Here is a 72,089-nt window from a genome sequence, read left to right as displayed (position 1 = left end):
TTATTTATTGCCACCACTGTCCACATATTTTGAGTGTGGCAGATTTGTCCCTGGGTGAGGTTTGTTGATCTGGAGGAGCTTCCTACAGGACAAAACCTGTGGCAGTTCGAATGTAATTGGCCCTCCAAGCCCATAGGGAGTGGCACTCTTAGGAGGTATGAGGTGGGAAGTACTTCTGTATATGTGTTGCTTTTACTTGTTAATGAATAAAGAAATTGCTTTTGGCCAAAGGCTTAACAGAGTAAAGCCAGGCTGAAAGAGATCTAAAGAGAGAGTAGGCAGAGTTAGGAAGTCAGGAGAAGCCATGTAGCCCCACCAGAGACAGCAGCCTAACAGAATTTTACTTTACCTGGTAAGCCACAGCCACACGGCGATACACAGATTAATGGAGATTAGTTAGTTTAAGATATAAGAGTCAGGCAGAAATACATTTAAGCTATTGGTCAAACAGTTTTGCAAATAATATAGTTTCGGTGTGATTATATCATGGTCTGGGCAGCCAGGGACGAAAAAGCAGCCTCTGCTACTACAGATGTATAGCTTGGTTGGAGTCGGTATGGCATTGTTGGAGGAAGTATGTTACTGTGGGGAGGGTCTTGAGGTTTCCTATGCTCAGGATTTCAGCTACTTTTCCATCACCACATCTGGCTGCCTGCTGCCATGCTCCCCATCATGATGATAGTGGACTGAACCTTCTAAATTGTAAGTGAGTCCCCTCAATTAAATGTTTTCCTTTTAAGAGTTGCTGTGGTCATGGTGTCTTTTCACAGCAATAAAAAAAACAAGTTAAGACAGAAGTAGGTACCAGAGATTGGGATGTTGCTGTGACAGACCTGACCACGCATTTGTCTGAAGGAATATGGACCTTGAGACTGTGAATTAGAAAAGCAATTGAACTCTTTAAGTGCTGCTTAATGGGCCATACTAGCAGGAGAATGGAAGACAGTATTAATGCAATTTGAACAACTGGGGGGGGGGGGCTTGCCCAAGAAGTTTCAGAGGAGAATATTAATATGTGGTCTAGAGATCATTCTTGGGTATTTTGGTGAGGAAAAGGACTGCTTTTTGCTTTGTACAATGAGTATACCTGAGGCCAAAGTATATTAACTCCATTGGCAGAAGAAATCTCAAAACAGAACAGTCTACTATAGGCTCTGTCAAGAGATGACCAGTTTTCATGCTTATAAAGATTTATAATGGAAAGGGGAAAGCTGAGCAGGGCAAATTACAAAAGGGAAATTTTGATGAGAAAAAGAGCACCAGAAGCAGAAAGGAGCTACATCCTGTGCTCGAGGAGATAAAGAGATTAAGAAATGGAATAAAGGGAGTGGTGGCCTCATGGCAAGATCCCTCTCAGCTAAATTTCCAATTTGTGGAAAGAAACTAAAGAAAAGTTTGACGCCAAATGTGGTCAAGGACACATTTAATCCCAGCACTGGGAAGGCAGAGGCTGGAGGTCTCTGAGTTTGAGGCCATCTTGGTCTACAGAACAAGTTTTAGGACAGCCAAGCTTAGACAGTGAAGGGCAGAAAGCTGGCGGAGATGTAATTGAATGAGGGGGCCATGTTCCAGGCACAGTAAGCAGCAGAACTTGCACATTTGGCCACATGGTTCTGGCTTTAGAGCTAAGGATAGAAGAAACAGGTTATGGAATTTGCCTCCTCCACGCCTAAACAAAGTCGCTGAGGCAAGGTATTTGTCAGGGGTGTCCCTGAACGGAAGCCTAGCAGATAGGCCATTGTGTGAAGCTGTGAAGTTGAACCCTGGATTGCCTTGGAGAACCCAAGATGTTGGAGATGCCAAAGTTGTGGGATATCTATCAAAGAGAGCTGCTAACAGAGAGTGGAACCAGCCCAAGAGAAGGAAGTGTGTTGCAGTCAACAAAGCTGAACAGAGTCGGAGATCTAAAGAGCATTTCTACATTGGACATGGAGAGACAGAGTTTGGAGTTTGCCCAGCTGGATTTTGGTCTTGCATTGGTCCAGTGTTTCCTCACTATGCTTCCTTCCCTGAATTTTGGAGTGGTATTCTATATCCTGTGCCATTATATGTTGAAAGTATGTGATCTGGTTTTGTTGATTTTGAATTTACAAGGATTACAGTTAAGAGTTTACATGAATCTCAGAAGATAGTTTGAACTTTGAACTTTCAAACATTGTTGAGACTGATAAACTATATAGGGACTTTTGAAGTTGAACTAAATGCATTTTGCATTATGATACTGTTACAGGCTTGTGGGGGTCGTGGAGTAGAATGTAGTAATTTGAAAGTAATTGCCTCCCATAATTTCATAGGGAGTGGCACTATAGGAGGTGTGGCTTTGTTGGAGTGGGTATGGCCTTATTGGAGGAAGGGCGTCACTGTAGGGGACAGTTTTGAGGGTTCCTATGCTCAGGATGTTGCTGAGTGTCTCAGTTGACTTCCTGTTGCCTGTAAGATGTAGGACTTCAGCTCCTTTTCCAGCACCATGTCTGCCTGCATGCTGCCATGCCTCCTATCATGTTGATAACGGACTGAACCTCTGTGCGTCCCCTCAATTATGTTTTCCTTATCATTGTTGCTGTGGTCATGGTGTCTCTTCACAACAATAAAAACCCTAACTAAGACAGTCATCAGCCACTTTATGATCGGATTTCAGTCATACTCCATAAGATAAAACCCATACCTGGTGCCATCATTGATTCTAAAACAAACAAACAAAAAAGACTAGACAGATTATTGGCCCAAAGGAAGAACCTACTATGATTAATATGATAAGTTGACATAGTATTAAACTGACTTCAAATAAGTTACTTGAAAAGTTATTTCATAGAAATAATAAAAAAAATACATCTCTAAGGCCTTATCAAAAGAGTTTCTATTTGCAGCAGATGATGATTAACACAGAGATCCAAATGGATCAAGGTAGAGAGAATAAGAGACTACAGAATTCTCATGCCCAAATATACTTATTTGTTTATTATAAATATATATGCTACAACTTTTCCTCCCAAGACTCAGGGATTGTTGTAGATGAGGGGGCAGAACAAGTGTGAGAGCTAGAAAGAGTAAATGCCTACAGAGAAACAGTGTCCTCTGAACACAGCAAGGTAGCAGCATATATGAACTCACAATGGTTGGGATAGCATTCACAATACATGTGCAAGTCCAAGACAGACCAAATTCTGTCTAGGAGAGGAGAGGTCAGCACAAAACCACATGCCTAGCTAGGGAGCTATCGGCAACTGTTAGCTGCTGAAAGAGGGAGAATCAGCTTTCTCTGAAAGTGTAACCTTTCAGAGATTAACCATGCTCGATTGGAGGACACACACCTAAGAATATGTGGGTAACACAATTTTGTCCTGATGTGTTCAATTTAAAAAATATTAAAAGGACATAAAGTTGCATCAGTAGGGAAGGTGGGGTGGATCTTAGAAGAACTGGGGAGAGCAAATATGACCAAAGCATGTTGTGCCATATTCTCAAGGTACGAATAAAAATGTTTTTAAAGAAAAAGAAAATCCTTAACCCTTGATATCTCATCTCTTTGGACACTTCAGAAAATTAGTAGGGAAACTTAAACAAACGTCAACTCACCCTAGGCAGGGAACTAACAACAAATGCCAAGTAAAAATACCACTAACTTGTTCAACTTGAAAATCAATGAATTTGTTGGTTTTACATATAGGAATATGGGTGAGAGGTTGCTTTAGGAGCAGAAATGACTCAAAGACGGCTCCATTGTCACTCTGCTTGGGTGACAGCTTGTGTGAGCTGGAGGGAGTGGTGCCTCTGCTAGGCAGCTCAGCTGGCCTCTGCTTCCTCCAGGAAGCTCAGCTTGTCTGATTTCTCTCCGCAGTCCTTGCTGCTTATGTACACTTGAGACTGAAGGCCCTAGAGAACCTTGTCAGTTTCAGGTGCTTCGTGAAGCTTGGGAGTTGTTTACTTCCTAAATTTAAAGAGCTTCCCTGCAGGGTGGCATGTTTTGCCTCCCTTTAGACCATCCTGTCTGTGCTTTAGATTCCTTCCAAGACAGAATGTTTTATCTTAGAGGAAATTGCTATGCCAAGATCATCCAGGCCCCAGCTAATACAAAATCACTCCTACGCTGCCCTGCTTCAGCAAAAGTCTTGTCTTTACTCAGAATCCCCCATCCCCGGGTGTTTCCTGTTGGTCATTTTACCTCCACTAACTCCACTCAGCTCCCTGACTCTAAGTCTCCACTTCTCTCTGTGCTGTATTCAGAATGGAGCCCATGCCTACTGTGAAGCATCTTCTCAGTACAATAACCCTGCATAAAATATTATTCTGTTTTTGCCACATTGCTGTCCAGCTCTGAGTTTTTCTTTAATGATATTCAATTTGTGATAATAAACTTATAGAAAAAGAGTAATAAACATTTGCTTCAACCTGGAAATTTTTTATTTAAAGTGCTTACATATATTGAAAACTCAGACCAATGACTTTGAAACACAAAGTTCTTTGTTTATCTGTAAAATGTGTGTAGCTTGCCCCCAGAAAATCCTAAGCATCCCTTAGATGTGAACCTCTGTTTGCCCCTCTTGAAAATGTGACAAGGGTTCAGATTCCAGGTCCATTCAATTCTTGGCTCTCCTGCTCGAACTGCCAATTAGAGCGTTCTGTAGTACAGACATCTGTCCACTGGATGGAGACCAGCTCATTTCACAAAGCAGTTGTCAAATGACACTGACGTTCCATGGCAACCTGCATTGGATTCAAACCCGTGCCCTCTGAGGTTACACGGCTTCCTCTTCTACCACCGAATCCTTTACATGGCCAGAAGTTAGACACACGCATTTCCAAAGCTAACTAATTACAAAATCAAAAAGTCGTCCTCGTGTCCTTTGGTTTATGGAACTTTTACTGGTGCTTACATTTGCTACCTAAGCTCGCTTTTATTCTTGGAATCTGTGAGTTTTCAAGTCGTTTTGAAAGAACTGTATGTATGAAACATGATTTAGATGGATTTTCCTTGAGCATTTGCTGTCTGGTATGCAGGGAGCTAATGATGCCAGCTTCAATTTCCTAACAGTACCGGGTGACTACCTGAGAAATCCATTATGTCTCTGCACTATAACTAATTTTTCTTCCCAAAGTAAGAAGTTCCATAATGAGAAAGGTAATGCTTGAAACTACATTAGTCTGAACGTAGTCTAGTTTCTCAACTACATATAATTACTTTGAAAGAGAAAAATCATAAAAATAGCTTTATTGTTACATTTTTGATAGTGGGTGTGTGATGTGATTAGCTTACAGGTAAAGATTATTATGTAACTATATTGATTGGGGCACCTGGATCTTCCACGTTTAATGAATCATAAGGACGGGCAAGAAGAGAAATAAAATTCTGCCTCCTAAGCCTCTATAAAGGTGAGAGGCCTTGCTCACAAGTTAGGAGGGGCAGTGGTTAGAAAGGCTTCAATGATTCCAGATCATGGGTATAAGCAAAACAAGATGCTGTGCCAACTCCTTGTGGTATAATGTTAAAATTAATTGAGCTATGGTAAAACTATGCAGCTAAGATGACAGCTGTGCCCTAAGACGCACAACACAGGTGGCTGTCGGAAGGAGCATGTCATTCCGAACTTCAGCAAGCTGAATGCAGACAGGAGCTAACCACACTGAACCAGACCCTGTTTGTCCCTGTTTTACCTTTGTAGAATATATATATATATATATATATATATATATATATATATATATATAACCTAATGTTCCACAGGTCCTTTGTCACCTTGAAGTTAAATAAAAACATTAGCACCAAAAAAAACCCCACAAGATATAAAGGTCCACCCATCACTCTGTATTGCCAGGGCAATTCAGTTTTCTTTTTTTTTCCCATATCCAATGGCCCCTATAGCCTCAGCCTGTTAAAAGTACAAAAATTTTAAGATCTGGGGAATATTTGCACCAAGGACAATGCTTGACCAAATATAATTATCTGGATTTAGATAAACTCTCAATCTGGCTTTCTTTAACTTGAATAGAAAAGCATCGCACACGTCAGTGAACATGAATGGATTTGGAAATGAACATTTGGATTGTCTGTGAGAATGTTTCCCCAGAATAACAGGCCTAAGGTTGCTCGATGTGCTGCCCCGACTTCATTGTTGACCCAGAATGCACCAGTCTTCTGTTTCCACTCTCGGTGCCTATTTGCTGATCTCTGTTAATATTTATAACAGAAATAGTAGGTGAGGGAAAGCAAGACAATAGCAGACCCATTGAAATCTTTACTCTTTGTTTTTTCAGTGCTTCTTCTGCATTTTCTTGGGATAATTAGAGATAAATGGTATGGTATTATATTTGCTCAGATAGCAATACAAAAATGCCTATTTCTGTCATTTTCAGTAATAGACTTTCAAGCTATATTTTCCTCAAACTTGATCCTCATTATTCCGGTAATATTTAAGCTATTAATTTCTCCAGAGAGTGCTTTTTGAAAATGGTAAATTATAAGACAAATCCTAAAATTACATTTTCTTTAATTTACAGTATTGTTCAAGCCGTACTGTTAGCATAAATGAATAGACTGAACTGCAGCCTGCAATAAAGCCCTGAGCATTAAACAGTTGGCTTGGAGACAGAAACATTAAGAATATGATTGAATTTTTTTTTACAGAAGATGAAATAACAGCGTGCGCAAAGGCTCATTTATGATAATTCTAACATTTCTGCTACAGTTATAGAAACGTAACAACATTTAAGGAAAGAAAGAAAGAAACCAAGAGAGGTGAGGGGTTTTACCTTCTGCCCGACTGCAATGATATCAATTTTGCCCTTAGTGGAGTGATATTCACAGTTACATGGCTTCGCCTTCCTTTGAGTTTCAAGTTTACCCTTTGGGAGAAGAAAACACACACACAAAGCAGGGCTTTTCAAAGCCGAAGTCAGTGAAAGCAAATGTGTGTGTACTCGATGTCCAAAAGCGCAGGCATCTTATAAACATTAACAAAGGCTACGAAGGCCCTCAAGCAGTCTGTTACTGGGGAAGACAATGGCGTCTATAAGGGTCTATAAAACATCAGCACGCTGATTTATTTCATCATGAAAAGGCATTAATTATGCTAATGTACAATGAAATCATGTGGAAGTTTGCCCTGAGACTAAAGGTGTATTTAAGTTATTTATTTAGTACGCTTCATTACACCCTGGTTATATCTACTTTCCTTTTGTTTTACCTTTTTAAAGGATGGGAATTTGAAAAGAAAGATAGAAGCTACCCTTCATGTGATTTGAAGACCAATCTTCTTGAAGACATGGACAGTCTGGTACATTGCTAACAATAACCAGGGCAAGGCGAAGAAAGGGAACCGCTTTCCGTTGTCCCAGACTAAAATCACTACCGCCATCTAGTGGCAAATGACTGTGAGTCTCCCAAATTCCACAACACATCAACAATTTTGAAATGCTGTTTTGTTTTTAAATAGGTCCCTGTGTCAGAGAGTGGCGCTTTACAGAAAATTCAGCGGGTTTTTGTTAGCTTTCTGGAAGACTTTACTACAACCTGAAGAAACGTTTAGTCCGTAGCTGCAGCGTTTCACTTCGGAGTCCGATATCACAAAATGACAGGGCTGCCGTCCAGGTAGGCAGACTTGACACTTGTGGACAGAAGAGAATACATGCTAATGTCTAGTAAGTGATGAAGCCGCATCAGAATGGTGCCCCCAATGCAGCACGTTGGGACTTCCAGAGACCCCCGCGGCAGAAGCCTTTGACATTGTTTTTAAACTTTAGGGAACCAGTGTCCAGCCTTGTACCCTGAAGCAAGGAACGGTAACAGGATTCTCACCACGAGGAATCTGAATGACAGGCCCTGCTAAATTCACCCCAGTTTACTGCCGTGGGCTCATATCCGTTTTTGTCTAATCATATTAAACCATACAACTGTCCATTTCTCATCAAACCGAAGCATAAACATGCAGTTTCTCCTGTTTCTTTGGCTCTGCATTTCTGAAGGTTACTCTACCAGATAGAACTGACTAAATGTATTCTGTTTTGGTTTTTTTTTTTTTTTTTTTTGTCCTTACCTGTGGTAGAATACTTACTTGGTTGTATTTTTTTAGTTTAATTTTTAGATTCTTTTATTTTGTTTTATGAGTGTTTTCCCTTCATGTATGTATTTGCATCACGTGCATGCCTGGTGCCCTCAGAGGTCAGGATAAGGTATAACTAGAGTTATATAGATGGTTTGAAGCCATTATGTGGGTGCTAAAAACTGAACCCAGGTCCTCTGAAAGAACAAGTGATCTTAGCCATTGACTTACCTGTTAAGCCCCTAATTGGGGGTTTTTGAGACAAGGTCTCACTTAAGCCCAGATAGACACTGAACTTGCTACGTAGCTAAGGATAATCCTGAACTCCTGATCTTCCTGCCTCCACTTCCCAAGTCCAGGGATTCCAGGCATTCACTGCCGTGCCTGGCTTTGGAAGGATGTTGTGTTGTTCAGAGTGTGAGGAAAAGTATTACATGTCCTACAGCATATGGACACACACACACACGCACACACATACACAACTCAGTTGAAAGTTCTCCTCGATGAGCATGGACTTGGAAAGACTTCACAAGACTGACAAAATGTAGGTAGTTTTAAAACAGATGAAGTGAATGATAAAACGAGAGAAGACCAAGAATGATGTGCCAGGCAGAGAAACAGAGAAGCCTGGAACACAAGGTGTGGTGAGGGATGTTTGGAAGATAACAGGCAGCTTCCTCCCTGCAAAACTCTCTTGTAACCTGTGTAACCACGAAGGTGAGGGAGAGCCGGAGTTTGTAGAAACTGGCATATAATACAGTCATTAGGAGGGCCTCACAGGTCAAGATTAAAATGCTTCAGTATTTCCATGGACTGCACGCGACTTAGAGACTTACACATGCATTATTGTGTCCAAGAAACACAGGAAACTGTGTTCTTGACATAAGCACAAGTCCATATTGTCTTCAGATTCTCTGAGGGTCACCGTTCTCTTAAGAGGTGAGGGACCCGCTGGCGTGCTGAGCTATGGGAAGCCCCTGTCACTGATGTGAAAGACACTGGGACATGAGCAGAGGGTGTACCCCTATATTGTGCGCTTCCCTTGTGCAAGTGGCACAAGCATGTGCGCCATCCTGATTATATGTACTTTGTTCCTCCCCTCTCTGTGACATGTTTTAAGGTTATTGTTAGTTCTATAATGATTTGTAGATCCATATATGCAATCGCTTTACAAAATTATCCATAATTATGCCAGTGCTTGTTAATTTGTTGTTGTCATTTTGTTTTGTTTTGATTTGATTGTTTTGTTTTTTTCATCAAGTTCACACAAGCTCAAGTGACCTGGGAAGAGGGAGCCTTGGTTAAGAAATTCTTCCATCAGATTGACCTGCAGGCAAGTCTGTGGCATACTGCCACCCCAAGGCGGATGGACTAGGTGATATAAAAAGGGAAACTGACCAAAAGAGCAAGCCAGTCTCTTGGCGTGTTCATAGATTACAAACCAGGAAATCATATAAGAAGGAGAAACCAGGTAAATCTATTTATAACTCACGACAACTCTTCTCAGATTTGTTTGACCAAGAACACTCTTACCACAGAACCCATACTAACTGCAAGGCAGAACTGTGTTCTCTGGGAAGCAGAGGCCATCACAATGGCAGACACAGGGATCTATGATGACAGAACTGATTTTCATGGGACTTATGTAGCATCTTAGCACTTACACAGATGAGTTTCTCTGACCCCAAACACTTTGTGTATTCACTTTCAAAAATACCAGAAATCCAGCAGGATAAAAAAAAAATGAATGCAAGTCTCACACTCAAGTTCACAATCAATTCCAGAATAAATCTTCTGCTCTTTACAATAAAAACATCAGTTACTCATAAAATATGATTCCCCGGGGTCTAGAAAGATGGTTCAGTGGTGAAGAACCACTTGTTACTACTCTTGGCAAAGGACTAGGGTTTAATTCTCAGCCCTACATGCCAGTTCACAGCCATCTGTAACTCCAGTACCAAGGACCTATTATTGCTCTCTTCTGGCCCATGCAGGTAACAGGTGTGTGTGTGTGTGTGTGTGTGTGTGTGTGTGTGTGTGTGTGTGTTACACATATATGCATGTAAGCAAAACATTCACACATAAAATGATAGATCGTTAAAGTTTTTATGATTTCCAAGGTATGTATGAAAACCAGTGCAACCAAGTCAGGAAATACTAATATCTAGATTCACATGCTTCTAGCCAGCCACAAACCATGGCAGATAGGACAGAAGAAAAGAAAGCAGAAAAGGATTCTTGATTCCACTTCCCTAGCTGTTGTAGGAGGCTGCTTGTTCATTTCCTGGCCGCCCAGACCCCCAAAATAACCACACAGATACTGTATCAGTTAAATTACTGCTTGGCCCATTATCTCTAGCTTCTTATTGGCTAACTCTTACATATTAATTTAACCCATCTCCATTAATCTGTGTATTGCCACAAGGCTGTGGCTTACTGGGTAAAGTTCCAGCATCTGTCTCCAGGCACCCTCTTCTGGTGTGTCAGCACACATGGAGGCAGAATGTTGTATACATAATAAATCTTTAAAAGTAATAATAATAATTAGGAGATGTGGCCTTCTTGGAGGAAGTGTGTCACTGAGGTGAACACTGAGTTTCCAAAACTCCACCACCATACTAGTTAGTGTCCTCTCCCTCCCTCCCTCCCTCCCTCCCTCCCTCCCTCCCTATCTATCTATCTATCTATCTATCTATCTATCTATCTATCTATCTATCTATCTGTCTATCTATCTATCTATGTCTCTGCCTCCTACTTGTTGAGAAGTCTCCAGCATCATGTCAGCCTGCACACTACCATGCTTCCAACCATGACGGTCATGAACTCTAACCCTCTGGAACTGTTAGCCCCCAATAACCTCTTCCTTCTACAAGTTGCCTTGGTCATGGTGTCTCTTCCCAGCAAAAGAAACTGAGAGCCTTGGGACTAGGATACCATGAGGAGCATCACTGTTTAGATTTGCAATTCTGCAGGGAAGCTGGGGCAGGAGAGGGATCTATCACTGAGCACACTCCGTCCTGCCTCTCCTTGGAACCACCCATTGTCTATGGAATTTTGTGAAGTGCCTTTGAGGGATGTCCACTCAGAAAATCCTTCTTAGAACCTCATTCTCCACTTCACATCTATTCTATCTACATGAAACTTTACACTTTCTTTTAATTGTCTTTAGTCTTTAGTCTGAGTTTCTACCACCCAAGTCTGAACTGACAGTGGATTCTGTCTGGAAACAGTTCCTCTGTCCTTTTATGACCACAGAACACTACAATGGTGTGGAGAAAGTCACAATCTTTTTATTTCATTTTAATGAGTATGTAGTGCATGAAAACTGTATTTACATTGTTTCTGCATCTACTCCCAACTCTTTCCCATGACCTCTTTCTAGTTCACGACCTCTTCTTTACTTACTGGGGTGTGTGTGTGTGTGTGTGTGTGTGTGTGTGTGTGTGTGTACAGACTGCTGAGTCTATTTGGTGTTGCTCATGTGTATATGGGTTTATGATGGCCACTGGTAATTGAATAATCTACCAGGGGGCTCATCCTTAGAGAAGACTCCCTGTCTCAGCAACCATTAATTACTTATAACTTTTCATCCAGTGATGGAACCTTGTGGATTTCCTCATCCACATTTAGATATCAAGTGGTATTGTCATTGTGTAGATCTTGTTTAGGCAACCATATTGTTAAGATTCTGTGGGTACAACTTCCCTGTCACATACAGAAGACACCAACTCCTGGGCCTCTGTCTCTGTCTTAGTCAGGGTTTTTATTGCTGTGAAAACACACCATGACCACAGCAACTCTTATAAAGAAAACATTTCATTGGGGTGACTCATTTACAGTTTCAGCGTTTCAGTCCATTATGATCATGGCAGGGAGCATGGAGGCATACAGACAGATGTGGTGCTGGCTACATCTTGACTTGCAGGCAATAGGAAATTGACTGACACTCGGGGACGTATCCTGAGCATAGGAAACCTGAAAGCCCACCCCCACAGTGACACACTTCCTCCAACAAGGCCACACCCACTCCAACAAAGCCACACCTCCTATAGTGCCACTCCCTATGAAACTATGGAAAACAATTACATTCAAACTACCACAGGCTCTTAAAATCTTTCTGCCCCTTTCTTATGGTAGCTGAGCTTTCGGTATAGAGGTTGTAGAGGTTGTCTCATAGATATATCAACTGGTGATTGAGTACTGCACAATCAGTTGTTCCTTGCACTCTGATGAGTTACACTCAAATCATGCAGCCTTAATCATCTCAGGACCTCCTTCTCATTTCTTCATCTCCAGTGGACTCTCCTGATATGGTCAGCCTGTTAGGACAGCTTGCCTTACCAGAAAGGCCTCTATGTCTGCCTCCTTTAGACCAGTTCCCTCACAGAAAAAGTCTTTTGCTCCCACACTCGCTCTACTGAGAGGAATGCCTCAGATGTAGTTTGGGGGTGCAGTTTAAATTATCTAGTATTATATAACATCCATGGAATCAAGATAAAATCCAAATTGGGTTGTTATTTTCAGTCAGTGTCCTAGAAGGCTTTTGGAAAAGCAGACCCAAGATCTAAGAAAAAATAAGAAAAATAAGAAAAGCCTCATGCACTGGGTTTTGATCCTACTGCACGTACTGGCTTTGTGGGAGCCCAGGCTGTTTGGATGTTCACCTTACTAGACCTGGAAGTAGGTGGGTGGTCCTTGGACTCCCCCACAAAACAGGGAGCCCTGACTGCTCTTTGGGATGATGAGAGAGGGGGAGTTGATTGGGGAAGGGGGAGGGAAATGGGAGGCGGTGGCGGGGAAGAGACAGAAATCTTAAATAAATAAATAAATAAATAAATAAATAAATAAATAAATAAATAAGAAAAGCCTCATGGTTTCAAACTTATCAGAGTATTTGCCAAATTATCTTAGAGAAAAAAACTTATCTTTGGAGTAGGAAGTTCTTAAATGAATTGCTATAAGAATATTATTATTTACCATTATTTGGTAGCAAGATAGACAGGGATATAATTATTGTTCGATAGGAAATACGGGGGAGGGGTGTTAATAGGAAAGATTTGGGGCCTTAGCTGACATAGTCTCCCAACTTTATAATCTTATCTTGATACTTATTTGTGTCCTAAGTATTTAGTACTAACACAACATAAAGAGTGGCAAGCTCAAAGTTACAATACATTATGCATAATTTAGTGTCTTAGAAGGTCTATAAACACAGTGTGAAGTGCTCAGCGTGTTACATGATGCAGCATCTGAAACCAGACTTCTCTGATGTGTTTATCTCGATGTTATTAATTGTGACATGAATTCTTCTGCATTTATTTTGTTTGCAAAAAGCATTTTATTAATTAGTTACACCACTCTCAAGGGTATTAGATTTTTTTAGAACCTTCAGTGTCAAAACTTTTGCAAGTATAAAACTGCAAATCATTTGCAAAAGAAATGAAGTGTTATTAAATAATTTCTGAATACCATTTGAAGAGCAAAAGTACTCCTAAGAAACATACTTCCCAGGCATTTCTAAGCATGGAAGCACTTATGAACTTTTATTGCCTGCCATTCCCATCCTATGCTAGTTCCTTTCAGAAAAAAAAGAGAAGAAAAACAGATGGTAGGGATCGTGTCTTTGTATTCTGTCATTATGAAGATATCAGCCCAAAATTTCCAGCTTATAGTATGATAAAATTGTTCATGTTTCTTGCTTTTGTCTTATTTTATTCATACATATTATCAAATTGTTGTGTTGAATCTTTGTATGGGAATATATTGCATATATTGTTTCTATCTGGAAGCATGACTAATTCTTAAAATGCATAGTTTTGTGTTTAATGGGTTTTTTTTTTATCCCAACCATACGCTTATTGGTGTTTTGTATAAATGACTCACTTAAGAACTGATTTTAAGATGAGTTTCTTCAGAAAAACTTAGTTTGTTTCTAAAAATTACCTGTGGAAATAAGCTAACTGGATTGGAGAAGTGGCATCGATCATAGAGATTCTGGCCCTAAAGACAAGTTTAAGGTTAGCAATATCCAAGCGAGGAAGCAACACTGTTAGCTAACAACCCCTTTAGTGCTCCTTATTCTGCTGGGTGATATTTTCTCTGATGGAACCATCTCTCCAGGGTCCATAGCCAACATCATACCTTGTTTATGTCTTAAGATTTCTTTCCTGTGCCCACATATGTCGTCTAGTTTGTAAAAATCCTTAGGCCACCTAGGATGAGCCGAGACTAGTAGCTGGGGATAGTGTTTGGACTACTGATTCCCGTTCTCTTTTGGCTTTGAATAGGTGCCTTCATTTCCGTACGATTTCATTCTTGCACCTAAAGACATATAATTACATTTTATTTCATGTGAACAGCCCTCATAGACCATCTTACAAAAACCAAAGGCACCTGACCATGCTTTTTTAAACCCTAGTTTTAAGCAAGTGGCTATCCACATTTTCAGTGTTTCCTACATTTCCTCAATATTCCTTATTTTTTCTTTTGATTGTAACTTTGCTTCAAATTTTATCAAGTTCCTATGTTACATTTTGCTTTATGTAAAACTTATTTTTCTATTTAAAAAAAAAAAACAGGTAGCTCAGGTTGGCCTCTAACTCACTAAGTAGCCAAAGATGACTTTGAACTTCTGATCTTCCTTTACCCTCCAAGTACCTCTACCTCCGTCTGAAATGGCGATCCTGCTTCCAGGAATCTCAGAATGAGACTGTGTGTGAGAGCTGTCTCCTACCGTTTTATGTTCCTCTCTAGGACTGGGATTAAAGGTGTGCACCACTACTGCCCGGTTTCTATGGCAACTAGTGTGGCTACTTAAAGGTGTGTGTCAGCACTGCCTGGTCTGTAAGGCTGATCAGTGGGGCTGTTTTAGTCTCTGAACTTCAGGCAAGCTTTATTTATTAAATACAAATGAAATATCACTTCAATAGATATTCAAGAAATTTGTTGGGTACAGCACGTGAGAAACAAGCAGAGGGAAAACAGAAGTAGGTAGGAGAAGCCTTCAGAACACAATGTAGGAAGTTCTGAGACCAGCTCTTCCTAGAAGAGCTCCAGCCAAGTTAAAGTAGCGGTGCTAAGAAGGGTGAATTGCTACCACACAAATGCTGTGGAGAGTATCTCTATCTCCCTAACAGGCTTGTGTAGAGTCTTAGGGAACGCTGAAGGAAGAACCCAATCTCAAATAAGAGATTGTAAGAGCAAAGAGATCTTTTTTATACCAGCATACGTGGGGTCATTCACCTGTACAAAATGATGACGACCCTGAGAGAAGTGTGCAGTCTCCTTTTAAGCATGACTAGAGGAATTTTAGGAACAGTTGGGTCATCTCCAATATGATTGGTTTAACAAGCAGCAGTTACATTAGTACATTTTTACTTGGCTGGGGTTTTATCTTTTGACATTCTTGGGTAAGTTTTAAGGGGGTTGCAGGAACTGTCCTTGAGACATGGTGGGGCTGACTCAGGCCTTGTTCGTGCTCTCTTCCCTCGTCCCTGAATATAATTTATTGATAAGTGACCCTTTGTTGGGAGTGACACCTGTTTACCCCTCTCAGAGAACTGAAACCTAAATTCAGGTGTGAAAGTTTAAGCCCTTCAATTGGAGGGACAGCTGTCCTACCTTCAGAAATCCAAGAGTTGCCATAAACAGTTCGTCTCATAGGACTCTGAGGTCCACAAATCAGAAAGTCAGGAGATGAAAGACAAAAGAGCTGTCAGTATTCAATATGAAGGAAAAACAGAAAACGCTGCACATCAGAAGGAGCATGCGATCCCTGCCAGTCACTAGGACGCATAAGACAGTCCAGAGATAGCCTCGAGCCAAGAAGAAAAAGTAGAAGGTAGTGGAAAACAAGTGTAAATCTCTTGATTGAGTATGTGTGACTGAGTACGCAAGGGCTCTGGGGAAATGGGAGCTCTGCATGTCATTGTAAACGTCAGTCAGCCCCTCCTAGTACCTAAATCTGAACATACTATCCCATAGAGGGAAGCAACATACGAACTGTATTCTTCTCTCTAGTTTGTCCAGTCGCATTTGATGACACAGTGCTCATCGAGTCACCCAGCTAGAAAATGAGGAGCTATCCTCACCTCCTTCACGTTCACCTTCAATCATTTGACTAAGTCATCCACTCCGTTGATTCTGTCATCAAAATTACTGACTGTCTAGTGTCATTTATTTCTATCTCCTGCTGTTGGAAGCTTTGAAAGTAGCTTCTAATTTGCCCTGATCTAGCAGATTTCATCTTTCCCCATTTCCATTATTGGAACAAGAGTTGTCCCTCTCCCATACACCTCTAATTTTATCTTCCTGTATGAAACAATCCCATTGCTCAGCATTGGATTGTGAGATATATTCCAACGTGTTTTACATAGGACAGATTCAGCTCAACATTGAGTTTGTTGGGAGTGATTTATTGGTTACCTACTCTGTCAGTGATATACATTTTCCCCATATGGTAACTGGAACTTTTCTTTTGCTTTAATAAGCCATGTTCTTTCTTTTTCTCCCCTCCCCAGACTTCCCTTGTACATTCTACTTCTGATGTCCCTGACTTCAATATCTATTTTAGCACTTCATCTCCCATGAAGTCTTCTATACCTTTGCTATGGTGTGCTTCAATATATATAACTTAAGATGATACTATCTTATTGGATTTCAATTTGTCCAACATCTATTAAGTGTCTGCTAGGTGACAGCACTAAAATTAGACACTAAGGTTGCATGAATGAGACAGGGACCCTTCTACCAAAGATCTCAGGATCGACTGTGTCTTTTCTCCATGAGACTATAGACTCTCAAATGACTTGAATTTATGGTTCCTAAAATACCATAAGCATTAACTATTGGAGAGGTTTTTAGTTCCTTTACTACCCCCCTTTAAGAAATCTCTTTTGACTTTCTATGCTTTTTATTGTGTGACAAAATGCTCCCTGGGTAAATGCGACACACACATCTTCGTGATAAGGAGCTCATGACAAACCCAAGGTGTGGACACCACCAAAGTCTAACTTGATGAACCAATGACTTTTATCAGAGTTACTTAGAGGAGAAGAAATGACTCAAAAACAGCTGTATTTCTGAGGCCCACTCACCCCAACCTTTGTGACATCTCACACAAGCTGAGAAACCTGGAGCACACTGCACCTGCTGACAGTTCACCAGGTTAGAAAGTGTCCTTTTCAAGTGACTTCGATCTAAACCTCTTCCCGGTAGTTTGGTTGATTTCCGCTGCTCCTAGGCAGCTGGTCTGGCTTCAGAATCTTCTTTGCAGCCTGGCTTATCTGGTTCTTTGTAGTTTTTATTGTTTACTATGACAGGAAGGGGCCTAGTGAATTTGATCATTTTTAGGGACTTCCTGAAGCTATTTTGAGTTGTTTGCCATCCTGTCCAAGGAGCTTCCCTCTAGGATAGAATGTCTCAATATCAGAGGAAACTGTTAGGCAACAAAATTTCTGTGGGTCTCCTGAAGCCATGCAAAGATTTGTCCCTTCTAGGCCTAATGATGTTACTAAAGGACCAAGTCTGTCCATTTAATTTCCCTCATCATGAAGTGTAATGATCTTTTTATGAAAAGGGGCCGCTGATCCTCCTCTTAGATATGGGTCAACATTATTTTTGCTTACTTCTAAGGAACAGAAGGCAGTATAAAGGTCTGTACATGTGTTTCAAACCTGATCAGAAATGTTAGCATTGCTTCCATCTGGCTCTCACTGGGAACATAGCCACCAGGCAGCACCAAGCCACCATGCCGTAAGGGAGCTACATGAAAACGTGGCATGGGCTTATACATGTTGACCCCATGACCCTGGCTGAAGACCCAGCTGACAGTCAATATCAATGCCAGGTGTGGTTAACCACATCCTCAGACGATTCCAGCCCTCTCAGTTGATGCCAAGTGCAGCAGAGAGGAGCAGCAGTGGTGATTTCAGCCAAAATGACGGATGTGTGAACAAACCAAATGTTATCCATTTAATCCATGCATATTTATTACACATTTATTTAAATCTCCTTCCAATAGAATGTGGGTACCACAGAAGTTTAATGTTTGTCTTCAGGGCATAGAGCAGCGTCTAGAACCCAATAACTATTGTTGGATTACAAATGAATATTTTTAAAAGAAAAGACAAACTAGGTATGGTGGTAACATAGAGTCATCTTAGAACTTTGTAGATAGAGGTCAGAAGATCAGGAACTTGAGACCTGGGCTATACAGTGATTTTCAAGCCAGAGGCTCAACTACATAGCTATACCTTGCCCCCCCCCCAAAAAATAAAAAGAGGTACAAGATATAAACATTTTAAATCAAGTATCGTTTACACTGAAGATCATTTGTGTGTTTGCATGTGTACTCATTCTCACTCTATTTATCAACAGATATTATTAAGGGAGGTTAGTTGTATGATATAGGTTTCTGAATGCAAAAATTCAAAGGCCTGCAGAAAATTGGGGTTTTTTTCTATGAATCAAGTATTGTTTTTTTTAATTTTTTATACTTTATTGTTTTTAATGTTTTATACATTTTCCTCACTCCCCTTTTTCCTCCCCTCTCCTTCCTCTTCTACCCTCCATCCCTGCCCCCCATGTTCCCAATTTATTCAGGAGATCTGTCTTTTTCTCCTTGCTAGGCAGATCCATGTATGTCTCTCTTAGGGTTTTCTTTGTTGTCTAGGTTCTCTGGGGTTGGGAACTATAGGCTTGTTATTCTTTGCTTTATGTCTAAAAGCCACTTATGAGTGAGTACATACTATATTTGCTTTTTTTTTTGGTTTGTTTTTTTTTTTTTTTTCGAGACAGGGTTTCTGTGTCTTTGGAGCCTGTCCTGGAACTAGCTCTGTAGACCAGGCTGGTCTCAAACTCACAGAGATCCTCCTGCCTCTGCCTCCCGAGTGCTGGGATTAAAGGCGTGCGCCACCATCGCCCAGCATTATATTTGCTTTACTGAGTTTGAGTTATCTCACTCAGTATGGTTTCCATACATTTGCCAGCAAATTTTAAGATGTCTTTTTTTTTTTTTTTTTTTTTTTTGGTTTTTCAAGACAGGTTTTCTCTGGAGCTTGTCCTGAAACGAGCTCTTGTAGACCAGGCTGGCCTCAAATTCACAAAGATCTGCCTCTGCCTCCCTTATTTTTTACACCTGAGTAGTACTCCATTGTGTAAATATACACATTTCCCTTACCCATTCTTCAGTTGAGGAGCATCTACTGCTGTTTCCAGGTACAGGCTATTATGATTAATACTGCTATGAAGATGGTTGAGCAAATGTCCTTATAGTATGATTGAGCATCCTTCGAATATATGCCTAAGAGTGGTATTGCTGGGTCTTGAAGTAGATTGATTCCTAATTTTCTGAGAACTCGCCATACTGATGTCCAAAGGGTCTGTACCAGTTTGCACTCCCACCAGCAATGCAGGAGTGTTCCCTTTACCCCACGTCCTCTCCAGCATAAGTTGTCATCAGTGTTTTTGACCTTGGCCATTCTTACAGGTGTAAGATGGAATCTCAGAGTTGTTTTGATTTGCATTTCTCTGATGGCTAAGGATGCTGAGCATTTCCTTAAATGTCTTTTAGCCATTTGAGATTCCTCTGTTGATATTTCTTTGTTTAAGTCAGTACCCCATTTATTTATTGGATTATTTGTTCTTTTGATGTATAGTTTCTTGGTTCTTTGTATATTTTGGAGATCTGTCTGATATGGGGTTGGTGAAGATCTTCTCCCATTCTGTAAGCTGCCTTTTTGTCTTGTTGATCATGTCCTTTGCTTTACAGAAGCTTTTCAGTTTCAGGAGGTCTCATTTATTGATTGTTGATTTCAGTGTCTATGCTACTGGAGTTATATTTAGGAAGTGGTCTCCTGTGCCTATGTGTTCAAGGCTACTTACTACTTTCTCTTCTATCAGGTTCAGTGTGGTTGGATTTATGTTGAGGCCTTTAACCCATGATGATAGGTAGGAATCTATTTGCATTCTTCTACACATCAATATCCAGTATGCCAACACCATTTATTGGAGATGCTTTCTTTTTTCCATTTTATAATTTTAACTTCTTTGTCAAAAATCAGGTGTTTATAGGTATGTGGGTTGATATCCGGGTCTTAATTCAATTCCATTGGTCCTCCTGTTTGTTTTTATGCTAATACCAAGCTGTTTTCATTATTGTAGCTCTATGGCAGAGTTTGAAGTCTGTTGTAGTTCGTTCCCAGCTGCCCAGACCACAAAATAATCACACAGAAAATATATTAATCAAATCACTGCTTAGACAAGCACTTAAGCATATTGCTAGCTAGCTCTTACATCTTTAGTTAACCCATTTATATTATTTTATATTAAAATCTGAAATAAATCTCTATATATCTAGAAAACCTAACTAAAATGACTACAAGCTTGACTATTATAGATAATTATCTAGTAACCAGTATTTCTTAACTATACATTACATTTTTAAATGAGCTGCACAAACATAATACCTTAATCAAGAGCAGGAATATATATATATAAATTGGCTTTAAATCTGTATCAATAAATCAAGATCCATACCAATGCAAGTCTCTATAGCAGAAGAAGTCAGTGATTGTGATGCCTCCAGAAGTTCCTCTATTGTACAGAATTGTTTTGGCTATCCTGGGTTTTTTGGTTTTCCATATGAAGTTGAGTATTGTTCTTTCGAGGTCTGTGAAGAATTTTTCTGGGATTTTGATGGGAATTATATTGAATCTGTAGATTGCTTTTGTTAAGTTTGACATTTACACTATGTTAATCCTACCTACCCAAGGGCATAGGAGATCTTTCCATTTTCTGGTGTCTTCTTCAATTTCTTTCTTCAAAGATTTCAAGTTCTTGTCATATAGGTCTTTCACTAGTTTGGTTAGAATTGCCCCAAGATATTTTATGTTATTTTTGACTATTGTAAAGGGTGATGTTTCTCTAATTTTTTACAGCCCATTTATCATCTGTATATAGGAGGACTACTGATGTTTTGTAGTTAATCTTGTATCCTGCTACATTATTGAAGGTGTTTATCAGTTGTAAGAGTTCCCTGGTGGTATTTTTGGGGTCACTTATGTATACTATCATTTCATCAACAAATAGTGAAAGTTTGGCTTCTTCTTTTCCAAACTGTATCCCCTTGAACTCCTTTTTCTTTTTTTTGTCTTATTACTCTAGCTAGAACTTCAAGTACTATATTGAATAGATATGGAGAGAGTGGACAGCCTTGTTTGGCTCCTTATTTCAGTGGGCTCGATTTGAGTTTCTGTAGTAAGAGGTCGCTTGTTCATTTCCCTGCTGCCCAGCAGCTCAGACCCGAAACAACCCACACAGAAACTGTATTATTTAAAACACTGTTTGGCCTATTAGCTCTAGCTTCTTATTGGCTAGCTCTTACATATTAATTTAACCTATCTTCATTAATCTGTGTATCACCATAAAGTTGTGGCTTACCTGGTAAAGTTCAGCATCTGTCTCCAGCGGGGATACATGGCTTTTCCTGACTCTGTCTTCTTTTTCCCAGTGTTCAGTTTAGTTCCTCATCCTTCCCACCCCCGCCTACCTCTGTTCTGCCCTGTTCTCCTATAGGCTCAAAGCAGTGTCTTTATTAACCAGTGGTATTCACAGCATACAGAGGAAAATCCCACATCAAGTTTCTCTCCATTTAGTTTGATGTTGGCTGTTGGTTTACTATATATTGCCTTTATTATGTTTAGATATGTTTCTTGTATCCCTGCTCTTTCCAAGACCTTTATCATGAGGGGGTGTTGAATTTTGTCAAAAGATTTTTTTCAACATCTAATGAGATGATCATGTGACTTTTTTCTTTCAGATTGTTTATATGGTGGATTACATTGACAGATTTTCATAAGTTGAACCTTCTCTGCATCTCTGGGATGAAGCCTACTTGGTCATGGTGGATAATTTTCCTGATGTGTTCTTGTATTCCGTTTACCAGTATTTTATTGAGCATTTTTGCATCAGTGTTCATTAGTGAAATTGGTCTGTAATTCTCATTTATACTTGTGTCTTTGTGTAGTTTGGGTATAACAGTAAATGTAGCCTCATAAAAAGAGTTTGGTAATGTTCCTTCTGTTTCTTTTTTTTTTTTTTTGGAACAATTTGAGGAGTATTGGTATCAGTTCTTCTTTGAAAATCTGATAAAATTCTACACTGAAATTATTTGGTCCTGGGCTTTTTTTTTGGGGGGGGGACTATTGATGACTGTTTCTATTTCTACTTCCTTAGTGGTTATAGGTCAATATAGACAGAAGTTTCTGTCCTGCCTGGTACCACAGTCAATCAGTCCCAAGAAACACACAGAGGCTTATATTAGTTATAAACTATTTGACCTATTATCTCAGGCTTATTTTTAACTAGCTCTTATAACTTAAATTAAACAATTTTTATCTATGTTTAGCCACATGACTTGGTACTTTTCTCAAGGCAGCATTCTCATCTTGCTTCCTCTACATCTGGTTGGTAAAATGCGTCTCTGCCTTTCCTCTTCCCAGAATTCTTTTAGTCCAGTTGCCCCACCTACACTTCCTGCCTGACTACTGGCCAATCAGCGGTTTGTTAAACCAATATGAGTGACCAGTCTTTAAAGTGTACAAAAGCATTACCCCACAACAGGTCTTTTTAATTTGCTTTCCTGGTCTTCCTTTAATTTTTGCATGTGGTACTTATGCAGAAAACTGCCCATTTCCTTTCATTTTTCCAATTTTGTGAAGTACAGGTTTTTTAAACAAACCTGATAATTCTCTGGATTTCCTCCATGTCTGTCATTATGTCTCTCTTTTCATTTCTGATTTTGTTAATTTGGATAGTCTCTCTCTGCCTTTTGGTTAGTTTGCATAACGGTTTGTCTATTTTGTTGATTTTCTCAAAGAACCAACTTTTTGTCTCATTTATTCTTCATATTGTTTTTATTGTTTCTATTTTGTTGATTTTCAGCTCTCAATTTGGTTATTTCCTGTCATCTAGTCCTTCTGGGTGAGTTTGATTCTTTTTGTTCTAGGGATTTCAAGTGTTCTGTTAATTCACTAGTGTGGGTTTGTTCCAGATTCTTTATGTAGACATTTAGTCCTATGAACTTTCCTCTTACCACTGCTTTCATTGTGTCCCATAAGTTTGAGTATGTTGTAAAGTCATTTTTATTGAATTTTAGGAAGTCTTTAATTTCTTTCTTTTTTTCTTCCTTTACCCAGTGGTGATTCAGTTGAGCATGGTTCAGTTTGCATGAGTTTGTGGGCTTTCGGTAAGTAGTGTTGTTGTTAAATTCTAACTTTAAGATATGATGGTCTGATAAGACACAGGGGTTATTCCAATTTTTTAATATCTGTTGAGATTTGTTTTGTTACCAAGTAAGTGGTTGATTTTGGAGAAGGGTCCATGAGGTGCTCATAAGAAGGTATATTTTTTTTATGTTTGGGTGAAATGATCTATAGATGTCTGATAAGTCCATTTGAGTTATAACATGTTAGATCCTTTATTTCTCTGTTAAGTTTCTGTCTGACAGACCTGTCCAGTGGTGAGAGAGTGATGTGTTGATGTTTGCCACATACACATTAGTGTATGGGGCTTGATGTGTGATTTACAGCCTCCACTCCCACCCAGGACGCTTTGTAGGTGTGTTTGTGTGTCTGTTCCTCCTGCCCTCCCCTGCTGCCCCAGACAGGTTTCCAGGACAAAGCAGTGCAGGATGCTTCAGTTCACTCTCTTAATACAATGCTATATAATCTCACTGAAGACATTTTCCCCAATGCCCTACAAGGTAAATACTTGCTTCCTAAGAGAAAAGTCCATGCCCTAGGCCCTTTCGAGAATTTTTTTTTCATTCCTAACAACACACACAGGTGAATTGGTCTTATAAATTGAGTCACTTTAACAAACAGTTGGAAAGAAGTAAAAGAATCAAATTACACAAAATATACCGAAAAGAATTTCGATTGCTATAAATCGTAGCCAGGGATGTTTAAGGTTGAGTTCAAGCATGCTGTCAATACTTGCATCACGCTAGGTGGAATTCCCAGTGTGTGGTCCTGCAGTTGGAGCTATTCCCCACAGGAAAGAGCCTCTGATTTCTATATACACTTCAGGACAGAAAAACAACAATTAAAACAGCAATACAGACAACCGCTTGTTTTAGCCACAGTGAAAGGAGGTCATGCGAACAGCAACAACAGACCCATAACCTGAGCTACAACGCCTTGTCTGCTATTGGCTGCAAGCAAACTTGAAGCCCTCTTGCTAAAACCACAGAGTTGCTCAGCAGGAGCAGCTTCATCCCAAATCACGCCTGTAAATACACCTACTGATTATCCAAACAACCCTGATGCAGGAGAGCTGGGACTCGCTGTTCTGGGTGGTGCTTCCTGCTGCCAGGGGGTGGTGTGTTTTACCTAAAAGACAGCGAACCACGGTTCAATTACAGTTTTAGATCAAAACATTCAAGCGCATGAGACAACGAGAAAACACATCCTGCTCGGGAGCAGCAACCTCCTCTTCCTAAAATGTGTGTTGATTTGAATTCAGAAAGTTAGTACAAAAAGACTGGCCTGGAAAACTAATGAAAAGTATTTTAGTGGAGGTTTGAGTAATGCTCCATTTAGAAACTTACGAGCACGGCTGACAGAACACGACACTGGTAGTCAGGGGTGATGCTCTCCGCGCCTCGTGCTTAGTCTGAGCAATAACCTCACTGAAACTTATCCACCAGAAGTGATCAAGACCAAGGGCTAATTTGTTTTCAATCTGTTATATGAAAATCTGTAGCATTCACACCATAAATTAGAGGTATTAAGAGTGTCTCTAAATATTCTAATATTTTTAAGAATTATGGAAGATTCCAGAGAAAGCTAAGGAGAATAGGTACAGAAAATGTAAGGAGAAAAGACCATTAAAGGACGTATATTAGAAGTTGTTGCTATAACTGAATGCCTAAAAAGAAGCAACTTAGAAAAGGGGGGAGGTGGATTTCGTCTCACTGTTTGTTGAGACAAAGCCCGTCAGGGCAGGGGAGGCAGCAGAAGAAGGCAGGCAGTCTGCCACACCGTGCCCTCTGGCAAGCAGCAAAGATCTTGGGGAGTAGGGCCCAGCTATAGAGCCTGAAGGTCGGCCTCCTCCAGAGATCTGCTTCCAGCAAGGCTCAACTCCTAGAGGTTCTACAACCTTTAAAAACAGCACCACCAGAGGGACTTTCAAACCCGTGAGTCTAGGGGGAAGATTTCACATTCAAACTGACAAGCGGGTCTTTCAAAAAGGAAACTGAGATTTTAAAAAAGCAGTAATAAAGTCATGAGTTGTGCAACCATGTCTGATGGGAACAGCAAAAGTCATAAAGCCAACACAGCTGCTTGACAGAGGTCCGGCAAAGCCAAGCCACATGACGGCTGTTGTGCCACTTTTGGACTTCCTCTCCACCTGTTCCATATTTGGGTGACTTTTAATATTTGTACAGTTGGAAGATATTGCATTGATGGAATTTTCTTAGGAGACATTTATGACTTCTCCCAGCAGTACTGCTTCTAAGCTTCCCCAAGAAGCTACACCTCCTCTTTTTAGCGAGGTATTCTTATCTACTCGAAGGTCTTCCTTACGCCTTGGAGGTTGTGACACACAGAAAGAAACCAGAGGTCTCTTTATGAGGCTCCAAGATATTCTTGAAACATAATGTCCCTGCACTTACTCAGGAACAAGACAATCAGAGCAAAGCCAACTTGAAAGATCAACAAGATGGTGGGCTAGAGGGGTTGGCGGCAGATCAGGTTACAACCTCTTCCTCTTACACACTCAAGAGATTACATGGCATATACAGTAACAGAGTTAGACTAGCTGAAGTCACCTCTGCCCTGCACAGTTCCTTAAATGATCGACAATGATGTGGAAGTATGAGCCAAATAAACCCTTTCCTCCCCAACTTGCTTTTTGTCATGGAGTTTCTTCACAGCAATAGAAACCCTAGCTAAGACAGGCACTGAAGGAGTGATGAAAGATCTTCCTCTCACGGGAACAGTGGGGTACCGTGTTATCTGCGTTGGGGGGGTGAGAGGGAGAAGAAGCCATCTGAGGCTATAATATACATGTGCATTTGTGACCAGTGGTAAATACCTGGTCAGCCTGTCGGTCACTAGGAGAAAAAAGATGGGACATGAAGATGAAAAGCAGGCATGCTGGGAGTTTGTCCAGAGAGAGTGAGGGGGTCAAGGGTGGGAAGAATCAAGATGTATGGTGTACATGTATAAAACTGTCAAAGAATAAATAAAGATCATTTTAAAGAAGGGAAGATTGCAATTCATGCTTTCTTTAGCAGAAATGTTTGTTAGTATACACTGTACAAAAGAATGGGTTTCGTTGTGATGTTTCATGCAAGTACATATTGTATTTTGATCGTATTCCCAGCACCGTTACTCTCTTTTGTCTCCCCTTCTATTTAAATGTTAATTTGTTTCATTATGGAGTCAATTCAACCCAAACTCTGACCTAAAATCATTTCCACTGAAGAAAAAAAAAAAACAGACTTAAGAGTTGTTTGCAATAACCAGTTCCAAGATGGTTACTGTCAAATTTGCTTTGAGCCATATTATTGTGATTATGACAAACGAATATTGGCTAAGAAACAACAACAACAAAAATCTGCATTTCAGTCCCCCATCTTACGGCAGACAGATCTGTTATGACCCTGCCCGATTCCATTTCAGAAAACTTGTGATTTTTGAGTCTGATTTTATAAATTGATTCTTTCATGACCCACCACTCTGATCCATCCCCCTTTTTGAGATCCCTATGAGGACCAAGGCACTTGAATTCTCCTCTGTTTCTCCTGAGCCCCGGTGAGCCACGTAGAGGCTCAGGTACACTTGAAGGTCCCTGACCAGGACAGTTCTCTGGTAAAGTCAGAGTATCTCCATCCCTCATTTGTCACCACCCACAGACATAGGAGACTACAGTTCCTCCAGGAACCTTTCTGTCTCTACCTCAGAACTCTCAGAAGACTCTGCTGAGTCTCCACTGCATCCCGTGCATTCCAGGCACAGTGACCGTCCAGTGAGACCTAAATACCTCCCTGTTCTGGGTGCAGAAAACACCCAGAATCCTTAGCAATGAGGAGTCTGACCTCTTACAGATTCTTCAGCAGCTAAGTCTTCCTCCCTGAGGCAACTGATGATCAGTCAAGGTGAATGGTGAGATTTTTGAAGGCCTAAAACAAAATGTCCACACTGGCCCATCAGGAAGAAAGGACTATTTCCATCTCGGGTCTCAATTTCCAACCCCAACATGCAGCAGTAACAGGCTGCATCAGTTCATCCTGGACACTTCCATGCATGTTGCAGCAGATAGCTTCCTACCGTGGCGTCCATTTTCCTTCTCTTCTGGCTGGCCCTCTAGAAAATGACAGCCTTCCTTGAGGACTTCCCAGAAAGAACAAATTGGTGTGACATCCACTTTGTAAAGCATGACTTGACATCAAGTGTTCTCCTCTTTCAACTGTTTTCCCTGTGCCAAGAAACCCTTACAGTACAGTGGAATAGTGCTTTTGAAAGTTGTTTCTGAGACCCTTCTGGATGCCTTGGACTCTTCCCCCCAGAGAGATATACCCTAAGTATTAGAGGGACTTAAAAACAAAAAGTTAAAAAACCAAATGAGCCATTCACAATAAATTGGTATGCTTTTGGGGCTGTAACATAATCTCCTTCTCCAAGAATTTGCTCTTAGGAGGTTTCCATATCTCTGTTTTTACTCCATTGTTCAATAGTCTTAGCCTCTTCTCTGAACCAGGTACTCTTGAGCCAGGCTCTAAAAGAGCTTTGCCCAACTCTCTCTAGTCATTAGGGATAATTCTACTACAAACTGACCACGATTTTGATATTTCCTTCACAAAAGGTAAAAGCATGCCATATGAGAGAGACTATTGCGTCTTTGAATCTCCTTAAATCTAACACTGGCACAGGAATCCATTCAATTTTTACATAGCCTTCAGCATTTGACAATTTCTGTAAGGTTACTGGATATATTAAGGTTAGTTGTTTGAAAACTTTGGAACTCACTCCACAACCAGAGAAGTATGACAGTGGACAAACAATCACTAAACCTCCTGGTCTTAGCATGTTCTGACATTCTGGAGCAACTGTCCTAATAGAAAGGGGGAATGGCTTTTGAAGACACATATACAGTCCAAATTAGGAAGCAGCAGCCTGGATGACTGGGGCAAAGTTCTCCAGAAGGCAGTATACACTTTAAGTAAGTGTCCATTACATGGTACAATTTATCTGATAGCTAGGATCCACGGGTCCAGGAATCTAGGGGTAGAAAAGGGAATATTCTATTCACTATCACCCCTGTGATCCACTAGGAAAATTTTTGCTTCCTGTTCCCATGACCTTAAGTTCTGCTGGCCTAGAAGTTTTAGTTCCAGAGCAGAGAGAGCTCCTGCCAGCAACCACAATAAACATTCCCTTGAGCTGGAAACTCAGACTTCCCTCCAGAAACCTTGGACTTCTGATGGCCCTAAACCAACAGGTTAAGATAGGAGTAACAGTATTAAAAGAGGTGATAAACCCAGATTGCCATGGGGAAATTGGATTGCTCCTCCAGAATTGAGGTAAGAGAGATAATGGCTGAAGTTCAGATCCTTTAGGGTGACTCTTGGGTCTACCATGACCTGTGATTAAAGTCAATGGGAAGCTACACCAGCCTAATGCAGGGAGGATGACAAAGAACACAGACCCTTTAGGAATGAAGGTGTGGGTCATTTCTCTGGGAGGAGTCAAGACCTGCTGAAATACTTGCCAACCGTGAGGGAAATACAGAATGTAGTTATAAATACCAGTTAAGGCCCCTTGAACAGTTGCAAAAAAAAGGGATAATTGACATGAGTACTTACTTCTGCTGTATTTTTTTAATAATGTGTTAGTGCAATATTTTTTTCTTTCCTCAATTTCTTTTCTTTTTCTTTCTTTCTTTCTTTTTCTTTTTTTTTTTTTTGAGACAGGGTTTCTCTGTTGCTTTGGAGCCTGTCCTGAAACTCGCTCTGTAGCCCAGGCTGGCCTCGAATTCACAAAGACCCACCTGCCTCTGTCTCCCATGTGCTGGGATTAAAGGTGTGCATACCACTGCCTGGCTTCAATTTCTTTATCATGTGATGTAACATCAATTAAGAGAGCATCAATGGTTATCATAATTAAGTTTGAGATACTAAAAGAATGTCCCTCACAGGACATTATCACCTTTTCTAAATTTATAATGCAATTGCGGTTGTATGAGGGTAGTTATACTATGTTAACCTAGTTAAGTGTACAATGTGCTTGCGTTTGTACATGGAATAGCTATGTTTAGTTGTTATTATAACCTAATTATTGTGTCCCCCCACTATTGTTTTACTTTGGAAATTAATTGACAAGGGGTGGGTTTGTGATGGCTCTACTTGGTTGTCAACTTGACTACTTCTGAAATAACTTAAAACCCAGAAATGGGGGGCACTCGTTCGAGGGATTTCTGCTTAATACGAAGTAGAAAGATCTTTGAAGTAGAAAGGCAAACTCTTAAACCAGATCTTTAGCCAAAATCTAATCTGGGCCATACCTTCTGCTTTGTAAGAACACAGAACAAGGAAGCTTCTGCTATTTTCCTGCTTGCTCTTACCTTGCTAGCAATTCCATTCCTTTACTGGCATTCTTTAGGATTCCAGCATACACTGTAGACCAGCTGAGACGTCCAGCTTTGTGGACCGAGAAACTACTGGGTTCTCGGGCTTTCTGCTCACAGCCTGCAACTGTTGGATTAGCTGGAGCTCAGCCTTTAAATCATTCTAATAAATCCTTTATACCCTTACACACACACACACACACACACACACACACACACACACACATATATATATATATATATATAGAGAGAGAGAGAGAGAGAGAGAGAGAGAGAGAGAGATATTCATTCTATAAATTCTGTTAGTCTAGAGAACCCTGGATATAATACAGGGAGATCCAGGGAGCATTTTTTTTTTCTTGATGGTGCCAGAGGTTAAACTTTAGACAAGCAATCTATCACAGTGAGAAACTTGGAGTTCCCTGGCTGGGAGACAGGTAGGGGGTGGGCAGGCGTGAAGAGGAGGTAATAAAGGCAGTAAATTTCCAACACCGCGGGCTTCTTCCTCACCCTCCTGACCTGAGACAAAAATGTGGCAGCTTAAAACAATGGCTTCGTAGGTTTCTGGCTCCCTCCAGCAGCCCCCCTCCCCCATTGCTGGACTGGCTCAGCAAGTTCAAGGCAAGATCACAACATGGTACACAACAGTCATGGCCCAATCAACCATCCCATCCTTGGTCCAACTGACCAACTCTACATTAGGTGGAGGAAAACTCTTTTGAGAAACTTGTAATAAGCCAGCCCCAGAGAAGAGACAGAATTTTTGGCTTAGGAGTTCAAGTCCCCTATTCTGTTTTCCAAAGGGCCTTTTTTTTTCTCTGTGTCTGCGCATGCGTGTGTTTACACACACACACACACACACACACACACACACACACACACACACACACACAGAGTAACTGCCTTTCTTCAATAGCTGATTCTGTCTGCTGCTGTCTATGGTGTTTGTTGAGATTTCTCTGATGCTATTTGTTGTGCTGGAGATTTTTCCTGCCTTCTAATTCTTTAACTGGCATAGAAAATGAACCTATCAAGACCTCTAGATAGTAGCAACTGAACTAGCTCCCCCAAAATATTGAACTTTGCCTGAAGGTTAGACTGAGGATTTTAATTCCTGTGAGAGATAAAACTTCCTGGAGAGAAGGTGCAAAGGTTTGTAAAATACACAGGAGAAAGCGTAATTAGTTTCTGCATTCAAGAACTACAGATTTAATGAGCTTGTAATATTAATGTGGAACATTCAATAGTAAAACAGGAGTAGCAAAATTTGTAGCTATGTTTTTTTTTCCACTTTACGTGTTTGGGTATTTTGTCTGCCTGTATATACACCATGTGTATATAGTGCCTGAGGAGGCCAGGAGAAGCTAGATCCCCTAGGGCTCTTTTTTCCATGTTGTGAGCCACCACGTGGGTGCTCGGAATTGAACCCAGAACTGTGGAAGAGCAGCCAGTGCTCTTAGCTGCTGCTCCCTGTGTCCAAGGTCCTTAATCACTGATGACTGGATGTAAACAGGCCAGCCAACTACAATTCATGCATACATTATTTATGTACGCACCTGTTTCTGTATACAGAACGCCTTCAATTTCTAACAATCTTCCTTTGAAAAACAAAATTGGCAGTGTCAAACACTCCTAATCTGAAGAATTCAGCCAGTTATAACGTTTTTAAAGCTCCCCCCTTTTGCCCTCCCTATCTGCCAAGCTTACTGCCAGAGATAACTGGTACAGTTTGTGGTTCCATCCCGAAACTTTGTATGCATATGCACGTACTTCCAAAGAAACGTCTTACAATTCTTCTAAAGTAGACTTCTTAGCATTTCAACATCGCTGGTCTTTGAACTTTGAACACCTTCAGTATCAGTATATCGAATTCTAAAACATCATTTAATCTTTCTTTATTGGTGGACAGATTATTTCTCATTTCCCACTGTTAAAAACGTTACACTGGTTAACAAATAACTTTGTACCTTCATGCCAGGTATCTAGAACCCAGGAGTCTGGATTCTAGAAATCCAGCAAATCTTTTGTGTCTTGAAAGACACTGACGAAAAGTTGTTTGGGGAAACGAAGTTTAAATCAGTGCTCTCGGGCTTTAGCTGTTCACTATTGACCCCAGGTCTAATGTTTAGTCACCTGCCTAAAGGACCGAAATCCTTGTGGAAGTTTCTCAAACCTCTCAGATAGGATTTCCAGACATTTGGAACAACAACAACAACAACAAAAAAATCATCCTGGCTCTCGCTAAAAGGAACCGACACCCCCAGGGCCAAGCAAGAATTCTCCCAGGACAATAGGGAACTGTAATGTAAAAGAATCCCTGGGGAGAGCGCAGCCAGCACGTGCATTCACTCGCATTCTCATTAGCAAGGGGTATGCTGATTTTCAGTCCCAGCCTGTTGGGGGTGCCTAGGGCCCTGGGCAGGTCTCCGGAACGAACTCGCCGGCACCCGTCCAGCTCACGCCCCTCGTCAGATCACCCCAGAAGCCACGGCGCAGACGCAGCTCCTCCTCCTCCTCCTCCTCCCCACTTCCACGGCGGCGGGGCGGGACGGAGCGGAGCAGCCGTACCTTCCGGGTCGCAGGCGGAAGTGGGCAAATTTGAATTCTGCGAGCCGTTGCATGGGGCCGTGCCGGGTGGGCGTACGGCAGCGCAGCGCTAGACGCGGGCGGTCACGCAGCGGCCCAGGGACATCTGCTCGGCGCCTGGTGAGGACCTGGCCGGGTGGGACGGAGGAGGGTCCCGGGCACGGTCGGCCGGGTGGGCGGACGCGGTGCGGGCTTCTTCTGCGCTGCACGCTGCGCACGGGCGCAGCTGCAGCCCCGCGCTGCCGTAGGTGGGCGAGCTGCCCTTTCTTAATGAAAGACAGGAGGTAGGGGGCGGGTGGCAACGGAGGGATGCTCGACGTGGCTCCCAGTGGCTCCTCAGACCGGTCCCCCGCACCGCAGAGAAATGACAGCCTTGAAATGCCTCGTGGGGATTTAAGGTGAAATCTGAGTCTCCTTTGTGTTTCAAACCCGGGTATTTTTCTTTCACACTTTGACAAGTCTCGTGTACCGCAAAAATCTGAGCCTCTTGGCTCATTTGAAACTGGCTACAGTAACAGCGGTGGCTCACAGATGTGTTTGCTAACAATGGGGATAGAGGTCTAGCCTCTCCGCCTGCCTTTTCGCCCTCTTCATTCATTGGCCGACTATGTTATTATCGAATTATTTTAAGAGGAACTCAAGAATTGAGTTGTCGGGCGTTTTTGTTTGGCTTTTCTTTTTGTTCGTCTTTTATGGCGTACTGGACTCTCACAAGCCCCGACGAAAACTCGTACCTTTTTGAATAGCTCAGATGTGCACGGTAGATGTAAACTTTCAGTATTTCAGACGTATAGAAGTTTCTAGATTTCTCCTTGCTGGAAATTGTCAGGTTAGTTTTTGTGATTTGTAGGAAAAAAATACATAGAGATCCTTTCAAGGTTTTATTAGCAACTGGTTAGTGTATCATCAAAACATATAAGTATCTTTTTGAAAGTGCCACTGACATCCAAAATAAAATAATTTCTTCACCCTCCTCCATCCTTGCTAATGAGTGTTGTTTTCAGTGTTCACCAGGAAGAAAAAAATTTAAATAGCACAATCATTGAAATCGTTTTTTTTTTTGTAAGGTTGCCACAAAAATACTGTGTCTCCTTTCCCGAAGATTGCAGACAAATCTGCGAGCTTCTTACATGCTACCAGCAAGTTGCCTGTTCTAGATTTTCTGTGTTCTTAAAGTGCTTTTGCTCCCAGCCTCTTCCTTTTTCTTTTATGTGCATAGAGAAATATCATACTTTACTGTGAGCATACTCCTATAAAGGCTCGGTGAATGCTGATGCCTGTACCTCACAGATTCTGACTGGTGGACTTGAATAATTGCATTTTAACAGAACAGTTAGAATATTCTGCAAGAGGTTTAAAAAACAGGTCTTCCTAGAAAAGCCTGGTAATGTTACTTAAAGACATGCAGCAGGAACCAGACTTCTTTCTTAGTATCTCCCTCGCTTCTTCCTCAGTTGTGTGACCTTGACTGATTCCAGTCTCCTCTGTAAAATGAGGATACAAGCCTTCCTTGTGGGATTATTGTGGGAATTCAATGGACTGGTACATGTGTATGATACATGTAAATGAGACAGATGTCTAAAATATAGCTACTAAACATGGAACAACCATATTATATGTTTTTTTCCTTAACCTTTAACCATGTCTATGAGGGTACCGACAGTCTTCAGTAAGTAAACAAAGATCCAGTAGTTCTTATGTAACTAATTAAAGTTCCCAAAATAGATTTAACTAAGAAATTAAATTAGTGTGTGCGCACGTGTGCATGCGCTTGCTTTATGGAGGCCAGAGGCATTGTGATCCAATATGTAGAGACCAAGAGACCCTGTTTCCTGGGGATTGTCTATTTTGCGAATCATTTTTCTCCTACTACTCTGTCTCAGGCTTGGTGGCTAGAGCCTTCACCAGCTGAGCCATCTTCCTGTCCTGAGATAAAAATTTCTGCAAGGACTGCTTCCTGTCTCCTGCTGCTTTGGCTTATGAAACTGTGTTTTCCCATTTTCTCCAATATATGATCCCAATCTCCACCTTCTTTAAAAATCAACAACAAAAAGAACTCTTCTGCAGCCTGGCCGCAGACAGCCTAATTCCAGACTGTTTTCAGGTGATACACAGTCTGTAAACAGCAAAATTTGAGACATACTGGAGAACTTTCAAATAAGGAAAAAGATCATCAGTATGTGTTCACATTTATGACCTACTAGCTGTTTTATATGTATTTGCACACTAAGCCTGATGACATTTTTGAACTGAGGTACCAAAATATTTAATAATTTTTAAAATGTGTTGTTTTCTATTTGATGCTGTTTGTGAAAATGAGTGATGTACAGTATAACTAAATAAAGGATGTGAGAGAACTCCAAAACAGAGAAGTTTGCTCTTCCTAACCACCTTGCCCACATTCTTTTCTGTAAAAACCTGTCCAATAATGTTGGGCAATCCTTCTACAGACCGGGGATGGGGTTATCTGGAGCGTCAGATACCCCTTCTGCAGGGAAGGTGGTGTGCGTTTTTTTAATCAGAACTTGTGTACCTTAAACAGTCTAGAACATCCACATGATTTCTTCTTGAATTTTTGAGTTGGAATACTACAAGGTTTTGGAATGCAAACTGCAGAGATCCTTTTGTGAGTTAGGATGACATTAGAATCCCAAGCAGTGGGCATAATATGTAGAGACCAAGGGAAGCTGTTTGCTGAGGGCCATTTGTATATGAAAATCAGGACACACTAGTACCTTGATTCATTTTCCTTTTAATTTAAAAAGATATCCCTAATACAAAATTTATGTGGTGATTCAGTTTGTAAGTAGTGAACATCGTCTTTCTTAGGGGTTCAGTTAAATGCAGTTTAGTGATCATATTCCATTGTACAAATATGCTACAATGTTTCAATCTGTCTTTGATGCATATTTAGGTCATTGGGTTTTTGGCCATTACAGAAAAAGCAACTTGGGCATTTGCTTCCATCCAATATTTGATAGAAATAGTTGTACATATAGCATTTTCTAGGTAAAATTCACATGAAATTAGCCATTGTAAATACACAGCTGAGTGACAGTGCCTTTATAAAGTAAAGCCATCACCTTGGCTTGATTTAAAAACATACCATATCCCACCAGGTAAGGTGGCCAAGGTTTCATGCTAATGAGCCCCCATTTCGTAGGTCTCATGAATTTTTGTTTTCTCTGTTGGTTACTCTGGCTAAGAATGTCATTCGTGTTGTTTCCAAGCAAATCATTTCTTTGAGTCTTTGAAGTGCTTCATTGAGTTCTCTCTGGTTCTAAGAACGTAAGCATGCATGGCCATGAGCTTTCCTCTGCCTTTCCTGTTTGTCTCTTAGGGACTAGAGACCCCCACAGGGCTTGGGCCACGGAGCTAAGGCCTGTCCTGCTTTTACTGTTTCTTAAAGGTTCTGATAAGTTATATTTTCATTTTCACTTGATTCTAATTTTTTTTAATTTGAATTTTTAGATTTCATCATTCATCAATGATTTCATGATTCAGCTTCATAATTTATGATCTTTCCTTTTTTTAAGATTTCTTCATGTATATGAACGTTTTGCCTGCTTGTGTCTGTGCACCACATGCCTGCCCCGTGCTTGTAGAGGAGTTAAAGGTCGTTGTAAGCCTTTTTTGTGGGTGTTAGGAACTAAACTTGGATCTTTGACGAGCAGTGCTCTAAATTGTTGAGCCATCTCTCCAGCCCCCTCACAAATCTTAATACAAGTTAACAAAGACTTTCTTGTTTGTTTTTTTCTAGAAATACACTTTTATTTTTTGAGACAGGATCTCACTGCAGTCTTGGCTGGCCTGGAGCTCACTGTGTAGACCAGTGTAGCCTTGAATTCACAGAAAGCCACCTTCCTCTACTTCCAGGGTGCTGTTACTAAAGATGTGCACCATCGTTCCCAGCCAAGATGTATGTTTAGATCTGTGATCCTGTTTTTGGCTTTTGATGGCATGATGTTATTAAGAACTAATCATACAGGTCAGGGCATCAGGCCTTGCCTGCTGAAACATCAAAGTGAGGGTAAGCTGTCGGGGACTCCTTACTGTGGCACTAAGATAGTGATTCTTCAGAGGAGGGAAGAGTGACTGTTTTCTAAGACTGATACTGGGAATGCTTTCGAGATGCAACTAAAAGTATGTGTGTAGACTTGTTGGAAATAAAGTGATGGCAGCTGGGCGTGGTGGTGCAAGCCTGTAATAAGTAGTCTGTGGCAGGCTTGCAAATTGGATGTCGCCTTGTCCAGTTTAGTCCCTTTCTCAGGACAAGGTGAAATGAACCCAATGGTAGAGCATTTGCCTAACATTTAGGGTGCCTGGGTTCTCGCCCTCATGTGAGAGGGAGATCCTAAATCTGGACTTAAAAAAGGAAAAGCGTATTTTGGGATCAAGGAACAAAAATTCTAATGTTACAAGTGTGAACTAGAGCTGGATGTCATTGCCGCACTGGGGACACAGAGGCAAGTGGAGCTCTAAGATTTCAGGGCCAGCCAGGGCTACATTGTAAGACCCTGTCTCTAAAATAAAAGTATAAACTATACAATTGATATAATTTCTTCAAAATGTCAACTATTTGAGTAGCTGTTTTTACTTCAATCCTAGTGGAGGGGAAAGTCACAGGAAAAAAAAATAGCAAAAGCAACTTGTGTATGCGCTGTGTCTTCATTCATTTGCACGGACTGGCGTAAAAACACAGTGTTCTGACTCTGCAGTAGAATCACGAAGCGGAAGAACCAATAGGGTTTCTTATCGAACAAAACCAAATGACCGAAAGTACTGGTCTCCTGCTGCGTCCAATTGCATCTGTAGAGTGATGGCATTGATACAACATGAAAAACTAAAGTTTGAGACTGACGTACACTGGGTAATCTTAGGCTAACTAGCAATGAACAGGGAACCTCTGACAGCTTTTTTTAAAGAAATTTAGGTAACATGACTGTTTAAAGAGTTGGTCAGACGTTTATGACGTCATTCACCAAGAGAGATTCCATGAGTCTTTGTAGTAGGAAAAGGCCAAAAATATGTAACCACAGAGAAATTGGGATCTCGTTATAAAGAAATTGTATTCTAGAATTACTATATAATCATATATACCAGTCACATTGAGCAAGTAATGATTTGCAGCACACGGGATGATGCAGTGATGCTACCCTCAGAAGAGGGCTGGGACTCTCAGGTGCTGGTGTATGTTTATAAACCCAACAGTTAACAATAGCTGGCTGGCATCCCTCACATTTGGGACAGGATAATGTAATTACAAGGGGACTTTAAAATACTTTAATATTTATTTAGGAATATGGGAATCCAGGCAATTCTCTGTTAGGTGGAACTTTTAGGTGCACTGTAGGGCATCCCACAATCCTAGTATTTGTTTTAATAATTAAATATTCTTTCCAGTGCTAAAGAAATCCTCAAATTCTTACACACTTTTTGATCTCTATTTGTTCTAGAAGTGAAAATTAACTACTATACTTTGCATGAAATGATTATAAATGACTTGATTGCAATCACGTACTGATTGAATTTAAGAAAAATGGTTAGAGATTTTTTAAATTAAGATTTATGTTCTTACTTTCCTAGTAAAATGAATGAAAATAAACCTGATGACTCACAAAATCTTGGTAAGTAACTATTTACAATATTTTTATTACAATAAAATTCATTTGAATAATATCTAGCCATAAGAATGACTATTCTGATCATGCTTAGTCAGTATGTTCTATTATGATTGTCTTCACTTCGACATACTGAATTTGCTACCAGAGACATTTTTTCAGATTTATTTTTGTATATCTTATGTCATTTGTCAGATAGGATTTGAATCTGTGAAAATTATTGTTTAAATTTTTCGTGGTTTTTTTTTTCTTTGAAAATGAGGACAATATAAGCAATAGACAAAAGTCTTAACATGAAAAGGAAAATTTCTCATTTTACAGCAATCTCCCCTGTTGACACATGGTTGGTTTCTTTATTCTAAGCCATATCTGTTGACTTGCTACTGCGAATGGTGAGGAATCCACATTATTACTCTGTATACTGCTACTCCCTCCTTTAGGCTTTGTGGGGCCTTTGGTTTGTTTTGTTCTCACTATACTTGTCCCTGACTGCCCTGTAGCTCACTCTGTAGATCAGGCAGCCTTGAACTCAAAGAAATCCACAGGCTTCTGCCTCCCTTGTACTGGAGTCAAAGTTCAAAGGTGTATGTCATCATGCCCAGCATTTTTTGGGGGGGTGGGTTTCCGAGACAAGGTTTCTCTTACAGAGATCTGCCTGCCTCTGCCTCTCAAGTGCTGGGATTAAAGGTGTGCACTGCCACCTCCTGGCTTTTTTTTTTTTTTTTGAGATGCGTCATCTCACTGAATATTGAACTCATCCAGTTGACTCAACTGTCTGGCAAGGAATCCACCAGTTTCTGCCTCCTTAGTGTAGGAATTCTGTACAACTGAGTCTGACTTTTTACAGGTATTAGAGATTCAAACTTAGATTCTCATGTGTGCGATAAATATTATACCAAACGAGCCAACTCTCCAGTTGCCTTAATATCCATCCTCTTGACGATCACTTTTAGTCTCTGTTGACTCTACCTTACTTTGAACAAGGAAATTTGTTCCTACCAATCCTCTATCCCCACATACCTTTGTCTTTTCTTGCTCTGCCTCCTGAGTTATATCAGCAATGCTAGTAGTTTAGAAATTGTAGTGATTTATGTAATACCATTGTACACTTGCTAAATATACCCTTACTCTGACTTGATTTCCCCTTGGATGCATACCTCTGGTTTTTTATTTAAATCAGTGTGCTTCATAGAAACCAGTATTTGTTCTGGTAAAGGTAATTTTTAAAAAGTAAATTTAATGAAGTAGCACAATTTTAATGGATTTTAGTCTGCTTTAAAAATGAATGCTTAATGGAGTATATTGGCCTTTGGGGCCCTTATCAATTTGAGGTCTTTCTAATGTATTGGTTATAAATGCATTTCAAGGCCTCCAGCAGTCAGTTTTTGTTTTCTTGGGTCATCATGAGCATGGGCATGTCCATGGGTGCACACCTGACCCCCTACTCTGCGGTGTATATGTGAGCTTTTTAAAACCCTTACTCTTGTATATATCCATTCTCCTCCACTTCTTTCCTAGTTTTTTAGTCGGCCGATTGCTTGCCCTAGACTTCTGCAGCTAATGTTCTTATTTTAACCATAAGAGAATTCTGAGGCTGGCAAAAACAAACAGGCATTTGACACCATCCCTTCCGGAGCTACCACAGAGATCAAAACATAATCACACTTATTTGAGAATGAGGTCTGTATCACTTTCTTTTGGACTGTCCTCTGAAACCATAGACATGAACTACCCAAGACCCTTGTCCAAGTGGACAAAATTCTGCAGCTGGGGATTTGCAGTAGCGGGTAAAGTATTTGCTGTGCTCGTTCTGAACGCCAGAACTCACATGAAATTAAGCATGGTGGCACATTGCTGTGCTCCTGGTGTCCCTCCCTACAAGGGGATGCGAGGCAGAGACGGCCTGGTGTGTGCAGCAGCAGCCGATGGCGGAAGGTACCCTGCCATAAGCAAACTGGAAAGGGAGAGCTGAAGCACCCGAGGTTGTCCTCTGACCACCATTCACACGTGGACACACACATCAAAGAAGCACTAATTCTATAAATTATTCTAATTTTAAGATAAATTTTATATTTACCTACTTTTTTGCTATTAGCTTGTATTTTCTGCCGAAAAAGTGATGACTGTCCCAATAAATACGGAGAAAAGAAAACTTACGAGAAATGGAATTTCAGTGTCCATTACTACTGTTTGGTAAGTAGACGCTAGTTCTGGAAATGTGTACTAGAGAGGAAATAGATGACACTAATTTCTAAGAATTAGGTACATCACTAATAAGTGATTTTATCTATATAAAATATCATTTTTGTATTGGATTTTAAGGTCCTGAGATTACTTGGTGCATATAAAGACTTATCCTTACCTGTTTTATCTTTCTATTAAAAAGGAGAGAATAGTTAGATCTCTAAGGGAAGTACCCTTTTACCACCTTTTGTTTCCTTTGTTGCTAGTTATATGTCTCAGAAAAGACTTGTTAGACGGCTCAGGCAGTAGAAGGAAAGTATTTTATTTCATAGAGAATCGGAAGGAAAAGTTCTGACCAAAGGTCATTAATATTAGTAGAAAAGAAATAGGCGGTAATAGGATTTGCTCAGGGGAAGAGCAAAGACTTCACTTGTAGATGATTTCCCTTTGTTTCCCTTCGATCTGTTCGCTTCCCATTTCAGAGAACTTGAAATGAAGCAAGTTCCTGGTGCCTTAGACGGTTAGCTTGCTACAGCTGCATAAAACCAAGTTAGTTCTTTGTGAGTGCTATAGAAATTATTCCGAAATTTAACAGAGAAAAGCAATATTTATTCTCTGAATAGTTTTTGGCTGAGTCACTAATGTGACTCCAATTTAGATGTCACCCAGATACATCTGAAGGCTTTCCTAAGAAGCTGGAGGGTCTCCCTCCAATGGCCGCTCATATGCTTTTAGTCGTAGTTCCTTCTAGCTCCTTACTGCTAGGCTTCTTATAAGGACTGCTCACGGTATATCGTATGGGGATGGGGGAGAGACCCTAGATGAAACCATCACCTATCTAGTTTTCATTATCATCACTTCTGCTTTATTGTCTGTGTTATATCCAAGACAGTGGTTGTTTCAGGTGCTTTTTCTGTTGCTGTGCTGTGTCCTGAGCAACTTGAAGGAGGCTACTGTGTTCTGGCCCCCAGTCCAGCCACAGTCTGTCATGGTGGAGAAGGCACAGTGGCAAGGCTTAAGAGCTGATAAGCAGAGAGCAGAGAATACATACACACACACACACACACACACACACACACACACACATACATACATACATACATACATACATACATACGTATGTACGTACATACATACACAGAGCTCAGCTCACTTGAGTTCTTCAGGGTCCCAGCCAAGGAACGTTAACTCCCAGTGCACAGGTCTTCCCACCCAAGTTAGAGCTGTCACCATAATCGTCCCCTTTGACATGCAGGTTCTGTGACTGACAGTTAGCACCAGCCATTGTACTCTAGGAGTTCAGTATACTGGTAGATTCTTCTAAGAATCTAATCATTTCATACTGTGCCTTAAGAGAACACGAAGTTAGCATTGGAAAATTTCCACTTAACCTTTTATTTTTTTATAAAGACTTTAGAATTGTTTCTGTTAGTCATTTTCTTATACCCAAGTCTTAGACAAATATGTACTAGTTGTATTTCAGGATATTATTGAGACTAAAACTACTAATTGCAAACTCTGCTTTTATTGATGTGTTTTATATAGCATATTTACTAATATTAAAGCTTTAATTATAGTCTGACTTTTAACATAATTCTTCAAAAGAGTACTGTATTAGTCACTGCTCTACTGCTGTGAAGAAATGCCATGAGAAAGGGAGCTCTTAGAAGAGAAAGCATTTAATTGGAAGCTTATTTACAGTTTCTAGGTTTAGTCCATAATCATGGCAGGGTGCATGGTGGCAGGAAGTCAACGAGTTGTAGAGAAGTACCTGAGAGCTACACCCTGATCTGTAACCAGCCATGCACTTGGCTTGGGCTTTTGAAACCTCTCAGCTCACCCCCAGTGACACACTTCCTCCAATGAGGCCACACCTCCTAATCCTTGTAATCCTTTCAAATAGTTCACTTCCACGTTGACTAAGAGTTCAAATATATGAGCCATTCTTATTCAAACCACCACAAATGCTGGTCCTAGACTTAGCCTTTTTAAAATTGTATTTTGTTATGAACAGCATGAAAATCCTCCAGCACTACAGCAGACTAGAGTGCCGGGTGTGGCTGATAAGGCTCTGTCTGACTGTCTGTTACTCAGTCAATGCTGTTAATTGCCTCTTATTGGCCATGAAAAAAATAGTAACGTATACATTTATTAATTCGAATCTTGTTTCTTGGAGTGCATTTCCTAATTGAGTATATATTCATAGTTAATGTCAAGTGGAATTTGGCAGAGAGGTAAAGAAGAAGAAGGAGTTTATGGCTTCCTAGTAGAAGACATCAAGAAGGAAGTCCATAGAGCTTCTAAACTGGTAAGTCATTGTTTTATTCCTTACACTAAGTTCCACAGGTGCTGCTAGTGTTGCCTTGGAAAGTTTCTTTTATCAGTTCCTGTACTAGAAATTTATGGGTAAGATATTTTATTCTAGTGGACATTTTTATCTAATATAAATTTTGATAAAACATTTTTATATTTTTGTAGAAGAAAGTCTAACCTACACTGATTAAAACTTAGCAGTAGGGAATTTCTAGTCGTCTTTTCCGTCATTTCGTTGACTTTTGGTTTTATTTCTAGTTTTTGAAGGAGGCCCACATGCTTTGCTCTTAGTCTCTTCCCCCCAACCCTCTTGTCTGCTTTCATTTACTCTATTAAAATTATTTTTATTGGCATATGTTAATTATGCATACATTGTGGAATTTTGGTTCATATATAATGTATTTACCTCCGTTTCCCTCTTACTCATGTGGGTCCCTTTCCACCAGTCCTTTACATTTATGTTCTTACTTATTCTTGTTTTTCCTGGTTACCTACTGCATTTTATTAAGATTACATAAAGCATCCCGGGTAAAGTTTATTTACAGGATTTTGGGCTCCTTACAGTGGTATTACCACAAAAGAAAATCTTCCTTCTTCCTACTAACCATTAACTGCCTCTAGATATTCAGAAACCTATCTAAACTCCTTAGCTGCCATTATCTGCCTAAACGCGCAGGGCATTGGAAGACCTACAAACTCCTCTCTCATACCATGGTAGGATGTTGACAGGCCAGGCTTGTGCTGTGTGCTGAGCGCGAGGACATGAGCAATGCCATGTTCCAAAGGCACCACTGTACCACAGTCTCCATCCGTCTTATGTCCCCATGTTCTGTGATGTTCCCTGAGCCCGCCCCCCTCTGGAACTATCTTTCTTACGGTTCCTGTCTTAGGGTTACTATTCCTGTTATGAAACATGTCCAAAAGCAACTTGGAGAGGAAAGGGTTCATTGGGCTTATTCTCCCACATCAGTGTTCATTCAAAGAAGTCAGGATAGTGACTCAAAACAGGGCAAGAACATCGGGGCAGGAGAACAATGCAGGAACTATGGAGGGGACCTGTGGAAGCATGCAGGCTGGAGGTAAGAATGCGGGGGCCATGGAAGATTACTGCTTACTAGTGTGCTCTGTAACAATGAGGGGGCCTGCTTGTTGAGGTTTCTGTCCCGCCTCGTACCCCAAAGCCGGCAAGCCCCAAAGAAAATCACACAGAGAGTCTGCATTACTTATAAACTGATTGGCCCATTAGCTCAGGCTACTTATTAGCTCTTATAGCTTATATTAACCCATTATTCTGATCTATGTTAGCCATGTGGCTCAGTACCTTTCACAGCCGGGGCAGATCACATGTTGCTTCTTTGGAGTCTGGGCAGGAATGGGGAAATGGGCTTCCTCCTTCCTAGCATTCTCCTGTTCTCATCGCCCCTCCTCTACTTCCTGTTTGGTTGATCCACCTATACTTCCTGCCTGGCCAATCAGCGTTTATTTAAAACATGATTGACAGAATATAGACAATTCTCCCATACCAGTGCTCCTTCTGGCTTGCTGCAACCTGCTGTTTTTATAGAACCCAGCATCACTAGCCCTGAGGTGGCCCCACCCACATCTCTCACAGCTCTCCTCTCGGGAGCAGACACCTCAGAGAGACGCCATGCTCCCCGCTCCTGGGAAGATGAAGCTCCGACCCAGGATGGACTTAGGCTAGAATCTTCCCGGTAACCGCACCTAGCTGTGCTACATAGAATATTAGAAATGGGCTAGTCCAGGTGCGAGAGTTAGCCTAGAAGAGGCTAGATAGAAAGGGGCCAAGCAGTGATTAAAAGAATACATTGTCCGTGTAATTATTTCGGGGCATAAGCTAGCCGAGCAGGCGGCCAGGGTGCTGGGAACGCAGCCCCGCCGCCCATATTACTACAAATCACTAATTAAGAAAATGCTCCATAAACTTCTCTACAGCTTGATTTTTCTGGAGGCCTTTTCTCCATTAGGTTCCTTCCTCTCTAGCTTGTGTCAAGTTGACATGACAGTAGCCAGCCCAGTCCCCTTTCTTTCATTTCTGTCGCTTTCATACACTAAAGTGAAGGGCTTGCGTGTGAGAGAAGACACGCTGCAGTATGTATTCGCAGTTGACTTGTTTGCTTAATGCAGTGGTTTCCATTTCTGTCTATTCCTGTGCCAGCGACAGCAGTTTAGTTCTGCCTGTCCACCTCAGACGCTGAGACTGGAACGATGCTAAGGTGGAAATTACACAACTGTGTGGACTGGTGATTTTTTTTTTTGTCTCTAACTCTAATGATCTTTCTTTGTGTGTCCTAAATTTAACTTCTTGCTTATTTAGTTGTTTTCGAAGCTTCCATATGATAACTATGGTATCTGCAAGGGAAAACCTAGTCTGTATTTGCTCTGAGTAGAAATAATGGCAGTTGAAGACTGAAAATTTGAAAATATGAGAAGTTCTGAATGTGACACTTGAAATGATGATTTCCATAGTGAACAGCTTAGGAGATGTGATAATTTATCATTTTTTTTCAAGTGGGGGCAAAGAACATTAAAATATTCAGGAACTCAGAGGTTGATACAAAAATGCTGAAGCCACGAGTTGAAGTACAGAAAAAGCCTTTGATTGGGGTTCCAAAGTCTTGAGATGGAGGAATGTGTGCCAGATGTGAAAATAAGGTGGATGGGAAGATAAGGCAGTGTCATTCATGAAGGTTTGCAGAGGAAGCACACAAAAGCATTTATTTTAGTGGAGATAGTCACTTTTGGTGGTGAGTGGTTGGAAAGGAGTTGATGGTAAAATAGAGTATCTAGGGCTTTAGAGAAACATTGTATGGTGGTTAGCATGAGCCAAAAGATCAAGGGTGTTGTAGGAGTTCCTACAGCCAGCAGCCTTTAAGTTACCCACCCACTTGGGCATGGCCTCTTATACTATATATGCTGATGTAAAACACATGTCAACGTCTCTTCCAACTGAGGGATTCGGTTGCTTTCCCCGTTCTAGCAGAGGATTGTGATCTGTGAGTTTACCCCTAAATAAATAACCCTTTATTACACTTAATTCTGAGCTAGTGTGGGATTTTTTTTTTTTAAGCGTCCATCTTCACAAGGGAGGATGCTATTATCAAAATTCCTTAACCTCTTAACAGCAAACTTGGAATTAGGGTAGTTTCCATTGCATGTTTCTTTAGCTACCTATTTTCTTAAAACATCAAAATCCTCTGAGTACACTGGGCCTTTGAAAGCATCTTGACCTGAGCAGGAGTCCTCCCAACCCCATGTACTGTAAGAAGAGGTTTCTCTCCAGCCTGCCAGTTCCTGGATAACTTCTCAGACTTGATACTAATTAGAAATATTTGGCTGATGTCTCATGCTTATTACTAGCTAGCTCTTACATCTTAAATTAACCTGTGTTTATTAATCTGTATTGCCACATGGCCAAGGTGTTTTCTACATGTCTTGCTTCCTCTTGGGTGGCTGGTGTCTCCCAGACTCCACCCTTCTTTGCCTGTATCTCTGCCAGGATTTCCCGCCTGGCTCTATCCTGCTTTGCCATAGGCCAAAGCAGCTTTATTTATTAACTAAAGAGAACAACACATTCACAGTGTACTGAAAGACCATCGCACAGCAACCTACCATAGGATCCTCTCTAGGATTGTTCATTTGGCCTGGATGAACCCATGAGATGGCAGTGAGTCTATAATCCCTGAATCATTGACCAATCTCAGGGTTTTCCAAGGTATTTTAGGCTCAGATATATACTCGAATTACTGTCTTCTGCATGTGCCACTATTATGGCACTATTAGTGACTTTGGTCTTATTTCCTGGGAATGTCATAAGAAATTACAGAAATACAGTTCCTCACGAGTTTAGAGTTGAATGTTACAAAGTATAGTGTTAGGAGATTTGGAGCTTGCTAAAGATTATGAAGTGAATTCCTCCTGTATGTTTATTCCCCTCCCTCCTGATGGTTTCTGGTAGCTTTCAATGTCCCTTGTTCACAAATAGTGTAACCCCAGGTTATCTTTTGTCTTCATTTAGCCTGTTTTATTAGTGTCTGGTGTAGATGGAAGTTTTTGTCCTACCTGCTCCCAGAGACATTCAGTCCCAAAAAAACACACAGGTTTATATTAAACTATTTGGCCTCTTAGTTCAGGCTTATTGTTAATAGCTCTTACAACTTAAATTAACCTGTAGTTCTCATCTGTGTTTAGCCACATGGCTTGGTACCTTTTCTCAGTAAGGTGTTCTTACCTTGCTTCCTCTGTGTCTGACTAGTGACTGACTCTGCCTTTCCTTCTTCTCTTCTCAAAATTCTGTAGTTTGGTTGCCCCGCCTATACTTCCTGCCTAGCTACTGGCCAGTCAGTGTTTTATTAAACCAATACGAATGACAAAACTCTACAGTATACAAGAGCACTATCCCACAGTACTTCCCCCTTTTTTCCTTTTCAAAACAAGAGCCCTGAATCTAATCTCATTTGTTGACCATTATCTGTTGTAAGAGGAGCAGGTCCTTTTGTTTCGTCCTGCCCTGCTAGTTTACATCCAAAATAATCACACAGAAACTGTATTCATTTAAACACTGTCTGGCCCATTATTTCTAGCCTCTTACTGGCTAAGTCTCACATCTTAGTTTAAGCCATCTCCATTAATGTGTATTGCCACTTGACCGTGGCTTACCGGCAGCATGAGTCTAACCAGTGTCCGTCTCGGGCAGGAGAACCATGGCATCTGCCACATTGCCCTTCCCAGCATCCTGTTCCATCTACTCCACCTGTCTAAATTTTGCCCTATCAAAAGGCCAAGGCAGTTTCTTTATTCAACCAATGAAAGCAATGCAAACACAGAAGGACCTCCTACACCAATTATCCATAACAACTTGTAACCAATACATGAAACAATGACAAACATCCATAATCCATTTTGGGGGGAATGTGTGCCTAGTTTTCTAAGCTACTACCTGATGATTGGGGACGCTAGTAATATTATGGGGACCCAAAGAAAATTTAGGACTATGGTCAAGTTCTGACTGGAGTATTCTGTGAGGCTGGATCCTCTCAGTCAGCCTTGAAGTTGTTCTAGAACTCAGAAGACTACTGCAACAGAGATAACTCTGAAATGTTGGCTCATCTGGGCCGTCTATTCCTATTGGAGATTTTTCATGGGGTCTTCCTTGATCAAACCTTACTTTTTTTTTTAACCCAGAATGAATCCACAGCCTATCATTTCCTATGGAAGCAAAAGCAAAACAAAACCTCTTCAATGTAACATATCTTTTGGCTTAAATTTTGAAGTCAAGGCATCAAAACATAAAGGTTTGATTAATCCAGCAGCGTTAATAATAAAATGTCTTTTAGCAGCTATTGCTCCTTCCTCAGCAGTCAAGCAATTCATAGACAACACAATAACATGCAATAGCCATATTCTCCATGTAGTTTCCATCTTTATGTGGCTTTTTAAAACTCTAATTCTTTTATTTTTGTTTTTTAATTTTTGGTTCTTGATACAGTGTTTCTCAGTGTATCTTTGGCTGCCCTGGAACTCATTCTGTAGACCAGATTGGCCTCTAACTCATAGAGATCCGCCTGCCTCTGCCTCCCAAGTGCTGGGATTAAAGGCGTACACCATCACACCTGGCTATTCTATTTGTTTTTTGGACTTTCTCTGTCCTTTTTCTTTTCTCTACCAAGCCTACATATACTTTTTTAAATACTGTATAAACCATTTAGAGGGTTTTGGGGGCTTTATTTAGTCTTTATTGTATATCTCTTACCCTTTTGTGGCCGTATGAATCTTTAACCTGCTAAACAACATGGCTAAGATTAATGGCGACTTTGGTGGCTGGCTCCGCCACGCCTTGGCTTCTTGAGAGTCTAGCTTCATGGTAGAGGTACTGGCAGGAGACACATTTATTGCCACAACTCTATGGAATTTGTAGGTCCATGCCAACACCAAGAAGCATGCTGCCAACTGCTCATAAACATCATTTGACTGTTTGGTAGCGGGGCCTCTTTAAAGAACTGTGCAGTTTTTTGCCACTGATGCTGAGTCAGGAAGTCAGCCTACCTGAGAAAATGCTGCTACCAAGAAACCATGCTTGACTTTCTTTTGTGTCTAGAATCCCTTCTCAAACTCTCTCAGGTTTTATGTCGGCGTAGTTTCCAAATGTTGGGTGACATTTGTAGATGGAAGTCCTGTAGCCATTCAGTCCCAAAGAAACACACAGAGGCTAATATAAATTATATAAACTCTTTAGCCTATTGGCTCAGGCTTATTAATTAGCTCTTACAACTTAAATTAACTCATAGTTCTTTTTTTTTTTTTTTTTTGGTTTTTCGAGACAGGGTTTCTCTGTGGCTTTGGCGCCTGTCCTGGAACTAGCTCTTGTAGACCAGGCTGGCCTCGAACTCACAGAGATCCGCCTGCCTCTGCCTCCCGAGTGCTGGGATTAACGGCGTGCGCCACCACCACCCGGCTAACCCATAGTTCTTATCTATGTTTAGCCATTGGCTTGGCATTCTTTTCTTGCTTCCTCTGCATCTGGCTGGTGACTGACTCTCTGCACCTGCTCTTTCCAGTAGTCTCTAGTCTGGTTGCCCAGCCTGTACTTCCTGCCTAGCTACTGGCTAACAGCATTTTATCAAACCAGTATGAGTGACAAAACTTTACATTATACAAGAACATTATCCCACAGCAGTCTTGTGTTTTAAATCTGCCTTCATAAAGACACTAGTCAAAGGAGACCTTAAGATCTTGAATAATTATGTCTATAAGAACTGTGTTTCTACTTCAGTTCACAAATACTGGCTTTTCTAAATTTTAGCATCCCTTAGGTGAGCAAACCACGCCAATTTCCTTTCCGATGCTGTAAGAAACACCATAGTCAAAAACAGCGTGGAAGGGTTTCTCTGTATAGCCCCGTCTGGCCTCAGACTCAGAGATCCACTTGTCTATGCCTCCCGAGTGCTGGGATTAAAGGTGTGTGATAGTCATCGTCCCCAGCTAGTATATTTTACCTAAATTTCCATGTCACAGTCCAACTTGAGGGAAGGAACTCAAACAGAAACCTAGAAAAAGGAACAGAAGCAGAGTCCATGGAGGAACGCTGCTTGCTGGCTTGTTGCCCATGGCTTGCTCTGCCTGCTTTCCTATACAACCCAGGATTACCTGCCCAGCCACCATAGGCTGAGCCCCCAGCACCAATCTCTGATGGTGAAAATGCCCCCAGAGTCTTGCCTGCAGGTCAATCTGATGGAGGCATTTACCTCAACTGAATGAAGCTCCTTTTCTCTGAGCACTCTTACGGCAAATTGACTAAAAAGAAAAGACCTACGCAGCACATATCTTAGAATTTTTTCATTTGGGTTAGGATAGAATATACTATCACTATGGCAATAATCTTCTGTCTCTCTACAAGGAATAATCATTAACTATTTGATTATGCTATTGTACTGATAATTTTAATATTCTCCTCTTTTCATATTCCTTTTAGAAGTGTGCAGTTTGCAAGAAAAATGGTGCTTCAATTGGATGTGTTGTGTCCAGATGTAAACGGAGTTACCACTTTCCCTGTGGACTTCAGAACGAATGTATTTTCCAGTTCACTGACAATTTTGCGTGAGTTATTTAACTGTTAATTAAGTATTAAATATGAGGGGCTGGAATGATGAGTCAGCACTGTCTGCTCTTCCACAGGACCCAGATTTTATACCCAGCACCCAAGTGGCAGCTCACAACTCTGATACTTCAGTTTCAATGGATCCAGCTTTCTCTTAATGGCTTTTGGTGTCACCTAGCCTGTAATTGGTACAGAGATGTATATACTGGCAAAACATCTTGTAAACATTTAAAAATTTTTTAAGTAAGAAAATATAAATGTTAAAGAACAATGGTAAATAAATAGCCCAAAGATATAATTCCCATGTAAAATTGCTTTTTAAAACTGTGCTAAATTTATAATACATACATAATATATATGTAAGATACATGATGTATGTGTATTTGTGTACAATATTGTATTGTATAATGCATGACTTCTTGGAGTAATTCTATCTGATCAAACTGCAGAGTTGCCATGTCTACAAAGGTCCTGAGGTTATTATTCACATCCGGCTTTCAACTCTAGAATGTACTAGGGCACACATTTGTTTTAGATGCATTTGAAAAAGAAAGGAATTTTCTGTAAATTACAGTGTTAACTGATTTATGGTTTTCTCCTCCTTATATATTTTTAAATAATTTCCATTTTTAGGTCATTTTGCTGGAAACATCGGCCAGTTCAAACAATGACATCCAATATGTATAGAGACTCTTTACCTTGTACCATCTGTTTGGAGTTCATTGATCCTATTCCTACTTACAGTGTCCTGCGAAGCCCCTGTTGTAAGAATGCTTGGTTTCACAGAGACTGTTTGCAGGTAATGCAGCTTTGCAATTTATGTCTCTATAATATAAAATCTGTTGCTTGCTTATTTGAATTTAAATCTGGTGCTGTCAATGTTATAGAATATCATAAAATATCAGAATTACTGTCTTAGAGCCTATTTTGCTATTGAGAGTTCTCTTCTCAGTTTCCCTTAATAAATCTGTATTCGCTCTACTCAAATAAACAGTACAATAAAAACCGAAAATGGGGTCAGAGATGTAGTTCAATGATAAATTGCTTGCCAAGAGTGCACAAGGCCCCTGGGTTGAATGCGCACTAGAAGCCACCAGAATGCTAAACATTCGGTGTAATTGTAATAATGTCTTTATTTGGAAAATTCTTAAATATTTTGAAAGCGATACCAATTATTTAGTATTTTATATCTAATATACATATATTTGACATATATTTAGACAAAACAATGCCAAATAACAAAAATTTACTTTTTAAAAATTGTTTTATAGAGCTGGGCAGTGGTGGTGCAGGCCTTAACTCCCAGCACTTGGGAGGCAGAGGCAGGCTCTAAAGCTACCCAGAGAAACCTTGTCTCACAAAATGTAACAAAACAAAATATTGTTTATAAAGCTTAGATTTTATTTTATTTAGTAAAGTAAAATGTTTCTGGTTATTGTCCTTAATTCTTTTGAAAGGTATCAGGTGTTAAATTACCCTATATTTACAAAAAAACTTAAAAGTACTAGAGAAATGAGGTGTTGCAGCTTGACTGGTTTCTGCTTTTTAAAAAATGTTCTCTTGAATGTTAATACTTAGGTTATTTAGTTGAAAGTGGTAAGTTGGAGCCTATTTTGTTGGAAATGGTTGTAAGTTTGTTAATTCTCAAACACAGGTGTGTGTTAGTAGCAGGAAGTGCATTAATGAAGGCCATCATGTTAGTAATAAAGCACAGACCATCATGTTAGTAATAAAGCACAGAGAGGTCCTAGATTTGACCTAATGTTTTCATGAGTTTTAATAAAGACTTTGTCGTTGAAAAGTAGAAGCAGGGGGCTGGAATCTAGCGGTCTGTAAAGCGCTCTCTCACCCACCCCCAAGCTTGTCTGTGGTGAGATGTAAGACAGACCTCAGAAGTAATGCTGCTAACAAAAACCATACTGCTGTTTTTAAAAAATGCATTTAGAATTCTATCCACATAGAAACTTGACTATTATATGTCAATAAAGAGTTACTATTATAATTAGTTGCACACTAACTCTTCAGTCACTTTCTCTAAAAGGATCTCTAGAGACTCTTGATTCTAGAACTAAGGTCAGAAATAGACCCACTCTAGCTCACGGCACATGGTTAAACAATATCACTTCTTACTACTTCGATTGTTACATAGAGAAATTTGGTGAAAAGAGACTGGACATTGAAATGGCAAGAATGGTGTTTACTCAGTTTGTATTTCTCATCAGAGTCCAGGTGTCCCCCACGCATTCTGTGCTTGCTGGTCAGTTTCATCTCTGGTTTCTTTCTGTGTGCTTTCCTTTTCTACCAGGTACTTTGTATCAGATCCCATGGTTAGTAAGATAGCGTCTTCTCTCTGGGCCGATTGAGGTATCCTAGCAACATTTCCTGTGTGTGCCCAACATGTGCTAGGCGTCCAAGCTTCAGTCTTCTCTCTCTGCTTCTTCGCCATCCTTCATCTGTCCCTCAGCCTTGTCAGTCCAACTCCTATTTTTGTGTCTTTTTCTGTTGTAACCACTGCCTCGCTGCTATAAGCTACTTATTGTTCCAGATACTGTATTTCTTATCAGTTTACGCTATCATTGAAGCTTTTCTTCTCCAGGATTTGATGCACCTGTTTAGTCTTATTACTTAGTTCAGTTTGGCCAGAATGTCATATCAAACATATTATTAATTACGGTATTCCTAATATCATGTTCTCTTGTCTTGCCATGGAGACTTCCCTTAAAATGTCAGTACTTCCCTTATAGGGGAGAAACAACACAGTTACAAATAAAAATAGTAATGCTTACATAATAATAAGCACTAGTTAAGTAACTGAAGATTTTTATTGTTTCTCCTACTATGGAGGACAAAGCAATATTTAGGAAATGAAATTGTATTAACCGTCTGTGCTGGTTAGCTTTGGCAACATAACACAAGCTAGGTACACCTGGGAAGAGAGAGCCTCAGTTGTGGCTTTGCCTTCAACAGATTGGGCTATGAGCATGTCTGTGAGGCGTTGAGCACAGATGGTGGAGGAGGGTCCAGGCTATTGTTGACAGGGGCTACCCAAACACACTTGCCCTGGGTTGTCCAGATCCTCTAGGCTCCTGCCCTGAATTTCTTCCCTCAGTGATGTGGGACCTGGGAATTGAAGACAAAATTCAACTCTTCTGAGTTGTTCTCGCCCCTCTTTAATCATAGCAGCAGAAAGCAAGCTAGAAGAGTATTCAAGTTGCAGGAAATAAATCGGGGACTGCTGAAAGGTTAAGAACTAAGTGTTTGTGAGATGATTTTTAAACAGAAGGAAGTGCTCTCCATGTTTAAGGTGGTTGCTTATAGTTCTAAGAGCCATTGGCAGAGAAAATATTTTCATGATAGAGTAAGGGAAAGATAGCATATGTTCTGTTAGTTATATGATTCACATCCTGATGAGAGATGCATTGCTAACAATAGATTTTCCATTTTCTGCTGTAGGTTCAAGCATTAAGTGCAGGAGTGTTTTTCTTTAGGTGTACACTATGCAATAATACCGACGTCTTTCAGAAAGAGATGTTGAGAATGGGAATTCATATTCCTGAAAAGTGAGTAACATTTGGCTTTTTGACCAAAAAACATTTAAATGTAATATTTATTAATATTAAAAATAATTAATTTATATTTTAATAGTGATTGTGGCTAAGTAGCCATGTCACATGGTCAAGTGCCTTCTCCCAGGTGGCCAGTCTTGAAGAACAGGCACTATGGTATCAGTGTCTTATTAGCTGCTGTGTTTCTTAGTTTCTCAGTTAAGTCCAGTTCTGGTGATTTGTATAGCACCTTTAAGTTGGTATTCATAGATGACCTAAGACTGACTAAATGGGTTTAAAATGGAAAAGAATATTAGTAATGTCATAAGACAAGAAATCCCAAGTAGTGGTTATAAACTTGAAAGGGGATCCCAGTCCTTGGGAGGTGTCAGGTGTGCAGGCGAGCATGGGCTGTGCAGTGATTTCCAGGCTCACCTGGGCGGGAGGCTTGGGTCAGGGTCAAAACAAACACACTTAATAATCCCAGCACTTGAGAAACTGGGGAAAGGTACTTTAGTTTGAAGCTAGCCTAGGGTATAACAACAAAAATTAGAAATGAAATACTAGAAAAAATACTAATACTAGGTCTTAAAAAGATTCTGTTTAACTTCTCACGTAGTGTTTGAAAGTTAGCTGTGAAACTGACTGTGAGGTAAAGTAGCAATGGATTTCTATGTTCAGAAGGTCAGCCTAAGAAGGCTAACTTTTGTCCTTGTTTCAAAATTATCAATTTCGTTAGACCAACACGTTTTTCTATCTTACTTCATTATAGAGATGCATCCTGGGAATTAGAAGAAAATGCCTATGAAGATCTGTTACAGAGCCATAACCGCTGTGATGTCCAAAGATGTCATTGCAAAAAGGGACGAGACTATAATGAACCTAATAGGTATTTCTGCGGCGAGTTGCATTGCCTTTAGTTGTTCTAACTAATACTGTAGATTATCTCGATAGTGAAATAGTTTTCCTCTTAGGATGTTTGAAGTTTTAGCTTAAGATCGAGTATGTTTATTAAGTACATATGTTTACAGAGAAATTTCTGTAATCAATATATTAACTTTTTTTAGTAAAATTTCATGAGTCTGTTCCAAGTTGAGGGGGTGCTATCAATGTAAATTACATACCACTCCTGTAACCAAGTGAGGACTGGGTGCTACTTTAGAGCTAGAAGTCCAAGACCTAGGGACCTCTGACATCATCTTTAGAAGCTTTCCCTGGAGGTGATGCAGGTGGTTCCTCCTCATGTGTCCTCATTGTTGTCTCTGTTATCTGTGGCCTAATCATGCAATAGTAAAAATATGTTATTGTTGTTAATGTAGTCTCCCTTAACATAGCAAGCTTAGGATGCCAAGAATTATTTATCATGAAGTGATTCTCTGGTATCGACTCTTGCTTGTAAAGAATCATTGAGCACTGGCCAGCTTTTGAAGCTTCCTAAATATCGCAGGCCCCCTAAACTACATCTCCTACTTGAGATTGCTATCCTTTTTTTACCTTCCCTCGTGGAACACATAAAGCTATTACCTGGATGCTTGCTTTATATTTAACTGTACTCCTTTCATCCTACTAAGACAAAGGTAGTATTGGTAAAAGGCAACTTAGTGTAGTGTGGAGCATGGATCTAAAGCCAAGGTGACCTGGGTTGGAAACTTCACTCTAAGTATAAGCTTAGGAAAATTAGCCTGTGTGATTAGCTTCCTCTTAAAGAATATACGTGATAGTGTTCTTTCCACTTTCAAAGTTGTAAAAGCTCAACATGTTATGTAAAGACTGAGAAGAGAGCCTGGTCTGTTGTAAACTCTTCTTTTAGAGGCATGAGTATGACTGATTGTTTGAGGAGGGGTCAGGTACCAGTGCCCACACATACATGGCTTAGAAGACAGCTCCCTGACTTTCCACCCATGTTTCCATATATTCAGGGAATGTATTTGTTTCTGTACAAAAGATTGCATTCTTGTACCCACACAGTGTGAAAGAAGCTTTGTGTCCAACACCTTTGCTTTCTACTGTGTGCTGGCCAGTTTTATGTCAGCATGACAGAAAATACTCTGAGAAGGGAGAACTCCATAAGTTTTCTTAATTAGTAATTGATCTGAGAGGCCCACCCCATTGTGGGTGGTGTCATCCCTGTACTGGTTGTTCTGGGTTCTGTAAGAGGCTGAGCAAGTCACGAGGAGCAGTCCAGTAAGCAATACCCCTCTATGGCCTCTGCATCAGCTTCTGCCTCCAGGTTCCTGCCTGGTTCTCTCAGTGATGGTCCTATAAACACTTTCCTCCCCAAGTTAGTTTTGATCTTGGTTTTATCACAGCAATCAAAACCCTAATTTGTAGACCTATGTGGAGACAAGGAGAGGGGAACAGAGATGAGAGAGAATATGAATATGAGCCAGGAACAAACTCTAGATTTGACTGCAGTGCACGAAACCTGATGTCAGAGCAATAGTTATTTGTTTGGTTTTGGAAATACTGAACAGTAGTTTGTTTCTATGAATGTAATCTATCTCCAAATGTAAAGGAAAATGTTTCGTCCCTATTATAAAGCTTTCGGATATTCTTTCTGTGTGTGTGTGTGTGTGTAAATATATATATATATGTATGCATGTATTCATTTAGGTTTTTAAGTTCAGGATGTGTAATGGAAGAGATTATAAACATTTAATGAAAGAGAGAAAATATTTTAGAGTCAGATGTGATATGGCATTCTAGAACCCAGCACTAGGGAGGATGAGGTTGGAAGATCACTGGACCTGGAGTGCCTAGCTAGACCCTACCTAAGTCACTCAGTACTTTGTGGAAGAAATGAAATCTTAAAGGTGTAGTCTTTCCTTCCGCTGATAGGCTGGTATGATGTCTGACTGGGCTGGACTTTAGGTAGTAATTTTAATGGCATCCCGGTCTCCCAGACATGCAAATAGACTTTTCTTTATGTCCTCAGCAAATGGGAAGTAAAGCGCTGTCAGTGCTGTGGGTCTAGCGGAACACATGTGGCCTGCTCCTCGCTGCAGTTACTGGAACAAAACTGGGAGTGTTTGGACTGTAGAAGAATCAGCTACAGTGCAGGTAAAATCTTGTCGTTTTGAATAAAGTTGCTTTTGTTTAAAAGTGCATGTTGTTGAAAACGTTTGCCTGTGTATCTGTTAAGCTAACCTCAGGATTTAAATATGTAGATTTCCGAAAGGCCCCCAAACACCCATTAGCCAACTCTACTAATGTGACAGTTACTGATTGCCTGTTGGAAGAGCCGTCATCTAAGTTCCCCAGACAGTCAGCTGGAACCCATCATAAAGAATTACAGAGGTATGCGTTTTAATTTTAGAAAAATACAAAAATCGCTATGAAGGAAATTATGACTTCAGGTGCCACACACTTAGGATATTAGCTGATTATACAGTTGTTTAGAAAAATGATTTTTCAAGTGTAGGACCCAACATGGGATGGATGAAGTCAGGAAAGGTGGGAGGAAACAGAATACCTCAGTAATGTCACATACCAGTGGTCTCAGCTGCGTAATGAATTTGAGACCATCCTGGGTACCTGAGAACACATATCATAAAGGAAGGGAGGAGTGAGTGGGGGAGGAAAAACAGAAAGCAAGGTAGCAGTCTACATTAATCAATTTTAGTAATTTTCTTATTTTGTACTTCATACTATGAATTAATTTTAAAGACAGAAACTGGAAAATATCTTTACAACATTATTTGATTTCAGACTAAAGCAAGACGTTCCGTTTTTAAGCGCACAGTGTCCCTCTATAAAAAAGTCCTGTTTAACACCAAGGTTGGTTTCTTGATGTTACAGCCATTGTTTACTTCATACACAATTAATGTCAGGATACTCAAGCCAATAATTTCTCTTTGCTAATTCAACTGAAAAGCTCTCTCTAATAATTTGTTACTTTTAAATGAAAATAATTCATTGTGTTGTATTTATATAGTTTGAAAATAATTTTAATATTTAGATTTGCAAAGATGTTGCGTTAGAGATAATGGATTGCTTGTTTCTGTTCCAATGTTCAGTCATGGCTTGAGGAGCAGTATTGATATTCCCAAGGATCAAGGAATCAGCTGCAATAATAAAATATGGCTGTAGACTTTGAGCAGGACAGTGTTAAAGAGAGATGATCCGTGCACATTGAGTTTATTTGTTCTCCCTGTAGATGGAAACATAACTCGTGTGCTTCACATGCACACTAACCCACAGAGGTTCTGATTGTGCAGACTTGCCCTGGGGCTCATGCTTTGCCTTTTAATTAGTTCATAAATGATGCTGTTGGTCTAGGTCTAGACTACAAGATACATAAGGGAGTGTGAGTTCTGTTGATAATTTTAGCTCTATTATCAATTATAGCTGCACTATGGAAAGTACATTATTGCTGCAATCAGGTTGTTTTAGCTAGTGGCCAGGAAGTTAAAATTTGAACTTCATACCCTTAAATTTGAGTCCACTGAATTAGACATTCAAATAATCTTCAGTATTCTTGCAAATGATTATAAATTGGTAGATGATTAGATTGGTGGAATTTAAAAGTAGATAATCAGATTAACATTTTTGGATTTGGTTCTAGTATCATCAAAAGACTATCTCTTTGAACTTAAAAACAGAACAAACAAAAAGAACTGCAACTTTAATGTCTATTTGTTGTTTCACATAAATTGCTTTAAAGTAATGTTCTTTATTCAAATTTGTGTTTTCTAGGCAAGGCAGCAAGTTTAAGAGAGACATTTCAACAATATTGGTAGAGTTAGGATTCCAAATTAGAAAGAAACCTAAGAGATTATGGATCAACAAAGCCAATGTGTGGAGGAGTGCCTTGGAGCAGTTCCAGGGTCAGACGTTTAACCCTGCATACACCTTTGAAGTAGTATACGTTGATGAAAACGAAAAATATAGAAGAGAATATCCTGTATCAAAGCAGGAATTTCTGAGTCACTTAATGGAACATCTTGAGAATTCATCTTTGTTTGAAGGGTCTTTGTCAAAGAACTTGTCTCTCAATTCTCAAGGTAATTATTTATTATTATATGATGGTGAAACTCTGTCAGCCAGTCACATCTAGTTAAGGTGTGGCTACCTGGAGCCCAGGAAAGAAAACTGGGAGGACTCTTCCTGTGCACTCTTCCTGCGGCTCCCTCCGGACAGATAGGAAGTCGGACCTCCCACTCTTACAGTATGAGTTTCCCCTTATAACCATTAAAATATAATTGTTATTCTTGAGCTGGCCTGGTTATTTATCTTACTGACCTAATTCACAACACTTATACATAATGCAGATAGCTTGTATAGCCAAAACCAGAGAGTTGGTTTTAATTATGATTCTTTAGGTATATCTGGAATAAATAATTTCTATTTGTTGGTGAATGAGAATTTGATATTTTTAAAATAAAGATTTCAGAATACCTGTGATTGGAGAAATGGCTCAGTGGTTAAGAATGCTTGCTTTGCTTGCAGAGGACCTGAGTGCATTCCCAGCACCCACATCAAGCCGATCATAACTACCTGAAAGTCCTGGTCCAGGTGGTCCAGCACCTGTGCCCTCTTCGGGCACCCTCTACCCTTATGCACACACGTAGACAAAACATATTTTTAAAAAAGCAATTCATTTATCTGTATTATAGTAATCTGTTTAATGATTTTGTAACTGTGTTAAACTTTATTTCTTGAATATCATTTGATTAGTGTCAGCAGATGAAACGGATAACTATTTGGAGTCTTCTTGTACATTTTAGTTTTTTGAGACAAGGGTCCTTAATGTAGCCTTGGCTGTCTTGCACTTTCTCTGTAGACCAGGCTGGTCTTATTTAGAGATCGGCCTGCCTCTGCCTCCCAAGTGTTGGAATAAAAGGTGTGTGCCACCACACCTAGCCTTTGTTCTTTTTTATAATTAAGCACTGTGTGTGTGTCTGTTTACAACATGGAATTTGTGTTTAATTTTTTATTATTCATGTGTAACTTGATTTTTTTTTTTAATGCACTAAGAGGCTTAGCCCAGAGTCTTGGAAACGCAAAGCAAGTGAGGGGCTGTTACCTTGGGATTGAGTCTTAAATGTATTTTGTATATAAGGTTCCTCCCCCTTTTTTGCTTTTTGTTTTGTTTTGTTTTGCGACAGGGTTTCTCTGTGTATCCCTGGCTATCCTAGAGCTCCTCTGTAGACATGATGGGGCCTCCAACTCATCGCAGAGATTTGGCTGCCTCTGCCTCTAAAGTGCTGCAATTAAAGGTTTTCTTTTAAAAATTTCTTATGTTCCTTTCTGCCTTTGCTGTTAGTAAAGATGTATTTGGTTAAAATAAACACTTGAAAATAACAATTCAGTGTTTTATTTAAGAGTTTTTCCTACAACAAGTAAATTGAAAAGGAGTAAGATTTATTACATTTCAGTTTCTTCCTTTATCATTAACTGAAGCATAATTATTTTTTCTAATTATAGTGTAAATTTAGTTCTCTGCCCTCCCCCATACCGTGCTAAATAGTTATGTTAACTCTCAAGGTAGCTTTGGCACAGTGTAAAGCACAGAAATGTACTCTAAATCCTGATTCAAGTCTTTCATTTCATTACCCTCTGTGCATATAAGTCTTTTCTCAGCTGTGGACTGTAGCTACAAATATGATTATTGTCAAAAATATACTTTAAGTGTTATTAATAAATTGTTTTAAAGAACTATTAAAGTATAAACTAGCATTTATATATTTTTCTCAACCATCATAGTTGCTAACACATTGTGAATAGCCTATTTAAAAGGAACTTAATGCTGTAACTGTGTGATATGGGAGTAAATTTATAAACAACCTTAAAAATGTTCATATCCTTTGATTCTCTAATACCATATATATGAATTGATCTGATCAGATGATGTATTTGAGCAAGAATGTGTAAACCGATAGTGATTGCAACATTATGTCTCACAGTTAAAAATGCCATAACCTGGATAGCCACGAGTAAGGGATGCTTTTTTTTAAAATATTTATTTATTATGTATACAATAGTCTGTCTGTGTGTATGCCTGAAGGCCAGCAGAGGGCACCAGACCTCATTACAGATGATTGTGAGCCACCATGTGGTTGCTGGGAATTGAACTCAGGACCTTTGGAAGAGCAGGCAATGCTCTTAACCTCTGAGCCATCTCTCCAGCCCCGTAAGGGATGCTTTGTACTGTAGTCTATTCTAGCTTCATGCATCTAATAGCTATACTTTTTAACTAATTCAAGTTTCAGATCTAATATAGCAGAACCCAACTATGTATAGATTTAATGACAGACAAAAGTAAGCCAGAGGATTTACATTTATTGTGATACAATTAACTATAATCACATTTTTAAAGATTGTATTTTTATTTCATGTGAATGAGTATTTTGCTTGAATGTATGTGTGTATACCACTTGTGTCTGGTGCCTTCAAAGGTCAGAAAAGGATGCCAGGTCCCGTTGAATTGGAGTTACAGGTTATTGCGAACCACCATGTCTGTGCCGAAAGTAAAGTCGTGTCCTCTGCAAGTGTCTTAACCGCTGAGCCATCGCTGTAGCCTCTGGTTATAGGTAGTTTACTTTCCCCGTAGATTTACACTTTGTCCTATAATTGGTTATCTATATCCAGGGTGAAGCTATTCAACAGAGTTCTTGGAAAGGTCCATATACAGGATGGTAGTTTCTTATGGTTATTTTACAAGTGCTTAGATTTTTAAATTATTTTTTTAGCAATTATCTATGTCTTCATTTTAAATGATGGATTTTTTTAATTTGTTGAGTTATTTTTTTATCTGTATTTACAGCTCTGAAAGAGAACCTTTACTATGAAGCTGGCAAAATGCTTGCCATTTCCTTAGTTCATGGTGGTCCTTCTCCTGGTTTCTTTTCTGAGACTTTGTTCAACTGTCTTGTTTATGGACCAGAAAATACCCTACCAATTTTAGATGATGTTTCAGACTTTGAAGTGACACAGATTATATTCAAGGTAAAAAAAAAAAAGATCTGTTCATTAAAATATAAATTATATTCTAGCTGCATTTTAATGTAAGTGATGGCTCTGTTATGTTTACCCAAAGAGCTCAGAATCGATTCAGAAACAGTCTGGCCTCTTCATGGTTGAACATGTCTATACAAATCTCACCATTTAAGAGTTCAATTTTAGGAGCTACAACTTGATCCTGTCTTGTAACAAAAAAGAAAGGTAAGATTCGGCTAGATAGAGATGGACATTGTGATAGGTTCCATGTTATTTAATGTTGTATAGATTTACAGTCAGAGTGGCCAAGACTGGACAGATAGTCAGGCAAGTTCCATAATGCATCCTAGAAGTAGATAAACTTTCCTTTCTAAGGGGAGACCTGAGGATAAGGGTTTGTCTGACCAGTCAGTGTTTGTCAATCCTCATGTATGTGATGAGGAGAAATCATATGATTCACTAAAGGAACTGAAGTGATAGAGTATTTATGTTTTTTTTTTTCTGGTTGTTTCGATCTTGATGGACAACCCTTGATGGCTTGGAACTCACTATGAAGAGGAGGCTGCCCTCAAAATCAGAGACCCACCTGTCTCTGCTTTCCTGAGTACCGGAACTGAAGGAGTGCTGCCATGTCTAGTGGGCCTTGAACATAGCGTTTTAAATGGAGATGCAGTTCCATTTGCTTGCCCGGTGATGTCCAACTCATTTAACAGTGAATGTCTCACTTGAGAGGCAGAGAATCCTTTCGTTGTTCCGTACAGAAAGGTTGACGCCTTAGTCATCTGATACTAGAGTCCTTTGGGTTTTATTTTTCATCTAGGTCCTCTGTAGCCCAGGCTGGTCTGACCTCTTAATCTTTTCCTCAGCCTCCCAAGTGATGGGATTTTAGATAGGCATTTGCCACCAGGCCTTGCTAAAATCACAAGTATTTTTTCCAAAGGTTTCCTTTTATGTTATATGTGTGCATCTCTCTATGGGCTGTGTGTGTGCCACCCAGTGTGGGCGCTGAGAGCAGAACTCCCACCCTGAAACAGCAACAAGTGCTCTTTACTGTTATACCTACCCTTTGTAAATTTTAGAGTGAGTTTGCCAAGCCCGGCACATTTCTGTTTTTACATATATGTGTATGTTGCATGCTGTCGTGGCACACATTTGGAGGTAAGCAGTCGATAAAGCTTTTAGGAGTCAGTTTTCTCCCTGTACCCTGGGACTCGGGATGGGTTCACGTCTTTATCCTTGTGTGGCAAAAGATTCCATCTGCTGAGCCTTCTTGCTGTTATAAGACAAAAGCTAATTACTTGCCCCAGTCCAAAGATTTTCTTTGCTTTTTTCTCAAATACTTATTTATAAGAAAAGGGAGCATTTTCATTCTTTCTTATTATGTTTTCCCAAGTATATCCTAGTTATTATATAAAAGTGGCGTGTCTGACTTTTATTATTTCTAGTGAGACTATATCAAACTCAGATTTTTTTTCTAATATTTCTTCTACTGATTCTTCCAAAAGTTCCATTTTGACTATATCCTGTTTGCTCATTCATTTAGTTATTAAATGCTATGTGAGCTGAACTGGTTTATCATTGAAGACAGAATGCTGAGTTAATAATATCTTGATCTCTGAATTCAAGTTGTAGAAAAAGCACAGAAGATGAGCGTTAATGTATTGCCATACAGTTTGACAATGTTTAGGGTATGTATAAGAATGCACAGTGTAGCCTGTAGTCTTTGTTGGATGTGGCATGTGTTCATGCCATCGCGCACATGCGGGTGTCAGAAGGCAACCTGTGCACGTTAACTTTTTCTTTTTTTCTCTTTCCATCATATGGTTTCCAGGGTGGTAAAGGACTTGTCTAATTTATTTCTGGGCATAATTTTATTCCACCCTGTTGTCTTGAAGAGTTGAATACAGGACTGGACAGATGGTCCAGTAATTAAGAGTGCAGGCTGTGGTTTGGAGCAGTTGCTGCACACCTTCAGTTCCAGCTCTTGGGAGGCCGTGGTGGGCACATCCTGTACTCATGATCAGCTGCTCTGCATAGAGAAGTCTCAGCTAGCCAAGGTCTCCAGTTAGACATTGTCTCAAAAGACACATAAAAAGACATGGTGCTGTTTTTAGCAGAAGATCTAGATTAATTCCCAACATTCATGGCAGACAAGTCACAACCACTTTAAACTCCAGATCCCCATTGGCACCTGTATTCATAGAAACCCACATACGTACCCATTTTTAAATGGAATATAGAATATGTATCATCTTAAATTTGGTCTCATTCAGAATAAATGTTTCTTCTCCTGTGTTACAGATAAATGCTGCAGCCGATATGAATAGCTTAAAGTCAGCAATAAACGAATGCTATAGCTACCTAGAGAATATTGGATGCTTAAGACTTATAACAACATTAAATGATAAATACGTATTGGTAAAAGACATCATTTTCTACCATGTTATTAAGAGAGTCCAAGAACCCTTGAAGAGGTAAGTGGTTTCTATGTTAAAGATTCTATCAAATTTAATTTAAAGTGGTTTTTGGTAATAAACATGAATTTCTAATTTCAGAGAATGTTAATGCTATTTAAAATGACACTTTGTAAAGCTTAGCCTCCTACCAGAAGATCCGCTCTAATTCTGTTCAGAACTCATGAATGCGGTCTTGAATTAGTTGCAGTTTTCTAATGGAAACTCACTGTAACCACTTGAACTGCTCTCTCTACTCATCCATGTGATGACGGTTGGACTCCGTCATCTTCTAGTAACATAGTACTGACCATTCTTTGATTGAAATCCTGAGCTGATTCTTGCTCTTTCTGAGGGGATTTACACACACACACACACACACGTGTGTGTGTGTGTGTGTGTGTGTGTGTGTGTGTGTGTGTGTGTGTTTCCCTGCATGTATGTCTGGTGCTCACAGAAGCCAGAGGAGGGAAGGAAGTTTTAGACAGTTGTAGTCTGCTGCCCTGTGTGCACTGGGAATTAGGCCTGGTTCTTGGGAAGAGCCATCTCTCTAATTCACTCTTCAGAGCATTACTCTTAACCTTTGTACTTTCAAAAACTTGAGAGTTCTCAAGCTCTTCCCAACCTCCTCCTTTTTCAGATAGGATCTTTACTTGTTATGTTGTGTGTGTAGACTAGACTGCCCTCAAACTCAGATCCCGCCACCTCTGCTAACGTTTAAGGAAATGTGCTTCTACACCTGGCCAGAATTCCTTTTGTATTTTTTCTTCCCTCATGTGCCCTGACTGCAGTTCTTTCCCTCCTCTCCTCCCTGCCCCTCCCCATCTCCCCTCTCCCCAGATCTTCTACTCTTCTTCCCTTCATAAAAGAGCAGTCCTCTCACAGATAACAACCAAACACAACAGAACAAGTAACAATAAGACTGGGTACACACCTCATATCAAGGCTGGATAATGCAACTCAGTAGGAGGAAAAGGGTCCCAAAAGCAGGCAAAGGAGTCAGACATAGCCCCTGCTCCCCACAGGAGCACCAAGCTGCACAACTATAAAATGTTTGCAGAGGACCTCGCTCAGACCTATTCAGGCTTCCTGATTGTCAATTCAGTCTCTGAACCCTGATTAGTTGATTTTTGTGAGTCTCTCAGGATTGCCTGAACTTCGCCTAGCATTTGGTTGTGGGTCTCTGCTTGTTGATGGATGAAGCCTCTGTGACAATTATCCTAGACTCTGCTCTGTGCCTAGAAAAGTAGAAAAGCATTAGGAATCTTTGACTTTTTTCCAGTCTTGTTTTATTCTGTCGTAGGTCTCTGGGCTGTTCAGCCTCTGGTTCCTGGCCCTCCAGGCAGTGTTAGATGTGGGCTCCCAATCTCGGTGTGGGTCTCCAGGTGGACCGTTCTTTGGTGGCCACTTCTAAAAATTCTGTGCCACCTTTATCCACACACTTTTTGCAGGCAGGGCAACTGCAGGCCCAGGTTTTGTGCCTGGGTCAGAGTTTCAGTCTCTTCCCCTAGAAGCCTTGCCTGGTCCCTGCAGGTGCAGGTTCAGGCTGCATACCCTAATCACTAGAGTCTTCTAGAGTCACCTTTGTAGATTTCAGGGGCTTTCCATTGCACTAGTTCTACGGTACTTCTAAAATGTCCCCCAATTCTAGTCGTCTCTCCCAGAATTCTCTCTCCAACCCCCCTCACCTAATCCCTTCTGTTTCCATCTCAACCCACCCCGTAAAAATATTTATATGGATGTTCCTGAGAGTACATTTGTGCACTGTTTGTGTACCAGAGCCACAGAGGTCAGAAGAGGATTTTAGATCCCCTGGATTTGGTGTCATGTACTGGGGACCAAACCCAGGTCCTTTGCAAGAACAGTAAGTCTTCTTAACTGCTGAGCCATCTCTCCAACTCCTTCATTTAAAAAAAAAAAAAGTAAATATATTTATTACACACACACACAACCACCCAAATCAAACACAAAGTATGTCTATCTTGTTCAGCCTTACCATTCTTTTGGCATTGAGTCTAGTATTGGTTTTAAACAAATATATGATGTATCTTAATCAGTATAAATATGTTTGTTTACATTTTGAAGCTATTCCTAGGATTACTAGGCCATTCCTAGGGACATGTTCGACCATGTCCCTCTAAGCTTGCTTCTTTTGAGCTCTTTTAATGTTTGATGCTTGCTTTTCTAGCCAGTGTGACAAGATTCTTCCTTCTCCTTTGCTTCTTTTAATGCAACATATCATCAAGGTGTGAGCCAATACATTTGGCTTTAGCTACCCTTCCTTCCTTCCTTCCTTCCTTCCTTCCTTCCTTCCTTCCTTCCTTCCTTCCTTCCTTCCTTCCTACCTACCTACCTACCTCCCTACCTACCTACAATTTGGACTGGGGACTGGAGAGATGGCTCGGTGGTTAAGAGCACTGGCTGCTCTTCTGGAGAACCCAGGTTCAATTCCCAGCACCCATATGACAGCTTTATAACTGTCTGTAACTCCAGTCCCAGGGTCCTGACACTGTCACACCAAGCCACATAAAATAACAACAACAAAAGCTAGGCTGGTCTCCAACTCCTTACATTGGATGACTTTGAACTGTGTTGCCCTTTCTTCTACCTACAAAGTACCAAGATTACAGATATGTGCTGTCAAATCTGGTTAATAATCCCAATTCAATCCTAATTCTTAAGGATACTATAGTATTATGGGCTAGAGCATTGATTCTTAACTTTTCCTGATACTGCAACCCTTTAATAGAGTTCGTCATATTGTGTGTTATGACCATGTCACAGAGTCCCCCCAAAACCAACTAGGAGACCAAGTCCTGTATATAAAAGCCAAGATCATTTATTCTTACACAAGTTCTTGGACTTGGACTCTCCGTGTGTTCAATGTATTGGCTTGATTGAAGAGCCCCTACTCAGTTGGGGTGGGGTTTTTATAATAAGCAGTGGTTGGGGTGAGGGATTTCTAAGATTCAGAACCCCTGATTGGCTGACATTTGTTAGGGGTTTCCTGGTGAAAAGGGAATGGGTGTGTGATGGCAGTTGATCCTATCTACAAGGTTTGGAACATCAGGAATTTCCTTTGGATGGTCTGATGGTTCCTAGGTGGTCTCAGTTTGTGATCTTTCTTGGAACCAGGTATTGCCTTAGGGTAAACTACTGAGACTCTATTGAGCTTATGATTGCTGGGTCCTACATTGTGACCTCCAATGAAAATTATTTCACTGCTACTTCATAGCTAATTTTGCTATTGTTATGAATTGTAATGTCAGTATCTGATATGTAGGATGTCTGACATTTGACCCTCAAGGGTGGCAATTCACAGGTTGAAATTGCTAGATTAGAGACATGATTCAGCACTGGCCCCTGAGCACTATGATTGTATGGTGGACAGACATGCATTGAGGCAAAGCAAGCCATACACAACAAAGGAAATCTTTTTGAGATTTTTTTGTTGTTTGTTTGCTTGTTTGTTTTTAAATGGATACTGGAGAAGTAACAGTACAAAATAATTACTTGCTTGATTTAACTCAACATTTCATAAACAGAAGTCTCAGAAACAATAACATGCTTCCGATGTGAAGACCTGCTTTGCAAACTCTAGCTTTATCTCATATATGTATATGAGGGGATGACCTGATCTCAGCTCCAGAAATGTGCTGTGTTAACAGAATTTGAACGGATACCTTGAAAATAGTCAATTAAGGAGCTGGGGAGCAGGACCATAAAATTTAACGAGGTCCAGATGCTCCTGGGTGACATCCTGTCCTTGAAGATACCTTGTCAGTAATTTGTGGCTCTTTGTTAGGTTTTTGTGCCCAAAACAGACCAATGGTTTCAGAAACTACCTTATCCTATGCTCTCCTTATCCAGTCCCAAGACAACAGACTTGAACTTCCCTGATTACGGTGTTTCCCCTTTAAAAGTTCTACCTTTCCAGGGCTCCCCGCCACGCTTTCTGCATCCACCATGCTGGAGTGCTGGAAAGGTGTTGGTCCAAACTTGAGTTTACATTTGTTGTGGTGCCATTTATTCTACGTGTATTTTGAAAATATCTAAACTTCCCTCTTGTCCCAGCTTGGTTTTTTGGTTTTTTTGTTTTGTTTTGTTGGGTTTTTTGTTTTGTTTTGTTTCGTTTGCATTTTTATATTGACCGCAAATTAACAGTTACTGAGCTTGGAATTTATAAGATCATGCCAGTTATAAGGAAACGAGCCTAGCCTTATATATTCTACTGCCCAAGCTCAGTGGGAATGCTGAAGGTAAATCTCACATTTAAGTGCAGAGCAAGGGCCAGAGGAAGAGCACAGGAAGAATATTGTCGCCCTGATTGGAAAGGAGAAAACCAATGTAATAGAATGTATCAGATAGTATGTCCAGATCAAAAGTGATCATAGACTTCTGTCTTCACTGAGTTTCTTGTCTTTGTTCCTGCTGAGTACAATTTAAAAATCTATATACATCCTGTATAAAACAAGATGTCTTCGAAAAGTGGAGAAATAAAGGCACTTCTTAAAATTTTATAGTCCTGGTGATCCACCCTAGGACCTCAAGCATGCTAATCAAGGTGTGTGTGTGTGTGTGTGTGTGTGTGTGTGTGTGTGTGTGTGTGTGTGTGTGTCAAGGTTCAGGGTTTCTCTATCAGTAAGGTTTTACCATATGGTTGGGTAGGAGTCACCCTATGCACGGGGAATTACTCACGATTTTCCTTTAACAACCATATTATGAAGGAGCAGTTTGTCAAACTATGATAGATAGTATTTGCCACTTTGAATAAAATACAGTTTTTTAAGATAGTGATTTAAAATAATCATTAATGCATTTCTTCTTGATGAAAAAGTATATTCTAGTAGTTTATCTTATACCTAAATGCATGTAGTTTTGTGGGACTGTTTTCTTTTTTTAATCAGTTGCTTATAAAATGCCAGATTTATTATAAAACTTGTATGTATATATGTATGTATGTTTGCTCATTATTTCTTTTCTTCAGTTTTAAGCAGGGTCTGAAAATACTTGGTGTTTTAGAGAAAATTCAAGCTTACCCAGACGTATTTCATAAAATCCTCTGTCGTAAACCTGAGAATCTCTCTGCAGAAACCCTTAGTGATCTTTTCACAGTCCGTGGATTACCCAATGGACAGACCTTGAGGTTCTGGAACAGTTACTTACAGGCTGTAGAGGGTATGTGAATTCTTTTCAATATGTTTATTAGGGTTTTGCTCTTGCCATTAAGAAGACTTAAAAAAAAAAAAAAAAAAAAGAAGACTTAATAAGCTGTTATTTGTGTTTGCAAAGGAAACAAGTTATTCCATACACATCCAGCACACACACACACACACACAGTTTAAGCTGGAAAGTGATTTTCTTTAAAAACAAAATACAAGCAAAGAGCAGGCTTAAAGATCTCTACTTAATCTTTTTTAATTTAAAGTCAGATTAGTGACCATGAACTCTCTGCTTTATCCACTGCACCATTAGTATTTGTCAACATTAACTGTATTATTCCATTCTTTAAAGGGAATTTTAACTTTCAAGTTGTAATTTTCTTACATATAGTGTTTGCTTCAGCATCTGTTAATTATTACATAAATAAGGGTGGGCTGATTGATTTTCCTACACTGAGATTCGCTTGCTGACTGTACTGCTTAGCATGCTTGTCCTTGGTGGATTCCGGACTCGATTACTGTCAGTCCTCGCAGTCTGATTGAGAACGTGTCTAACCGACAATAATATGTTTTTCTCTTTAATTGCTAACTTTTCAGATGGTAAATCTACAACTACAATGAAAGACATTCTTATTTTTGCAACCGGCTGTAGTTCCGTTCCACCTGCTGGGTTTAAGCCCCTTCCTTCAATTGAATGTCTCCACGTGGATTTTCCTGTTGGAAACAAATGTGATCACTGCTTAGCTCTGCCGATCACCAACACATTTCAAGAGTTTCAAGAAAGTATGGATTTTGCCATAAGAGACACTCTAAGACTAGAAAAGGAAGAAGAGTCTCGCTCACTTTCATGAACATAAATGAAGAGATGCTTCTTTAAAGGCTGCTATTGATAAAGTTATTGCTATTAATCATCGCTTTTGAACATTCTGGCCAGCTTCTTGGCTCACTAAAATTTATGACTCTCTTATAAAGGGATGTTTTGGCTTCTGAACCAATGAAGGTTCGGTCAAGACATTCTAGTATCCAGTGATAGCTTCCTATGACTATGCTTTCTTCATAACTTCAATATGAATCTTTTTCGAATGGTTGTGCAAACTATTCTGCTGTACAGGTGCTCGGCTATATTAGCATGACATAAGAAAAACCTGTTCCCTTGCTTTTGCAATTAGGATTCACCTTTATAGAATGACACAACTTTTGGAGTTTTCATTTTTTTTGTATGTTTCGTTTGTTTTATGTTATTTGTTTTTCTCTATGTTGTCTGGTTTTCCTGGAATTAATTATGTAGAAAGGCTGTCATATTTCTATATTCTAAAGCATTAAGTAGAAAAGTTAGAAAGTCATCTCATAAATCAGAGCTATAGATATGCTTTTCTAGGGTTTAAGTTTTAAATGTTTTTGTATTATTTTGTATTTTGTGAACAATACAACAAATAAGGACTCCTTGAAGATCTTATATAAGAAGCAGAGCTAGACAAATAACTCTGGAGTCTATGGGTGCTCCGTAGGCTTACAAGCACTGCTGCTGGCTCTTCAGTTGGACTTCTGAGTACGTTAGGATGTACATCTCATTCTGTATGTCTCTTGACTGTCAGGTTTGGCTAGATTGCAGCTATTTATTATCAAAACTGTCCTATGACTGGTAAGATCTCACCACAGCATTCCGTAGTTAACCTTTGCTTTCAAAAGATACATTGTATAAGCAATGAATAAATTATAATTTAAAACTACAAATAGTTTAAAAAACACTCTAATTTTGCCACATAGATATAAGTAATGTATTTTGTATATTCTTTATAAACTATTTATTTTTCAATCTTTTATTGCTTTGCGGTAGGGTCTGTCTATAGAGCCCCACCTGTTATAAATTTGCAATCCTCATGCCTTAGTCACTTGGGTGTTGGGGTCATGATGTACACCAATGGCCCCAGCAGTGGTTTTCTTTTGATTATATGAATCTGCCACGAGCAACAAGGAATCATGTACTTAATCAGTTCAAGGTGTAGTCTCTAGCAAGGTATCATGGCACATACCTGTAATCCATGCTCTGGGGGCGGGGCTGAGGCAGGAGGATCAGGAGTGACAGAACAAGGTCAAGACCATTCTTGGCTACATGAAACCCTTGCCTTGACAAACAACGAAACAGAGGAGCCCCTCATAGTACCACCTTTATATCTGTGGCTTTGCAAATCTAGTGCCTGAATCTATTAGCGAGGATAGGGAAGACAAAGCCCCAAGTTTCAGTCCGAAAAATCATGGGAGGTTAAGAAAAAAAAATCAAATTTTTCTTGATACACATAGCAGGTGTCTGCTCTTGGTCATGTACTGTTAACCCCGGGAAACACCCTTAAATAACAGGATCTTAATGCCAAAGGAAAAAACCCAAATGTAATCATGTCGTTTTTGTTTGTTGCTTCAGTACCCTTCAAGTTGTACTTAACAGAACTAATAAAGTTCCTTTCTTTTTTTTTAATGAGCATTTAGTCTTAAGGCATTTCTCTATTTTGTGTTACATTTTGCTAGCTTTTCAAAAGTAATTTAGTGATCCATCATCAGATAGTTCAAACCTCATCTCAGCAGGCAGCTTTCATTCCAGGTGTGTTGATTGATAAATGGGATCTTTACATCTTAACTTACTTAGTTCTCATGATGTTTTTAAGACTGTTAAATCCATGTAACTTAAATGCTATTTTCTGACTTGTAGTTTGAGTTAATATTTTTCCTAGGAGAGTAACGAGGCTAGCAGCCCTCATACAGTGTTGTGTTGGGGTATGGAGGTATAGTGTACTGAGATCGTTTGGGCTGCCTACAAGTAAAAGTAGTGTTTCGCCTCCGTAAATGTGGTCTTAGTTGTGAGATGGTATCATTAACAACAGGATATTTATTTCTTAAAGTGAAACAATCAGATTTTCAAAGGTATTCTAGTTAGTGTGGTCTGTAGGTTAATCTTTACACTTGAGGCTTATCAGAGAAACATCAGTGTTACTGTGTTGTGCTTATAGC

At 40.0% G+C, this 72,089-nt stretch overlaps 1 protein-coding gene across 4 annotated transcripts; it reads left to right on the top strand.

The window, feature by feature from the left end:
* Positions 1 to 32,198: 32,198 nt before the first annotated feature.
* On the top strand, positions 32,199 to 71,559 carry G2e3 (G2/M-phase specific E3 ubiquitin protein ligase). 4 transcript variants are annotated; one of them, XM_075947521.1, is made up of 16 exons: positions 32,251 to 32,375; positions 37,842 to 37,882; positions 39,972 to 40,069; positions 42,267 to 42,368; positions 49,863 to 49,987; positions 50,622 to 50,787; positions 53,442 to 53,548; positions 54,306 to 54,422; positions 56,469 to 56,593; positions 56,701 to 56,830; positions 57,242 to 57,310; positions 58,229 to 58,536; positions 61,299 to 61,480; positions 63,773 to 63,945; positions 68,912 to 69,102; positions 69,684 to 70,074. In XM_075947521.1, the coding sequence occupies exons 2-16, from the start codon at positions 37,846 to 37,848 to the stop codon at positions 69,935 to 69,937; spliced, it is 2,184 nt and encodes a 727-aa protein (XP_075803636.1). In that variant the 5' UTR covers positions 32,251 to 32,375; positions 37,842 to 37,845; the 3' UTR covers positions 69,938 to 70,074. The 4 variants fall into 4 exon arrangements, with proteins under 4 accessions (XP_075803637.1, XP_075803636.1, XP_075803635.1 ...); XM_075947519.1 differs by lacking the exon at positions 32,251 to 32,375 and adding an exon at positions 32,520 to 32,653; XM_075947522.1 differs by lacking the exon at positions 57,242 to 57,310 and having other exon boundaries at positions 32,199 to 32,375; positions 69,684 to 71,559.
* Positions 71,560 to 72,089: the final 530 nt, after the last annotated feature.

This window comes from Microtus pennsylvanicus, chromosome 14 (assembly GCF_037038515.1).
Source record: "Microtus pennsylvanicus isolate mMicPen1 chromosome 14, mMicPen1.hap1, whole genome shotgun sequence".
In the NCBI taxonomy this organism is placed as follows: Eukaryota; Metazoa; Chordata; class Mammalia; order Rodentia; family Cricetidae; genus Microtus; species Microtus pennsylvanicus.
Note: the sequence above shows the minus strand (reverse complement) of the source record. Positions and strands in the feature narration are given on the sequence as shown.

What these genes read in the sequence shown, in the direction of transcription:
- G2e3 (XM_075947519.1), top strand. Translation starts at nt 32,565, where the DNA reads ATGCTCGACGTGGCTCCCAGTGGCTCCTCAGACCGGTCCCCCGCACCG. An exon ending in GTGTCCATTACTACTGTTTG is followed by an intron (nt 40,070 to 42,266) that starts GTAAGTAGACGC and finishes ATATATTCATAG; the next exon opens with TTAATGTCAAGTGGAATTTG. An exon ending in GTCCAAGAACCCTTGAAGAG is followed by an intron (nt 63,946 to 68,911) that starts GTAAGTGGTTTC and finishes TCTTTTCTTCAG; the next exon opens with TTTTAAGCAGGGTCTGAAAA.